Source organism: Diuraphis noxia, unplaced genomic scaffold, assembly GCF_037042655.1.
Source record: "Diuraphis noxia isolate RWA-SAM2 unplaced genomic scaffold, SU_Dnox_SAM2 contig0003, whole genome shotgun sequence".
Classification (NCBI taxonomy): Eukaryota; Metazoa; Arthropoda; class Insecta; order Hemiptera; family Aphididae; genus Diuraphis; species Diuraphis noxia.
This window is the reverse complement of record NW_028301713.1, coordinates 19,881,148-19,953,236: the sequence shown is the minus strand read 5'-3', so window position 1 is coordinate 19,953,236 and position 72,089 is coordinate 19,881,148. Positions and strand designations below refer to the sequence as shown.

The 72,089-nt window shown below is 28.8% G+C and overlaps 6 protein-coding genes and 4 pseudogenes across 16 annotated transcripts in view; 4 read left to right on the top strand and 6 right to left on the bottom strand.

Moving 5' to 3' along the window:
• The window catches only part of LOC107166394 (uncharacterized), a 15,465-nt gene extending 1,935 nt beyond the window's left edge, over positions 1 to 13,530 (top strand). For 2 of the 6 annotated variants that reach the window (XR_016190863.1, XR_016190862.1), the window contains exons 2-3: positions 10,026 to 10,174; positions 10,255 to 13,530. Coding sequence is in view for 2 of the 6 variants with exons in the window: in XM_015515040.2 (XP_015370526.2) it covers positions 5,765 to 6,376 (612 nt within the window). In the remaining 4 variants the exon portion in view is untranslated. Of the gene's footprint in view, positions 1 to 1,274; positions 2,549 to 3,211; positions 8,941 to 10,025; positions 10,175 to 10,254 lie in introns of those variants that run through there. The other 4 variants (XR_001506131.2, XR_001506129.2, XM_015515040.2 and 1 more) reach the window with 4 other exon arrangements.
• A 2,957-nt stretch (positions 13,531 to 16,487) lies between these two features.
• exu (maternal protein exuperantia) lies at positions 16,488 to 20,678 on the bottom strand. 2 transcript variants are annotated; one of them, XM_015515047.2, is made up of 6 exons: positions 20,517 to 20,678; positions 18,587 to 18,863; positions 17,999 to 18,150; positions 17,742 to 17,925; positions 17,305 to 17,613; positions 16,488 to 17,216 (listed from the first exon to the last, which is right to left on the bottom strand). In XM_015515047.2, exons 2-6 carry the CDS (start codon positions 18,857 to 18,859, stop codon positions 16,896 to 16,898), a joined length of 1,239 nt encoding a protein of 412 aa, XP_015370533.1. In that variant the 5' UTR covers positions 18,860 to 18,863; positions 20,517 to 20,678; the 3' UTR covers positions 16,488 to 16,895. The 2 variants fall into 2 exon arrangements, with proteins under 2 accessions (XP_015370533.1, XP_015376344.1); XM_015520858.2 differs by lacking the exon at positions 20,517 to 20,678 and adding an exon at positions 19,128 to 19,673.
• A 7,368-nt stretch (positions 20,679 to 28,046) lies between these two features.
• On the bottom strand, positions 28,047 to 31,324 carry LOC107170680 (uncharacterized). Its single transcript, XM_015520855.2, has 2 exons — positions 30,945 to 31,324; positions 28,047 to 28,660 (listed from the first exon to the last, which is right to left on the bottom strand). The coding sequence occupies exons 1-2, from the start codon at positions 31,201 to 31,203 to the stop codon at positions 28,164 to 28,166; spliced, it is 756 nt and encodes a 251-aa protein (XP_015376341.1). The 5' UTR covers positions 31,204 to 31,324; the 3' UTR covers positions 28,047 to 28,163.
• A 3,701-nt stretch (positions 31,325 to 35,025) lies between these two features.
• On the bottom strand, positions 35,026 to 37,948 carry LOC149056998 (uncharacterized; annotated as a pseudogene). Its single transcript, XR_016190861.1, has 5 exons — positions 37,362 to 37,948; positions 36,381 to 36,615; positions 36,108 to 36,265; positions 35,861 to 36,048; positions 35,026 to 35,479 (listed from the first exon to the last, which is right to left on the bottom strand). The product of XR_016190861.1 is annotated as an uncharacterized LOC149056998 (transcript).
• Positions 37,949 to 37,990: 42 nt separating this feature from the next.
• Positions 37,991 to 38,636, bottom strand: LOC107170677 (cathepsin B-like; annotated as a pseudogene). Its single transcript, XR_016190902.1, has 3 exons — positions 38,619 to 38,636; positions 38,252 to 38,475; positions 37,991 to 38,168 (listed from the first exon to the last, which is right to left on the bottom strand). The product of XR_016190902.1 is annotated as a cathepsin B-like (transcript).
• A 1,849-nt stretch (positions 38,637 to 40,485) lies between these two features.
• On the top strand, positions 40,486 to 43,220 carry LOC107170681 (uncharacterized; annotated as a pseudogene).
• Positions 43,221 to 46,833: 3,613 nt separating this feature from the next.
• On the bottom strand, positions 46,834 to 56,859 carry LOC107172281 (uncharacterized). The gene is made up of 2 exons (XM_015522570.2): positions 56,441 to 56,859; positions 46,834 to 53,885 (listed from the first exon to the last, which is right to left on the bottom strand). Exons 1-2 carry the CDS (start codon positions 56,697 to 56,699, stop codon positions 53,407 to 53,409), a joined length of 738 nt encoding a protein of 245 aa, XP_015378056.2. The 5' UTR covers positions 56,700 to 56,859; the 3' UTR covers positions 46,834 to 53,406.
• On the top strand, positions 47,898 to 48,510 carry LOC149056997 (cathepsin B-like cysteine proteinase 5; annotated as a pseudogene). The gene is made up of 2 exons (XR_016190864.1): positions 47,898 to 48,122; positions 48,218 to 48,510. The product of XR_016190864.1 is annotated as a cathepsin B-like cysteine proteinase 5 (transcript).
• Positions 56,860 to 63,806: 6,947 nt separating the features above from the next.
• On the bottom strand, positions 63,807 to 67,500 carry sta (stubarista 40S ribosomal protein SA). Of its 2 annotated transcripts, none has more exons than XM_015520848.2 (7): positions 67,340 to 67,500; positions 66,569 to 66,708; positions 66,283 to 66,488; positions 64,527 to 64,685; positions 64,307 to 64,435; positions 64,022 to 64,243; positions 63,807 to 63,944 (listed from the first exon to the last, which is right to left on the bottom strand). In XM_015520848.2, the coding sequence occupies exons 2-7, from the start codon at positions 66,699 to 66,701 to the stop codon at positions 63,861 to 63,863; spliced, it is 933 nt and encodes a 310-aa protein (XP_015376334.2). In that variant the 5' UTR covers positions 66,702 to 66,708; positions 67,340 to 67,500; the 3' UTR covers positions 63,807 to 63,860. The 2 variants fall into 2 exon arrangements, with proteins under 2 accessions (XP_015376334.2, XP_015376335.2); XM_015520849.2 differs by lacking the exon at positions 67,340 to 67,500 and adding an exon at positions 66,923 to 66,941.
• A 3,850-nt stretch (positions 67,501 to 71,350) lies between these two features.
• LOC149056996 (uncharacterized) overlaps positions 71,351 to 72,089 on the top strand; it is a 2,212-nt gene continuing 1,473 nt past the window's right edge. The window contains exon 1 of the mRNA XM_089223265.1: positions 71,351 to 71,567. Coding sequence (XP_089079391.1) covers positions 71,363 to 71,567 — 205 coding nt within the window. The 5' untranslated portion in view covers positions 71,351 to 71,362. The remainder of the gene's footprint in view (positions 71,568 to 72,089) is intronic.

Below are 72,089 nucleotides of genomic sequence, written 5' to 3'. Positions count from 1 at the left end.
AAATAAAGCCAAATAGGACAAAATATTATATTCAAAAATAACTTAGTTGTCGTGTCTCTATAATTTAGTAGAAATAAAAAAAAAAAAACCAATCATTTGAATAATGCCAGGAATTTATGAGTAAAGTACGGACGGAGCTGAGGTAGCGTGTGAGTATACGAAGAGACAGACCTATTACCGTTCCTAACCACGGTTGTCTGTGTGGCTTGATTCCGCAGCATGCCCCTATAGCTCCAGTCGGTGAGCACGCTGGTATCGCTGACGGTGAGTATGAAGCAAATCATTTGAATCTAAATGTCGTTTGACCGGGAGTCAAGACCACGTCCCAGTGACAATCATTGAAAACAACAAGGGAAAGGTTTTGGGCACTATTTCTATCCAAAAATTAATTGTACTAAAAGAGAATAATAAATAGGTACATTTCAGAATCTAAGACACAGCAAACGATATCATCACCTTTTACTGGATTTTAAAGTGTAAAAACATACAATGAACACTACTCAATCAACTTAGGTATATCAATAATTTTGAGAATATGTGGTACCTAGCCATTAAAGAACGATTGCACGATAGAAACAAAAACTGTTAAGAATATGTGCTCGACTGTATAGTTTATCAGCGTTTTTCATATTAAATGTCGTGTACTTAGTTATTTTTGAATAAAATATTATGTCTTTGCTGATGGCTATAAAAATAATTTATAGTTATTGTATTTTTAATTACGTATTAATTGTAACTTATATTATTTAACTAGTATTATATTTATTATTTATCGGCGACCGGTCATAGAATCTTTAGTCAAAAATATCTTTGATTTAAAATATCTCCCATTAAAATATTTTAATAATTATTATATTTAATAATATTTAATAATATGTTATTATTGTTATTACAAGTACAAAATAAATTATTTATTATATAATCAAATGTTTTATAATTCAGCGAATTTTATAGAAATACAGTGAGAAAACAGAAAATAATCCACAGACAATAAAAACTTATCACTAAAATATATAAATATATTTTTTTTTATTGATCAAAAGACATCGGCAACAACGGCCATTAGTCGTAAACGTAAAATATATTTTATTTACAATTTAAAGTTGTGAACGATTTATATATAATTAAATTGTAAGTAATACCTAATATGTAATACAAAGTAAATATAAATTCTAACCAAGATATAGTTTATAATTTATAGTATATAAAAATATATTTTTTACCTACTTTTAATAATTATTGTTATAAAAGCATTAAAATTCTTAAAATATTTTCAAACGGAGACACTTTGTACCACAGATGTTTTTTACTGGAGATATTTTAAATCTAAGATATTTTTGCAGAGATATTTTGACCTGGAACTTTTTAAATAAAGAACTATTACTTTTTCTCGAAATAAATTGGCTTAAATTTTATTTTTATATTTCACATGGTTAAAAACTTAAAAATAGTTTATAACTATGCCGACAAAGCAAGTGTTTTAATATAAAATTATTCAACCAAGATCTATTAAAAAGTATGGTACTATACGTAGCTTTTATTTTTATCCAGTTTAAATATTTTTAATGTATTCTACATGAAACAAAATACGCTCAATCGCGATAATTACATTAAACATATTTTAATAAATTATACTGGTTTTTATACCATCCCATCCATTTATAAGCATACGTCATAGGTATCAACAACAACTCGTTTGGCGGCTACCTCTGGTTTTTAAATAAAGCGGAAAAAAATAACAATTTTAAATTACGATTTATCAATCCTCTGGGTATAATCGTCAATCATTTTGCGCAGTATTTTGCTACTTACTACGTCACGTATAATAATTACAACTGACCTTCACTTTATTTGCCCGTAAATATCTTTCAAGTTAAGCGGAATCTCTTGATTTTAAATAAAACGATTGCATCTTATATTTTTTATTTCAAGTTTAAGCAAATTTTGGGAGGCCAAATAAGGTGAAACCCTCAGCAGGAGGCAGAAATAACCTCCATCTCAATAATGAAAGTAAAGAATATATCAGGTGTTTGTTAGCGGTATTTATCTAAGGTTAATTAACGTGCTATTCTTTTTTTTAAATTACAATAATCAAAGCATGATTTGATAATTATAATCAATATATAATTTTGACTATGGATATATCAATTTATTAATTCTATAATACTGTAATAGTGTAATATTTTATAATATTATAATAATTAATAATATTATATAGTTTGTGAAAAACTCAAAATTCATCGACAGACTGATGTCGTATATTAATATTCCCGCCCCTCTTTAATAAACAGACACCTTTAGTACTACATGGGAAAAATTTAAGAAGCCAGTTTTTATAAAATCAAAGCCAATTACACCTACACACAGTCGATGAGGATGAGTAGGGTTGAGATATAAATACGAGTAGACAGTTCATTTTCATTTTAGTGTTGTAAGAGACTTGTGGTATAAAAAAATTCGTCATAACATATTACTATTATTTTTAAATTAAAAATATTTTTTTCTGCTAATATCAAAAAACGACACTTCCGAAGACAAAATATCGATTGTAAGTATTTTTAATAATAGCTTTTTTGAAATGTTATAATTGGAAAAATTTAAATCCAGAACTAGATATATTAATTGAAAATAATTTGAAATTTTGTGTCGAGCTATCGAGTAACTAATAATTACGTATCGCATCATTAGTAGGTAGGATATTATATTATATAGGTAGTTGATTGTAACTAAAACCATATAAACATAATACAAATTATAAAAATAAATCATATCATACACATCTAGTTTAAAAATATTCACATCTTTTTGGATTAAAATTTAATTTATACACAATTTCAAATTTGAAATAAAATATTTTATAATTTATAATACCATATCAAATCATTAATTTTAAGTATTTCGAAATGAGTAGTATTAAAAATATAGTTTCGGTTTTTATTCTCGCCAATTTTATTGTATACGGTGTATTATCGATAGGTTGTGAATTAATTTCAGATTTTTTAATAAGTAATAAAATGTATATGATGAATGCAACGGAATCCGTTATATTTATTCCGTATTCCAATTTAGAACCTTATTTAGAAACCTGGGCAAATGTAAAAGATGACAATGTGTACTATAATTTGATTACGTATAATGACGAATACAAACTGTCCCTCTCTAACACTGATTTGGATATAAGTGATAAACAATTGACGAATGCAATTTACAGAAGTTTTGTTGACAATCAATTATCACAAGAAATCATAACAGTTTTCCCAAACAGATATATCATTTTGACTGAAAACGGGACAAGAGTATTTTCGTTTAAATATATCAACAATATAAATGTTGTATCTAAAAATTGTGATAAATTTCAAATTCAATACACATCGACAAGAATAGAAGGATTGATTTGCAAAATCAAATATGTGGCTGGAGTAAGATATAAGGTTAATTGCGGAAAAATCGGATTAGAATTTATGCCTATCAACGAAATAGGTGAACTTGAAGCCGAAATACAATGTATCACCTAAAGATTTTCCTTACACTAATTTTCACAAGACTAAACTAAAATAATATTATATCATTCAATGAAATCATTTTTAACCGTATAATTCAAAATAAATAGTTATTTATGATATTCATAAATCATATTTCAAATATTATTTCAAAAATATAACATTATGATGTATCAATAAATTAGATAAATATTTCTAAGAAAATTAATATTAATTAAAATGATCCTATACCTAGTCTTATATTAATTAATGTACGTATAATATTATAGATATTGTGTAAAGTACAATTGTGCTATAAGGGAAAACGTTATCAAAATGTATAATATGGTTTAGACTTTACCTCAATGTTTTGCAAAAATTAATTTCCATGATACCAAATATCTTTAAAATTATTCAATAATGATCGCAGAAGTTTTTCCACACTCTTGAATAAAATATTACACAAACTAAAAAATCAGAAATCATTTTTGACAATTTAAGACAGACATAAATCTTAAACACAAAATGTATATTCAAGCATTGAAAAAAAAGACAATATATAATACTTTTCAAGTTCCTATTGCATAAAATAATATTTAAAGGCGTACCTATACCTGCTAAATCAAAACTAAATATCGACATAAAATACATCATAAACATTTTTTTAATATTTATCATCCAGCATTTTTGCTCACCATAATAGCTTGTTGATTTTTCATGCCTTAATATACATAGGTTATGTCGTTATACTCATGAGTTAAGACTGATTCTGACGAATAATTTAAACCAAAATGTATTGCTCAGAAAATATAAATGCCCAAGTAAACCAGTACCTTTATTGTTAAAATAAATGATATTTTGAAATCTTAAAAAATTATGTTAAAATCTAGGAATCCAGTTTTGTACACAGCATCAAGGTCAAGCCAATTAGATAATAGCTTGATTGGTTAGGATTTGAAAATAAAAATTAAAAACGAGTAAACAACCTTTAATTATTAGAATTCATATTTAGTCTGTTTCTGTACGTCGTAATTTTAACATAAAACGATAATTCAAAACTACTCACTTTTTTGTAATATTAATTTACCTACTGAAACTTTTTAATAAGACAAATTTATTGTTGATATTATTAATTATATATTATCCTGTACCTATAGATCCGAGTGTTTGAAATTTACTGATGAAAATAATATTAATACAACATACAAAAAGATACAAATTTAATAATAAGAATCATTAAAACAAATTTTCATGGATCTATGTATATAATATGTAACAATATAAATATGACATAATAATTAATATAATTATGTTTTAAAACCAAAATAATCATAACTCATACGTAAAATCTCGTGTTAGTCGTTAGATATAATTTATATATTATAATCATGTGTAAACTTGTTGCAGAATGTATGTTATAATACCGCAATTCCACTGGAACCTCATTGTACCTATACTTTAAATGAAAAGCATCCAAATTTCTACATAATTATAACAAAGATTTATAGGTTATATATTATATTTTTAGATAGTCTCATAGTATCTGGGAATATTTGTTAAAATATACATCTGAAATTTACCGTTTTAGAGTTTTAATCACTTTTGAGTTTTGATACAATTTGTTTTTAAATTACTTACAAATTTGGCGTAAAATAATACACATTAGCAATTAGCGCATTAAAATACCAATAAAAAATACCTTATAGTAACATTAGTAACCAGTTTATTTAAATAATCATTACCATAACCTACTCGATTTATGAATATTTTATCTTCGGCACATCCTATAATTGTATGGAAAACCCCGAGAAGCCTGTTTTGATAAGATCGAGCCAATAATAACAAGATACATTCTCTGTTACTGAGTAGAATTGGTACATTTTATTTTTAGTGTTCTTAAAGACTTTGAAAAAGTAACAAGAATTCGTTATAAAATTGTACTATTATTACCAAATTTAAACTTTGACTTTTTTCCACAATATCCAAAACCAAGACTATTCTTCTGAGGGTAGCAGAAAAGTCGTAAGTATTTTTAATAATAGCTATATATAATTCTCTGTCTAAACTAGCAAGTAAAATTTATATTATTGTAGTATTTGTAGATCTATTGGTCATACCTAAAAACGATTAAAACCATAATAATAAAATTTAAAAAAAAGTCATTAATCACAACTTTTATAAAGTTATCATAACTACTTAGTTTAAAAATTAAGTTAAATAAAAAATTATTAAAATAAATGATAAATTTATCTCGATTTGCAAAACTTTATTTGAAATACTAAATAATGATGAGTTCTATGAAAAAATTAGTTTCGGTTTTTATTTTATTTTATTTTACTTTCACCTCTGTATTATCAAAAGATTGTGATGCGATTTCAAACTTTTTTATAAAAAACAATTTAATGTTTCTGAATTCAACAGAATCTGTGGTATTTCTCCCATCAGATTTTGAATACCAAGTAGAAGAGTGGAAAAATTTTGATAGTGACCATAATGAATACCATAATTCGATTACGTATAATGAAGAACTCTTGAATTCACTCTCGGTAACTGATTTGAATATAAGTGATGATGAGTTAACTGGTGCCATTTACAGCAGCCTCGTCAATAACGAAAAGTTAAATGATTTATTAAGCGTTTTTTCAAATAGATATATAGTTAGAACTGGAAGCTCCACAAGAGTATTTACAATTGACTATACCCAATTTTATTATCTTGAAAAAACAAAATGTGAAAAATTTCAAGTGCAATACACAAACTCAGTCATAAAAGGATTGATTTGTAAAATTAGTTTTGTCAGTGGCTTGAGGTACGCCGTAAAATGTGGCAGTGTAGTTTTAAAATTATTGCCACTTGACAAAAATGGACAACTTGAATATGAAGTAAAATGTACCTAAAACCTAAATTTTTATAAGCTTTTATTTAATACAAACTAACTAAACCGTATATCATATTTATATTCGATTAGTGAAGTCATTTATAATTTATTCAACGAGTACCGTGAAAAACAAGCAACTTACATTTAAAAAAAATTTTGTTACATTTTATTTATTTGTTGGATTAATATTTTATTGAGACATTTTTATGTTATTTAATGATACTTACGGAATATTAACTATTTGTTGTATATTATTATCATTCCCAATTTTTATTATCTGTCGATAAATAATTGATAATATTCATTTAAATTATAAAAAACACGTTATAATATTATTATATTAAGAGGTTATCAAATTTATAAAAAGTTTGTAGTTTGTTCTCTTAACAAAAAAAAATCTTTGCTATTTTTAGGTATCCGTTATTAAGAGGTTCCGCTATAAGGGTGATTTCACTGTATATTACATTTATATTGTGTGTGTCTCATCAGACAAATATGTAATACATGATTCATTTTTATTTTTACGTTTTCTCGATATACTCTGTGCGTTTAGGTAAATCCTACCATATTTTGTTGAAAACTGAAGAAACGTTAAGTTTTTAAGGCACGACATGAAATAATCAAAATATCTATATACCATATAGGCTACTCAGTAGAAGTCGTATTAAAACATAGGGTATGCTTCTACCATGATTATATAATAATAATAGAATAATAATAATGAAAACATATTTCCATTCATCAGTCAACTATATAATTTATAACGCATTTGAAATAACAATAATATTGTTATGTCTTCAACACAAAATTTGTCATGCGTAATATATATATACCTATATAAAATCACTAGAATACGTTTAAATGTTTTATGGATGATAGGGTTAATATCCAAAATACATAACAACGAATCAGATGCGCATACCTAATAAGTTCGATCATATATACGTTTGTATTTTCAATAATGGGTATATTGTAATGTTACAATTATTGAAAATCTATTGCTACATCACAACTGAAAATTACTTAAAAATTATAGGTATAACGTTAAATGTAACAGTACCTATTATTGAATTATAGTTAATACCACTTGACAAAAACGTAACCTTAAATTCGAAATAAAATATAAAACCTAAATTTTTCACAAGCTTATAATTTTCTATAAACTAAAATTTATATAATATATAATATATTTCATAGATTATTAGAGTATTTTCAAATTAATCTCATATTATTCCGATAGAAAAGAAAGCAGATGATATGAAATATTAATTATTTAAAATATATTAGTTATATATAGAGACATTATTTCTGTTATTTTATGTTCGAATACAAAATGTCTACAATTTTTGTATATTATTTTAGTTTTTCTATCTTTTAATATTACAATGTATACATTTAAAAAAATAAAAGATAAATATTTGTATCTATATATAGTGATCAAAGATTAAAATTATAACACGTGGTATTATGTTAAGTCTTAAGTGGTATGTGAGGGGCATTGCTCCTTGTAAGTCAATTATAGATAAGTAGGTATTTTGATTTATATTAGAACTTGAACCTCATATCATATGTCATTAATGTTAAATTTAAAATAAATAGTGGTTATTTTCAAATTGATTGTATAAAAGCTTTTAAATATGTATTAAAATAATTATAATGTAACAGCGTTAAATAAATGTAAATTTAAATATAATGCTTCAAACCAGAAATGTATGATAAATATTATTATATTTATTGGTTTTTGTTATCATGTTATTTAGTAAGGACAAGTTTTATATAGTACACATTATTCATTATCATTATATATACCAAAAAAAAAAAAAAGTTCAATAAAAAAATAAATATGTAGTTGTAACTTAAAAAGTAAAATGTGTATTTAATTTAACTATCATTATTGTACGACAAGAGAACACTTCACAGACACCAATTCCAGGACCATCTCAAGTTCCAAATCATTTATTACAAGCACTTTTGGGGCCTAATAGAGCGTGAGCACATAATGATTATATTTAAAGCTATAAATGATTTGTTAATTAGATGACTTTGTTTCAAATATTGCTAGAACGAAAATCTCATACGTGTGAATTATTTATAGTATGACGTACAAACACATGCATTGATCTATGTATATATAAGCAACATTAAAACCATAAAACGCATTATACGAAAAAATAAATTAATACACGCGTCATAATACGATATACCTACCAGTAAAACAATGATGTACAGCGACGAATAAAAATTTCAACTATGAAAAAACACTGTTTAAATTAAACGAACCTATATACCAATTTTGTATATAACATAATCTATGTTACAAATGAAATAAAATTCACAAATAAACTGTCAGTATATTAAAAATGAAAATATAGCTAATATCACATAATCTATTTTGACCCACGGTACAAATACATAATTTCTGGGCCATCGAAACTCTGAACAAAAACCACGCACTTCATCTTTGTTTCTTCATACAAAATATTTTTATATTTATATTATCTATTAGTATAATATTAGCATATTTTATTATAATTGATGTGTATTATTGCGAATACAATATTAAATAAATATTTTTGTCATCCATGTATTATATAATATGTTTGTTCGTGCAGGTAAATTATAATCTAATATACGTAAATTATTCTATCTTAAATACTGAACTCTCATTGAGTTATAAAAAAAAAAATATGTACGTACTTATCGAGTTACTTAAATGTAACTTATTGCGACTTGGAACAATAATCTCTGAACAGTTCAAGGAAAAATTAAATTATCATATTATTATTAAAAAGGTAGGCTACTATTATAATATATATAATCAATGATGGTAATAATGATATACGACCGGGACTAGGGAATAGCCAATAGGTATAGGCAAGAAATATACGCCGACACGATGGTCCAAAACGTAAATTTGTGTTACGTCGCGGCCATACAATGTGAGCGTATATGCAATAATAATTATTGTTCGTCTGTCGTGAAACGACTCGATACTGTGAAAATGTTTCCTCAAATCTTCGTTCAAAAACAATTAGAATTAAGAGTTTTGTATATTAGGCTATAAGAGAAATATTTTTGCAATTAATCTTAAGGCAAGAACTCTACAACTATAAGTACCTTTCGAGCATTCCGAGCTATAATAATTAATTAGAAATACAATGCATAAATTAATAAAAGTTGAACAGTGTAAGTATATCACAAAATGGAAAACCAAAATCCAACATACCTATCTATTATCTTGTATTAAGTTATAGAGTTTTTTTTTAGTTTTTACTCAAAAATAACAAATTTACCACAAATAATTAAAACTTAAAATTTCAACAATCTATAATAACAGTACAAAAACATCAAATATAATATTTTGGCGATGTCTGGAGAGAGAGGCCGCCGGCCCCCAACCGGCAACCGGGCATGGCAGAAACCCACGGGTGTCCATTCAAAATTCTGCCAAAAAACCCACGAGTTAAAACCTTACAGTTCCTTCCCCTACAGTTCCCCAGGCTAATGACCTCAGTTGACGAAGCCCTAACCATAAAAAAAAAAATTTGTTTCTAAAAATATTAATTCTAATGTAAATTTTTCCCATTAACGGTTAAACACTATAACAATTGACCATGAATGTCTTCATTAGTGAGGTGACATAATTTAATTTGGTGTATTCTTTTCAGGCCTGACTCAAAGGATAGGCGACATGAGTCCATTTTCAAAACTGTGATAATAATGTCATTTTAGCAGCAGCAAAATTGTGTTTTGCCTAGAGCACCATTTTCGCTTGAGCCGGCCCTAATTCTTTCTCGTTTCACGTATAATGTTATATGTATGCAATATGCATATTATCAATTTGTTATCCCAACTACCAATAAATTAGGTACTTATTTATTTTGTTCCTACCTGCAGCAGACGTATATTTTCTCCGTTGCGAATTCCGATTCGGCCATTAGACTTGCGACTCTGTACTCATGCCTTATGGTGAAAATTGAACTCATGGTGATCATCGCGACATCGCCGACAGCCTGAGATCTGCAAGACTGGACCAGTCTTCACCAGCCTTCCAGCAACCATTACATGTGGAAAGTCTGGTGTATGATTGTAATATGTGTGGCCGTGTGGGTAGCCAGTGGCCAGTTTGTTCAATATTGCATTGCGCTCCGGACCAGCCAAGCTTTATCATCATTCATCACCATTGGACAGACTTTCGTATATAGAATAAGTTAGTTGTAAGGTATTGTCCGACTTTTGTGTAACGCCGCGATACCATCACAAGCAGCTCTAATCTAACCAAACAACATCGTTCTATTTCCGGTTTTATATAGAGCCGGGCTCTTTGGTCTCTTCGAATTTGCATTATCGTTGAAACTCTGGTTGAAACAATCCCGACGAGACTAAGATTGAATTAAAATTTCGGTATCTATACGTAAATCGGATAAAATACATATTACTATATTAATATTCATAGATTAGTATAGTCGTACTATTTACAGCTTAGCAAAACTTCACTGAACGTTTGAACAAAAATATTCGTATAATTATAATATATCATGGTATAATACGGCCGGAATCGAAGTACACGCGAACGGCACTAGATATAGGCAAAAACTATGAGCCGATAATCCAAATTTGCGTCACAATGTAAGACGTACAGTGTTTGAATATAAATTAATATGTTTGATTATTGTGAAAATGTGGATCGTCGAGTCAAACGTGATTCAAAGCAGAACATTTTTGGATACATAAGAATCGAATTTTGGACGAGTAAATCAAAATTATGAGTTTTATAATGTCTTAGGTAGGAGTTATAATATTATGATTATTTAATATTCGAATTAGTGGAGTACGGGGCGTGTGTCGTGTAGTGTGTACGTAGGCGTACCCCAAAAAATGTTCAATTGGTGCCTGGTGGTCTCACTCAGTACTACATCGCTCATCTGAATTTTAAATACTTATAACAGAACAAAATACTTATAGCACTAAAAAATCATATAATATACAATCATGTATCCATTGAGGATATGCAACTAAAAGAAATTTTTTAATTATAAAAATACATAAATAAATTAGAATAACAATCAGAGGCGTACTCAGGAGTTTTCAATGGTGGGGGGGGGGGGGGGTTTGAACATTTTGTATTTTATTACTGGGACTTTGTCACCTTCTTTTTAAAAATATTCTTATTTACCTATCTAATCTTACAGTTCTTAACAGATAATGCATGCAATCGTTGTATATTGATTGTTGACATACGATTTAAAATAGATATATTTTGTTTATTTTTTCCCTTTAAAAAAAAATTTTTATTAGAAAATTGCTCTTGTGAGTTATATTATATATAAGCACTAACGCATAAGACTACACAGGTTAGTGAGGTCATGGGGGAGGTTCAAACCCCACGACCCCCCCCCCCTTGAGTACACCCCTGATAACAATTACCTTCATAATTCAATTACGTATTATAACATGGCCGCCGTAGCGCCCGTAGCCATATAAATGATACACAGTTTAGTCCTAATGAAACTTTTACTTATCGAAGAACTGTACAAAAATAAAATAAATCACAAACAGAACGCGAAGACGACCGTTTAGTAACACACCGAATGTGAAATGCGAATAAATCGAGTACCTCTAACCACAGACATAAAATATAGTAGTAAGCGCTGTAATTGTCTTTGTCTGTCTGACCACTGGTGATTCGTAGGTATCAGAGGTATCAGTTGTTATTTTGTGCCATGACAATAATTATTTATTTACAAATAAAATTAATCTGATTGTCTAACAGGCCAAGCGCTTCCAGAAAACAAGTAGGCACATAATATTATAATATTATATAAAGAATAAAAATAAATTTAATTTAAACAAAAATTATATGAAAACATAATAATTTAAATTTATAAAGGTCGCCACACAGCAGGGGTGGCGATAAAATTCTTTTGTCTTGATAGTTCTGGTAAAATTGTGTCCAGGCTACATTTTGCTGTAACCGCTGCTGTTGCCGCCACCGCTGCAGACTGTAGGGATTGGGGCCCTTAAAAAATTATTATTTGTATTTAGAAATTTCTTATTTTGATATGATTTAATCATACTATTGTCTGATCATACCAAATTATAACATAATTAATTAAAATATTAAAAATGAAAATAATATGCCATAAGAGCAACAAAACCTACTCAAAATATGCATTTATATGCAGAATACAATTACTAATCTAGCTTTGTTTTAACATTAAACGTATTTTTAATACGTATAGGTAATCTCATATTTTTGTGATTGTTTAAAACAAATATGCAAATTCTAAAAGTCCTCTACCGACTCTACCCTACCCAAAACTTATGAACAACTAGTCAATACTTAAGTAATGTTCATAATTCTTAATATACATACAATAGGTACCTAACGTTATTGTAGATTTGTATGCGATATATTTATCATTGTAACCTTTAGGGTTATCAAGTATTAAATATGTGATCCGAAATATTAAATTAATTAAATTTTTTTATGAACACGTGTATGTTATCAGTGGCGTGTCCAGGTGGGGAGGGGAGTTAGGATGTAAATCCCCTCCTATTGTCGAATAAATCCTCTTGTTTGTGCCTTTGGTACTAGAACAGTATAGAACCACAATTAATTTATATGTATTATTACTCTGGGGTTAGGATTTTTTAGCATTTGCATATTTCTTGAAAAATGTTTAAAAAATAGCAGAGTAAACTAGTTCGTTTCGTAATTCGAGGGAACTAAATTAGTTAATTTTTTTTTATTTAGCTTTTAGTATAAACTATGATAGCTTGAAATTAAATATTTTATTTTATATATTTTGAGATTTTTAAATTGTTGTGCTATTTTTGGAGTCTTTGAGATGGTTTTGCATTTTGACTTATTTTCATATCAAAATTGGTCATATTTTATGAAATAATATTTTTGATTTTTATAAATGCTTTTTTGATTATTGTTTGATTTTAAAAATAAATAGGTATAGATTAAAAGAAATATAGACTGAGGGCACGCCAGTACGCCACTGTATGTAATGACTAAAAATAAAAATACTAAACGGGCACAGTATCCAAATCAAATTTACATACAAAGATACTATAAGTAGTTTATTAATTTTTGTATACAAAAGGTACTGTGTTGTACCACCATCTATCTATGACTAAATAAAGATAAAATCTATTTTCTTATGTTGTCATCAACGATGTATTATTTTAATATACAATTATGACTAATTAATACTAATTGTAATTAATACTAATAATAACTAATCTGGCCTGCTCGATCCTTTTTAGTTTTTAATAATTCTTTCAATATCTATTAATTGATACATTAAACGTTAAGCGATTTCCATTTTATTTTATAACAACACCATTAACGCAAATGATAAAATCATACCAAAATTATAAATACCAATAATCATCTGTGCAAGTGTGATTCTTATAAACCAGATTAACTTACATAAATTGGAATTTTTATTATTCCAATAAATTATACTTAATAAACAACCTATTAATTAAAACTAAGTTTTGTTAAACTTGAACACTTAAAAAAATAATTGTTCGGCACATAAACAGATATCCACAACCTTCAACATATGGTATCATGTGTTGTCAATAAGTTTATTCTGCTGAGTGCTAAGGTATAACTTACTAAATGTCCCAATAAACACGTTTCATTTTAGATGTTAAAAGTTCAGCTGATAAAAATTACATAAATGCCAAAATACAGTTTTACGCATGTATAAGGTCAACAACTAACTAGGTATGTATTTTCACTAGTTTATTTGTTCATTGATTAAGTGCTATGTGATTGTAAGAGTAGGTAATTTTTTTCATTCTCCTAATCATTACTAGCCATTAGGTAATATTTATAATCTATTTCACCGAAAAAACTATCAATAAAAAGAAATAAGCCATAGGTGCCATGTCTTATCAACCTGTGCTACAGACTTAACAAAACTAAGATTATAAGTAATAATTAGTAATTTTTAAAATACATTATACAATATTTGCAATGTATAGGTACATACAATTTAATATTTGTTTAAATTAAAAACACAAACATAAAATATCGGTAACACATTAATAAAGCTGTTATGTAACGATAAAACCTGTTGGAGAAATAGTCAACTTATATAATAAAAAATATTATTTTTGACATAAATTCTTATATTTTCACAATAAGTATACTCAAGAGAAGAAAAAAATAATAATTAAAAGTATAGTTTAATAATATTAAACATGATAAGTCTTATTATTTATAATATTCATATTCTCTGGAGCAAAAAGATACCTGTCTCTTTAAGGTGTGACCACTGTGAAGAAACCCGTTAATATTTTGAAATCGATAAATATTGCTGGCAAGAGGTTTTTTTTTCTACGAAGTAGAACTTGATTCTTGTAAGAAGTCTGATATCCTTACAGGCTAAGTTCCAATGAAGGTATGAGGTAATATATTTTTAAAACTTCAGGGTGGTGCCATATATAAACTGACCACTGGGATGATTAAGCTAACAAGTGAAAAATGTACAGTATAGTTTTAAAAATATGTTTTAACGCATTAAAGGTATATTTTACCTTCTTGACTTTAAATTAACAGATGTAGACATAGGTATTTCATTATTTTAAATGTATCCACTCAGATTGACAACATCCATTATCTATGAGATTAAATGGTATAATTATGTTTTACTACTCATAAATGATTATTATTATTCAAATAAATCTTTAAATTAGAGCTGAGAATTATATTGTATTATTATATCAATTGTATGGTAACTGAATTAAGAATAAATTATACACTCAATGATCAAAACCCAATGTATTAACTTGTAAACGATGATAATGCCCAATCCGTATTGGATATCATTGTCTCCAGTTTTACGCAAGTGTGAAACATAACAAATGTATATTAGACAGATCCAATGGCGCAACAAGCGGGGATGTTGGGTAGTACTTACACTAGGGCACCAGGGTATACCTGACATTTTTTAGGGCACTATTTGATGTTTGTGATATCGGAAATTTCCAAAAATAATATTTAAAAAAAAGTTATTATGTTCTTAATAAATTTAATCAAAATTTATTGATATTTTAAAATATTCTAAAAATTAACTTCATAACTTAAAAAATGTTTTTATCATCAAAATTGTTCTTATAATCAGATTTAAAAATTGGATATTTTGAATTTTACCTAGTTGAAATATTTTAATATTTTAATCTATACTATAATAACTATGGTGACCAGACGTACTTTTTTTCGTATTACAGTGCTCTTCTTTGATGCATTCTCCTAGTGTACATCAAATAGTACTTTTTTAAAAGAAAATATTATGGGATAATATACTATGTTAATGATTTTTATAATTTTAATTTTAATTACCTATCCATTTATATTATATGGTTTGACCCAATGTAATACAGAATACTATTCTGGTTGGTTAGTAGCTAATCAGTTTAAGTGTACTTAAAATTACTTAAATTTCAAAATATTTTCATCTAAAAGACACACACCAATAATTAGATTTTATAGTTTATGATAAAAAAAAAAAAAATAGAGTAATCAGATAAAATGAATAATTTGTATAGATGGAGATGACCTATGGGCTATGGCACTGGCAAAATGGGTATAATTATAGTATTCACATTTTTCAATTTTGACAGAGGAGCTAAGTCTTAAAATGCACTTTTTTAAATTTGTATATTTGGTGACCATAACTATAAATTATAATTGTAGAATGCAAATAATATGTAGTAGGGCACCAAGTATTTTTAGTAACTTGGGCACCAAGAGGTGTAGTTGCGCCACTGGGCAGATCACGTTTAATTGCTCAAACATTTAACTGAAAACAGTGTTCACAATTCAATAAAAAAAAAAACAACATAACGCAAATGATCTGCTTAATGTAAATTTGCTATTACTTTTGTGTTAAACACAACAAACATGGATGTAGGTATGCTTATTGTAAGATAGCCTTATTATTATTTGAGCAAGCATAAGTCTATAAAGTAGATAATGAACATTTTATCAATAAATATTTACACATTTTGAAAAGAATAAAAAAATTAATATCAGACAAACTTGATTATCGTTTTGTTACACATAAAATGAAGATAATATTATAATAAATAATAACAGCGATAAATTAAATTAAATAACTTTTGTTGTTATATTTTTTGTTTATTGTTTTATCTAGTAAACGTTATTACATGTGCTATGTTATAAAGACCTCAACTTATTCGCGTTCTTACAAATTAAAATAGAAATAGAAGTTGAAGAAAAATAAATATTAAAATCGACTTGATTTTTTTAAAATAAAATAATAATATATTATCCATAAAGATAATAGTTAACTGAACGCGAAAAGTTTTAGACACTTTGTTTTTGTTTCATACAGTCAATTGTTTTTTAGAGATTTAAAAATTATTATTATAAAACTTATAAGTAGTCTATGAAAAACAACAAAAAAACTTAACGTTTTTTTTTAAATTTTTTTTTTTAAATAATACTTAATACTTAATACTTAAAATGGTAATCAAACTTTGGTTTTTAATCAGTTGTTTTCACCATTTTCACTTTTGATAATTTCGTTCTGAGGCTTTTCTGCATCTAGGTTGTGACCATTAGCGTTGTCAGTTGAATTTGGCGAAAGAAAGCCAGCATCATTTTCAGATAAACCCTTTCTGTTGTCCTTGTTACTGCTGCTACGTCTCCTGAATCTACCGCCATACTTTCGGCCTCCTTTAGGTGGTGGAGAAACAGGTTCAGGATTTTCAAAATGCATAATTATGGTACTAACAATATTTTCTTTATCCTCATCAGACAGTTCTGGCAATTTGTCTTTAACAGCGTCTTTGAAACCGTCTTTATTTTCCTGTAATTAAGTTAAGAAATAAACTATAATTCAAAATGAATATGATTTGAGGGTAAAAAAAAAAAAATTAAAAATTAAATTAACTAACAGTCCATAAAGATTGCAGAGTCATATAATCAATGTTAGCTTTAGCGATTGAATTACGATAACTAATAGCTTTCTTGCGATCTAATGTTGATGTTTGGTATGACAAAGACTTATGGTAAACTGTATTTAGTGATTTTTGTCTTGCCAATAGTTCTTGAGTGCTATGCAATGTCTGTACTTCGTTATCTATACTTGTAAGGAATGTAGATAATGCCTTGACCTTGGTTTCTTCAGAAACTTCACTTCCAGTTACAACTTCTTTTGAATCATCATTACCACTTTCCAATGTTACACATAAATGTTGAACAATCTAAGATAATTTTAAATACGAATAAGCTAATGAATAAAAAAAATGAAATATCAAAATATATGTTATTTAAGAGATGATATATGACAAAAATGTAAAAATATGAATAAATAATTTTAGACTCAACTCACATCATAAGCTAATTTAGCACGATCAGTTGCCTTGGAAGTATCAATGTGATCCTTATCTAAGAGAACCTTTGACAGAACTCTAAGTGAAAACATAACCATAGTATCTTGACAGTGGGTTTGAGCAAATGAATGGCAGTTAGCAAATCCTTTGACTACGTCAGAGAATTTATCTAATAAATTATAGCTGTAGTAACAAAAAAAAAAAAACACAATATATTACAAGAATAAACACAGATAAATATATTTTGTTTTCTTACGCAAGAAGAGACTTAATTAAAAGACAAGTGTTGAATTTGCTAACTTCATGACACACTAAAATGGCCATTTTTTTACCATTTTCTTTCAACATTTGTTCTAACCATTCTATAAATTCAGCTAAAGCAGATATTTCACTTTTTGATTTTAATGTCTAAGAAAAAAACCCATTAAATAAATATCATTAAACATAACAAATATATAGAAATAATTATTAGGTATTAAAGAAATATTTATTATACCTTGATATTTGAAATTCATTCACATAATAATTTTAATTTTCATAAATACTATAGGAATTTTAAACTATAATTAAATAAGATTATCCCAAGTGTAATGCAAAAACAATTATGTTTTGTAGTATTTGTGATATTCTATTACTAAATAAATGTTTGTTAACACCCAACAAATTTTTTTCTTTTTTTACAGAAAGTTTGGTTTTGATAGCTACAGAAATTTAAATTAAGAAAATATAAAGCATTTTTTACTAATTTGAATGTTACAAAAGTTAGGTATGTGATACTTGAAAATTGATTAACTTTAAAATATAATATGAAAAACAAATTATTTATTATTATTTAATATCTTACTTTATTATTTTTGATATCTTTTAATGCACGAAAACGCCCCATTGTTATAGTACACAAAAGATGACGTCTTCTGGCTACTTGATCAATGTCATTATGTGGCATTATATATTGATTAAACTGCGAGTTTGGAGTGTGACCAGCAATGTGGCATATTTCGTCCAGTAAACGGCGTCCAGTTGTGTCTATATCCCAGCCAATAACCATGTAATCGGACAAATTGTCCAACGAAACACTGTTATTGCTGACATCTACAATTTCAGTATTTTGAACCATTTTGCTGTAAATCAAATTAAAAATTGGATTATAAGGAATCCTAAAAATGTAATAAATACATAGAATAAAAATAAAATGAGTGTTTTTAAATATTTAAAATTATTCAAATGTTAATTATTTAATGCTATAAATCCTAGCTACCCAATCACTAAATTGTAAAAATTAATTAATCAAAACTAATATAATATTACCTTTTAAATATTCTTATTGTTAAAAATAGTTCAAACATTAAATTTATACTGATTACAAAAAATTTCAGTTTACGTACCTAATACAATGTTAAATAGTTTTGATGTATATTATGTTATAAACCTATTAAATTAATTAAACTTCTTTATATATATATATAGTATTTTTTTAGTGCAATATGTTGTCATTAACTGTATAAATATTATAACTTCTAACAAATTTAGTAGAAATGTTGTTTATAACATTCAAGTAGAAATTCGGAACTTCAACAGGCAACTAAAATAATATATTAAATTTAAAAGCTATCCACCATTCCCCACACAAAACACCCATCGAATAGTCTATAAATACAATAAAACCACAAAAATGTGAAACCGGAGTAACATTGTGAAATACCACGATAACTTTTGATAAAAAAGGTATTATTAGATTAATCGCTCTCTCATAACATTATCGACACCGGCACAGTCGACCACGACGTCCAAACTCCAAAGTTTGTTCAAGAAGTGTTTTAACGACAATATTAATTTCCGAGACCGTATAATAATAATAACATATGCGGACCAGGACAACGGTCTTATCGAGATAGCAGAGGTTAATAGCGGCTAATCAAGATAACACTAGACGAACGTCGTATGCGATATTATTATTATTATGATAGTTATTTATCGCAAACAGTAACGAGCTGGTACCTATTCCGCTGAATATAAATCGAACCGTAAAATGGTGTAATATCTATTATCCTCGCAAAACGAGAAACGGCAGACGAAAATACGATTGGCGGCGACGCATAAACGAGTTTGCAGCAATGAAGTTCCGAGGACGACGACGACAAGCGGCGGAACACGTCGTTTGAGATCGAATATTTTTATTATTACACAACGATCGAAACGTAGGTAAATCTGAAAATGTCTCCGGCGATGTGACGGCTGTACTCGAAAGAATTATAATAATAATATGACGAAAACGCAATCAGTAATCAACAAAAAATAGTCTCGACGAGCACGCCAAGGGGACAACATTTATGGGGTGCCACCGGAAAACGAAAATTAATCTATCGAAGAAGCATATTAAATTATAAACATTAACATTCTGAAATAATGACAATTTATGATTTTTTATTGCCATCCGCATTACACGTTTAGTACACACGTCCTTGCGCGGTCGGCGGTCCGAGCGCGCGCACGTCGCACATGTCCGCGCGGTCACGGCCTAACCCTTTCGAAAAACACGAAATCAAAAAAACTCGTTATCGAAAACAAGTCGACAACGATCGTCGGCGCGCTCGTTCGAGACGACTAGAAACTCCTACGAACTACACACGAACATTTCTCACACTTGCTGCATGATATTATCATCTCTTTATTACGACGTTATTAATTTCGTTATACTTACCTCTACGTATTGAAACAATTTATTTGTCATTGAAATACTAATATTTAAAAAATAAAATTACTGTCGAACTCACATGATTTGACGATATTACGGCGGCGTTGAATAACGAAGACGTATACTGTGCGATGTGCCGATATATTACACGTGCGAAACTGCAGCGGCTGTTCGTCGACGGTGGATAAAAAAACGTGTGTGGCGTGTGCGGTTCGGCCTCGAGATCGGATCCGGTAACTCACTGACGGTCGGCGAGACGTGTCGTGCGCGTGCGCCCACCGTCCGGCGGAGTATCAAAATAATAATAATAATAATAATAATAACGCAGTAATGGTTGTGAAATAACGACGTAAAAGCGCGCGACCGATCGGCGTGTGTGGTAGCGGTGGGGGACGACCGAGGGAGAGTGTTGGACGTTGGACGACAAGTTTTGGTCGTAACTCGTAGGACGGGCGCGCGAATTCAAACGCATTTCAATCGTAGATAAAAGAGTACTATTCTGTGGTATAACCATACGCTTTGGGCGAGACAGTCCCGCTTTCGAGATAAGTGTCCCGCCGTCCTCAAAGAACCTAAAAATGCCCCGTTTCAACAGACATGTGGTAGGTATTAATTATTGATCACATATCACAATCATACATTTATACTGTATCTAGGGGCGTCATTTCAGATTTTTTTTCGAGTGTGCGAAGTTTCAAGCAGGCCATTTTGAAATTTCACCAGGCCATATAAAAATAGATATACATAAGTATATTATGTATAATATTCTGCATTCAATTATTTCCATACATTATAAACCGGTTATTACAATTTGATTTTAATCATATAAATAATTGTGAATTCGTGGCTCGTGCATTATTTTAGGCTTCAGCAAAGCGCAGGCCAATTGTAACATTTTAAAAGTAAGGGGTGCAACCGCACACCCTGCCACCCCCCAAATGACGCCCCTGAGTCTGTATATTATATGCATTTAACAGTATATGACGTATACCTACATATTTTATATAAACTGTGAAACACTAAAATCCATATAATTGTTGGGAGACTGTTATGATTAATATAATATTCGAATTTTTCATATAAACAATTAATGTTTTTTATTCAATAAAAAAAATTGTTATTCTACGCAAAATTATATGGTTTTCTTATTAAAATGTACAGGTGTCCCGCTTCGAAGGAAAAAAATTATGGTCACGTTAGGTATAACACTCCTATTTCAGCGCGACGTTATTTGAAACCGAATGATTTCGAGTTTGTTTAAATTCTCAACTGACCTTTTTTAAATTTTTTTTAGAATCTAGATCGTAAGGAAATTATTAAGTTTATTTTATTCTACGTCTGTACAACTACTTTATGTGACTTGCACAGAGTTATGAGCATATTATAATGCCATGATAAATTAAGCACCAATTTAATTTTCATGAATGATACTAAATTAATATTAATTGTTATCAAATACCATTTAACTTGAAAGGACTATAGAGCGACAAGCTTATACACTTCGTATTTCAAAATATGTAAAACAATCATTATTTGCAAGAACCGTTTTACCCGGAAAACAACCGATAAAGCTACAGCCACAACTAAGTAACGAAATTTTCAGACAATAAAGATGAGAACATGTTTTACTGTGCAACGCTGTTTTTATATTTTTGACATTGCAAATACGTTAAACGTCTTAAGTCGTATTTGTTATGAGAAGTCAGTACATGGGAGGACTTGCGTCCTCTTTAATAAGTTAAACATTTAAAATGTATACAATTATTATTGTAGACTGTAGTAATCGAGACTGATCGTTAACGACGTTTGATTGGAGTGAAAGTTTGGATAAACATATACGAATAGGTACGATAAGTACATTTTTATTTTTATAGGTTATTGCGAATCCTATGGATTAGAATGGGTAAACTTTTTTTAAAGGTAAACTTATAACACAGAATAGATAAAATGTTGACACCCAGATGTATGTGATTGCCTATTCAGCCCCTTTTCTATATCGTCTAAATGACAAAAATGTACTCACAGTCATAACAAAAATATAATCATGCTCATAGTCACTAAAAATTGTTTGGCGCCATAACTCATAAAATACCAAAATATTATGACGATAGATACACAAATATTTAAATACTATAAATATTTGTGTATCATCATATAGGTACGTTTGTAGTATGCAATCTAGAAAAACCACTATCTTAAATATAACATAACAAAAGAAAATTTTGGAATTTCATTGAATAGATTACCCAAGTGGTAAGTATAGGTGAAAATTATTCTGTGGTAATGTTTTCAACACATTTTTCAGATTATTCAATTTGGAAATAGAATATTTATATATTATTAAAGTTATTTTATTAGAGAATTCTGTATTTTGTCTATCCTCATTAGACAATAATTATTAATAACATAATAAGATTCTAATCAATTTATCAATTATGGAGATTATTGTTTAAAGGTGCAATTCTTGTCTCTCGGTCATTAAAATATTAAATCTACTTATACCTACTTTTTCATGTAACCAGACTGGCAGACTGTGTTAGATAAACAGGACCAAAATTTCACCGTGGTTCAAATATTTCGAGTTCATTATTGAAAAAAATACTGAACATATGTAAATTGTAATAAACAAATATTCAATAATGTCCTACATGATATATTATCTTATATTTAATATCTATATTCTACATAATTATTTGTATTTTTATGATTAATGGCAACTACATTTGATGGGACAAAGTGTAAAATGTAATTACTACAATCACCCATAAAGTATATAAAATCTATTAAAATAGTAAAAAAAAGTATATTCTTAAGATTTACTAAAATGTCAATTTAACAATCCACTAACCCAATCAACATAGTTAAATACAGCGGAAAACTACCTCTTGAAGGAGCGTATTCGGCTTCACTATGGTGTCCTGTGCCTAAAGCAGAGTTTAAATTGAGAAACAATTATAATGAGAATGTAATAATTAATGATTAACTTGTATAATATGTTTGAAAATTGTGCATGTATATCACCTATATGTATTATATAAGAGCTAAACCTGACACAAATGGTTAAATGGATTCTATATAAACATTCAAAATGTTAAGAAATAACAGATTAAATTGAAAATTGAAATTATTTTGAATACATTTGTAGTGATTTAACAGTTTTAACAATATTTTAATAAATCACTTTTATTGTTTGGCTTATTTAACTTTTAATTTTTAGGTGCTGTAAATGGGGATAATCAATAGATACTATAGTAAATTACTATACCGGGTGATTCTTTTATCATTGAACACTTATTTAAAAAAGTATTGACTTTTTTCAAAATATTTTTTTACATAGTTTCAAGTTGTTAAATAACAAACGTTTTATTAAAAAATTATATTTTTTATCCTTTTCATTTTTTAAGTTTTTACTTTTTTGAATGACAACATAAAGTTTTAATTTCATGTTCCAAAGGAGAATATTTTTTTAAGTATTTTGATTCATAAAAATCGAATTAAGGATGAGTAGTTTATGAGTTATAAGTATTTAAAGTTTAGACAAGCGGAGTACTGGACAAACATTTTGCGGGGTAACCCCGTACTACTCCATTCTGGCAATCTAAACTTTAAATACTTATAACTCATAAACTACTCGTCCTAAATTCGATTTTTATGAATCAAAATACTTAGAAAAATATTCTGCTTTGAAATATGAAATTAAAACTCTATGTTGTCATTCAAAAAAGTAACAACTTAAAAAATGATAGGGATAAAAAATATTTTAAAATACATTTTTTTAATAAAAACGTTGGGTTTTAAACAACTTGAAACCATGTAAAAAAATATTTTCAAAAACATTAGTAATTTTTGAAATAATGAGTGTTCAATGATAAAAGAATCACCCGGTATATAATAATACCTACAGACATTAAAAAAAAAAAAAAATAGAAACAAATTATAAAACAAATTAAAATTAAACTGTATTTAAAACTACATTTAACGATAATTTGGTTATGAAAAACAAGTTAAAACCAACAAACATTAACAAATTATGGTTGTAGGTATATCAAAAATCATTTGCACCCACAATATATTGTATGGTTCCCTAAGCACTTTGTGCAAAAGCACAGAAGTTAAATCACTAAAAAATTAACAACATTCAATACCTATGTTTCTTGTGAGCTAAACTCATGTTTTAGACATGTTAAAAACTTAAAAATTAAGTTTAAAGGATAGTCCACCAAGTAAGAAGTTGATATACATTGTAATGGATGAAATATCATAAAAAAAATTAAATTCTTACAGGTAATTCTCAAAATGAAAAAGATAGATGGTAGATTTGTCAACATGAAAACTAATCTTTTTCCTGACCAAGCACTAGTTATTACGATAAAAGGTATAGTTAAACTTTGAAAGCAAATACTAGGATAATTATTTTCTGAAGAACCAGTTTCGTTATACTCATGTTATCAATTAAGTTATTTTATTTAAGACTGCATAAAAAATATGTTTTTAATATTAAAGTCAAAAGGAAATAACACCTGATGCTACAAAATCTAAATCAGTGATCCGAATGTGCATGTTCAATACTTAACAGGCAGCGTCCAAAAGTAGAAATTGTGAATCTGCATGTTGCACAGTTGGTAGCTTGAATAAATGCAGCAAACTAAAATAATCAAATTTATGAATTAAAATAAACTAGACTTAGGTCTGAAAGAAGTATATAAACTAGCTAAATTAATTGCAACTATTCCAAGTACAACAGCTACAGCAGAAAGAACGTTTTCTGCCCTCAAAAGGATAAAAATAAATTGTAGGTCTACTCAAGGTCAAGGTAGACTATCTTCTCTTGCAATATTATCGATTGAGAAAAAAATATTAGAAGACTTAAGAGTGAGCCCTGATTTTTAAAATAAAGTGACGGAAAAATGTTTTGAAAAAGAAAGAAGAATTGATTTCAGAGTAAGGTAGTCAAGTTTCAATTAAAATAATATTGAATAACATATTAAATTAAAGTATTATTTATAAATGAATACAAATTAAAGTATCATCCAATCATTCATTAATTATAAATTAAATAAAGCTATAATAGATTATGATACATGAACATGCCTATACATCAGTCAGCATTCAACACTGATTAACAGTAATAAATTATGCAAATAATGAATATTCTGAATAGTCTGTTTAATATTTACACTCACATTTACCTTCATGTTATTATACTTAATAGTTTAATTACTTTAGTTTTAATACTTATGGAGAAAGGAGAATCATAATTCCATGAATTTTGAGACCAGCGCACCAGCCCGACCAGCGTCGAAACCTCCAAACAGCGCTTGTTATCACTTTATCAGTATAACTATCACTGCAATCACGGACTAAGATATACTAGATAAGTATATTATCGTAGTCCGTGACTGCAATTCGCTTATCAAAGGAAATTTGATAAAAAAAATACCAAAATAATAATTTTTCAATAAAATTAACTGTAGAGTTTAATTAATGAAAAGTAAAAATAATATTTATTTTTGAATGATAAAAATTAAACGTTGTTTATTTCTTGAGTGTTCAACAATATATAATTAATAAAAATATTAATATACTAAATTTGATGAAAAAACTTGTAATTCGTTATCTAAAGATATGGCACAATGGCACACTCATCCAAAAAAATATTTTCCATTTGAAAATATATTTTGTATTATTTTATACACTGTGTCTAGTCTGGATCTCACGACCCGTACATCGTATTGCACATATCATATTATCACTCTTATCAGTTAGGTTAGATTTTGTCAAGTCCCGCGTAAATATTAAACTTTGCCTTTTGTTTGATGTTAACTGCTAAAGTGCTAAGCACGACGTCGTGCCTCACGGTCGTCAGAGTCTGTTAAGTTGTAAGTTAATGTTATATTTAAATTTAACCAAGCCAAAAGTACAAGCTGAAATTATAAAAACTATATTAATTAGGACGTAAGTATGTAATGCAGTAATGGAAATAATGGGAAGAAAAACAAGACTGTGTTACAAATGTTTATTGAATAATTGAAGCGTAGCCGCGTATAGGTATATAATATATATATATATATATATATTATAGTATATATATATATATTATAGTATCAGTGGCGTAGCCAGGGGGAGGGCTGAGGGCTTGATTCTCACATTACTTATTAGTTATTACATTTACATTTTACTCATTAATCATTATAACTACACAAATTTTATAATCATTTTTATTCAAAATTCTCAATTTCTTATTGCCATTAAATTGTATATTTTTATTATTGTAAAAGTTATAACCATATTTTAATATTTCATAATCGAAACTATATTCTATAACTTATCAATGTTAATATCTAAAATATTTTAAATACTTACGAGGTATTTCGTTGATCTTGACAAATCTTTTTTTTTTACTTATGAACACCTCCATGAATGCACATAAGCTTAACATAATAATATTTCAGATCTTCAGACATATTTGCCAATATAGGGTATTTATGTTTTTGAAATGAAATAGTCTTCAGTCTTTTATGCAATAGCAAACAAAGTTGGATTTTTTGAAAGTATTTATGGTATTTCAAATTGTACATCATAACTTTCAACTTTCAAATGTATCACTTATGCAAATCTTGACCAGCCATTGCTATTATAGTTTTTAATTTATTTTACAATTTCATCACTATATTATTAAGTTGTCACTGTTAAAACTGTCCGTATCCAGTCGGGTGGGGGGGGGGGGGGACTCCGGGCAAATTGAATAACATTAAGTATATGTTAAGTAACTGATTATCCGATGAAAAATCATGGTAACTAATGATAATAAACAAATAATAATAATTTTCTACATTGCTGATGGTTTGAAAAAAAAAATCAAGTTAAGAATTTGTTTTTAACCATGTTAATTTCAATTCAAATAATGCTAATAATATATACTACAATGATATCTTTTATTCTTACGCATATAAAATTGTTATACACATATTTTAATTACCCGTAGTTCAAGTTATTAAATAAAAAATTAATTTAGAAAAAAAATTAACGATTTATAAGTTTTAACATTTTTGGTGTAACCAAAACTAATAACTGTAGATACTTTGGATTTACACTAAATTGTCTAAATTCTAATATATAATCATGTTCCATACATTATCTTGATGAGAAGATTGTTTATGAAGAATTAAAGTTATTTTATTCATTTTATAATCATGTTTATTTTTAATTTTGTTTAAATAACTAAGTAGTAAAAGGGCTTGAATTTTAATAAATTCCTAATTTAAAATCAATAATTGAAATTAAAAAAATAGTTCATTCAGAGTTTTATTAATATGGATTCCAAGTTGAAGCCCAGACCATCTAAGCATTCTAAGCGCTCTGTCTTCGTTTCACCACACGTACCTATTTTGCCTACACTATACGCCGGGTAACACATTGCGCGGATTATTTAAAACAATATATTATTATTATTCATATTATCATATTTTATATTTATTATATACCTTATATTTATTAGATAGATGGATAGATTCATACTGATAGATTTATTATTATTTCAAATAGTAAACAAATAAATTACGCTCTAAAAATATCACACATATGAAAATCACTGTTTTTGGGAATATCATTTTATATACATTTTTAAATACCTTTATTTTTATATATTACATAGATTTATTCATGTATATATAATAATTTTTAAAGATCGTTATAAATCACCAACTCAAAACCCATCCGAACGGGTTTAATATGGGCAAAATATGATGTCGTACTTTGTTATCGCATTACCACGACACGTAAACGAGCTGGTCGAGGCGTCGAACGCGTGACCGTGGGCGTTCGGACATGCGTTCTTAAAGAATGCCGGACTATAGTTTTGGGGCCACGAGCTGATTTTACAAGTCGACTGGGTGTTGTAGGCACCAAGGCAGCAGTAAGCGTCTGTGTTGAAATGCGAACAGGCACTATGGCACGCCACCACCCCAGAGCCATCAGCCGCCCTGACGGCCAGCTCGGACGGGCACGCGCTGTTCAGGTCGGGCACACAGTCGGCCGGTTTGCAATCGTACTTGCCTTTTTTCGTGTAAGTGAAATACCTTGTTGGTACAATCCTGATCGGCAGGTTGTAGCCTTCCAATATCGACACGCGGTAGAAGTCCAATCCGTCGGACCTGGTGAACTTCATCTCAGCAACAGTTGCGGGCGGCACAACCCCGGCCCCGCTACAGTGGATCTTTTTCCCTGAATCATCAAATCGTATCGCAATGAAATAATCGATATAAATATCATACATAGAATAAGGATTTTTTTTTAGCAATATGATGGCATTTACACTGATGAAGCTATCTGCATCCTGTGAAATAAAAATCTTAGCGGCCGAAGCCTTCAGGTAAAAAGAAATGTAAAAATCAGTAACCTAACCAATCTCAGGCAATCTATAAAATAATAATAGGTAAATTATTGTTGTTTGTTATTTAATTTTACACAAAAGGTCAATGTTTGTACTATGTTTGTGTCTACCTAGCATATATAGAGTAATATAGACTCCAACATTAAAATACAAAACACTTGTTCTTCCCATAATATAAAACCTTTATACGAATAAAAAAGGAAACAAAAACACTAATACCTAAATGAGCATATGCGCCCGCAGAAATTTTTCTAGGGGGGGGGGGCAATGTTAGGATTTGAGGATAAATATTATAATTTTACTAGGTGTTTCAAAACAATAACCTTTTTTATTATACTCGTATACAATAAAAAAAAAAATTTTGAAAAAGCCAGGGCGGGCAAATGCCCCAGCTTTGTTGTGTTCAAAATTAAATATATTGTGTTGATTTTACAATTCAAATGGATTTTGTGGTCGAATTTTTTAGATACTAGTTTCAAAAAATCTTCTAAATTCCAAAAATATAATTTTGGTAACCACTACTCAAGTTAATCAGATCCAGTTGGGGGAAAGTATACCTGTATGACAGCACATAGCTGTATATATATTTTACATCAGAAATTTAAATATAAGATTTATTAAATATTTTATATTATTATTGGCAATGCAATACCGTTAGCGCCGTAGGAAATCGAAATAAACATAATATAGCTTGTATAATACGTGGAAAAGTAGTACGCGCGAAACAGGTATATCATCGTTAGCATCATATACTGAAGGAAAACAGGCATCGTTCGCGGCTATTAGTAATAACGATGGTTAGAACACAGATTTTTAATGCACTTTAAATATTACAATGCGACATATTATAGTATTATACAGTAAAATTCGTAAAACTACACATCAGAAATTTTTTTTAAAGATAATAATAAAATAAATGTATAAAATATGTTAAGTTATTTATTTGGTTGTCAGTTCATAATACGATTTAAAAATAATTCTAATAAATCTAACCTCTTAATGAAGATGTAAGGCAGATAGGTACTTGATTTAAAACAAATTATTATTATTATTGTTTTTGAAATAATTTAAACAAGATTATGTACAAGAAAGTTCATGTTTCCTGTTAAAAATGATAAAATGTTCAAATTAAATTAATGCAATAGGTTTAATTGGAGATCGCTTACACATACATACGCAAACAGTTGCCTTTTATTGATATGCATATGCATGGACAAAATTATATTAATTTCACCAATATTTTTGAACCTAACTATCTATTATCCGATTTTTCACGGGGATTAATAAACTTCAGATTGGCAACAAGAAATCTGCTTGCGACGGATGGTAGTAACTTTTTTTTTACATGATCCAATTGCGAGCAGAAATAAATGAGAACGCGGTTATGATTTGAATATAATTAATACCAAGTGCTTATCCGCCCTAAAATATCATTTAATTTTATTATAATGAGTAAGAACCTAACCCGATCAAGGATTGTAGGCCATAAGTGCAAAATATGACGTAAATGCAACCAAAAGCCCAAAAATAATAACTTTTTAACAAACTTCAAATAAATTTCACAAAAGTAAAGTGTATTTAATCAAAGTCATAAACAGTTATTAATATTAAGCTTTTAGTGATTGATGTAAAATGAGTTAGGTTAGGTTAAACAAAGTGGTAGATATTTATTGGTATAATATTATAAGCGTCTTAAAATTCAATTTGAAATTTAAAGCCCATGGTTTTTAAGTATAGTCCAGTATAGACATTTTTTTTTCTGTATACGAATTTCATGTTTATATATTGGAGTTTACTTGGGTTCACTTGAATTATGAAAATACCATATTATACTTAATTAAAATTAATAGTTTAATTAAATAGTTAATAATTTAAAAATGAAACTTATAGTGTAACGGGTATACAATATTTATATCAGGTAATACAGTTTATTTTTGCATTTTTATCCCATTACTAAGGCACTAAATCGTGAATAATGCGTTTTTGGTCCTCATCGAACAAAATAAATAATTTTATACTACATAATATAGGCACCGTTTTTCGAATAATTATATTGTAAAGGTAAAACATATCGCAACAAGTCTATTACAAATCGACCACATTATTTAGACTTACCGCAATCACCCGTTTCACATTTTCCTTGACTGTCGCAATTTGTCCTACCCCAAATCCTGCCCGTCCAATTTCTAGGCGTGTTAAACGTATGCGTCTTGAAACCGTCCAACGAAAATCCGCCGTTTAGGAGATGTTCGTGTTCCTGGTCGCCTTGTATGCCGGGCCATACAGTAAACGAGCAGTTGTTTTTTATTCTGATCAGGTGTGCTTTAGCGATTGCAGTCATTTGAATAAAAAATAGTATAAACTTGAAGTCCATCTCGAGTGTTGAGACCGCGCGTGGGATTGGGATAGGTTGATAGGTATACTGAATAGATGGTTAACTGGCGATAGAATTTGCGAGCTGTATTAGCAATGACGTCGAATCTCATATCATGAGCATAACTTGTTTTGTATACCAACGCTGACCGTTCGACAATAATAATAATAATTTATTATTCAATGGAACATCTCAAGGTTGTGGACAAATAGACCTCACTTTCCAACTAATTAGATTATCATCAATATTCTTGTTTTTGCACCATGGTCGCGCACACCTGTTAAAGTTTGCCACGCTTTTAGATAGATTATACTATTTGAAATCGCAGACATTGCCTAAACAGCTGTTTTAAAGCGAAACTATTTTATCATATTTTTTTTTTAATTTATTGTTATTAAGTTTTTTATCCCCTCCCCAAGAATACACGTGTTATAATATGTATTGCACGTATAACATAGTTTTGAAGTGTTTACAATAAGTGCGATGAATTTAAAAAAAGTCCTTATAATGTATTATAACAAATAATCGTATCAAACTTGTGCAAGGAGAAATTTATATTATCTAAATTACAAATTCTAAATATATCTCTGTAACATAATAATTACAATTATATATTAATATATTAATCTGCAACGCATACTAATGTTACAACATGTGTATTAGTATATATGTGTTTATTATAAAATAAAATAAAATACATGAATATAAATAATTTTTTTACTTTTGGTGACCCGTATATAGCCTTTTATACATTTTTAATTGGTTTGCCCCGATCTACACCTTCTTTTTTTGTTTCCAGCTTTGTAATTTGTGCAGGTTTATTTTAGATTCTTATAGCGGAGAGTTTAATGATTGAATAAAAAAATTTAAACGTCCATAAAACATGTCAAAATTAGAACGAAACTGTTAAAATAAATAAAAAATATTTAATTTATACATAAGAGATACCGTGATATATTTTATTTAAAATAAACTAAAACAACAAGATTAGTAAACAAAATGCAGGAACACGGGTGGTTGTCGAATTGTCGACACGATATTCGTTTGTGCCTCGTCGAATTTTGAAAAGACCGTTGTCACCCCAATCTTCGTTTCACGAGTTGACCATCAACCAATACGGCACTCCGGATTCCTCATCCCGACCGATCAACTTAACGGCATATCCTCCCAAGTATGTAACATTTTCCGTTTTCGCGTAAACCTAACCTTTGAAACGCATGAAATTTCAGTTAGAAATATAATATCATGATCATCATATAAAAAAAACATTAAATCGATGGTGCTTATCATTTACCTGACTTGTAACTGAGGAAATCGTCGTACACATCGAACGATGCTTCAATTGGTCCGTAAGTCATAACGTCCTTTTGGATGCTGCAGTATGTCAGGTAATAGTATAGTCACGTGCTATATATACACAGTGCCGTAGAAACGCGGTGCGGGCGGTCCATTGCACCGGAGCCCCACGTTGCAATTTCTAATATGAGACCCATTATACTTAAATAAAATGATATAAGAATTAAGAATCTATACTAAGAACATTTTTTTTTAATAAGATCAAAATATAATTATAACGCCATTTGTACTTTGTTATTTTAGCATAATTTAGCATCTCCCACAGGCTTCAAATTAGCACTCCCAGTTCCCATATAATAACATGTAACAATATAATTATTTTTAAATATTTTGAATACATAATATATGATGCACAGTATAGTTGGTTAATAGTTTAAATAAATAAAGGGCAGTCCCTCAAATTGTGTGTAGTACGACACACTTTGTGTAGTACGAAAAATGCAGTGTGTAGTACAAAATTTAAAAGTGTGTTATAATAATAACCTTTATAATAATAATAATATTCTATAAAATTTTAATATAACAATATTAATTCAGGATATAAGAAAGTTCTTCAACCACAAAGAATAAAAAAAAAAAAACTATAATTTACATACTTAATATATAGGTACTTAATTTAAATTTATTTTTATTTATTTACTGATATTATGTATTATTATATATTATGTATTATTGATATTATGCATTTTGTACACTTAAAATGGTTTATATACAAAATAAGAAATAACAAATTTTTTTTCAACAAAAATTCCATTTCACAAATATTTTTTTTTTAAAGAACCTTTAAATTTGTTTATTTGAGGTAGGTACTACTTTATTTAAATAAAATTATTTATTGTAAATACATATTATCATTAATTGATAGGTACTAGGTATGTATAGGTAATTTAGATTTGACTGATTTGGGACTATGTGTGTAGTACAAAAATTTGGATGTTTTAGGGACTAATAAAGGGTTGCGATTACATTCAAATTTATACAATTTCAACTTTATTATTAGTTATTCATTTGTCTATACAAAATATTGAAGACAAAATAATTAAAATTTTAATTAATTATATTTTTATTATAATTTAAAAGTAAAAATATGAATGAGTAAAAATTTAAAATTATTGCAATGCAGTTTATTGCAGTGGGGTTACGGACTGTGGGGACTAAGCCCCCACGGATCTGTGTACCATCGATTATATCAGCACTCCCTACATTCACACCCAATGTACGCCTATTTAAAGGGGCCACAGATTAAATTTGCACCGCGGCCCATCTAGTTCTAGCTACGGTACTGGCTATACAATCATAATTCAATCGATTAAACACGTCGTTCAATTTATTTTGTCAAATCAGTATCTGTGATCATTGTTGAAATCGAGTTTTTGATCTCCGTAGCACGTTTTCGAGCAATTTTGTGGTGTCGTTCCATCTATTTGTTGGCGCACGTGTTGTCGTTTTCGTCATATTATGGACACGGCAGCACTTTGTATGGTTGACATTTTGACAACCGTAAAATCGACGCGCGAACGGTTAAACCAAACATATAATATTAATATCATCGACATTATTTTACTACCTCTGCCGAGTTTTAGTTTCCTCCGGCCACTAAACCTTTTCCAGTTTTCCACGCTTTTATCGGATAACTATCGTATACTGTCCACTGTGCAATGGAATATTTTTGCGATGTTTTTACAATATTAATTCATAACTTGTAATGTTACACTTTAAGTTACATTTGTGTGATTGTAATGTGCATGGAACTGCTTATGTCCCGAGAAAGTAACTTCATTCGTAATATGAATACAATACTTTATCCCAATGTTCCATGCATATTACTGTATATCATTCTATACAAGTAATCTGGTAATATTCCAAGCACGTTACAAATAACATCCATCGATTGTTACCAAATAACATTCAATGATTGTTCCCAAAAAACATTCAATAAACGTTATCAAATAATTTTAAACCTTTTCAATATTGTATTCTAAATATATTTTAGAATATTAATATAAATGAAACATTACAATAATACCTACATAATTCATAGCTTATTCTTTTAAGGTATCATAATATTATTTTTATACTTTTATCAAATATGAAAAGGAATACACATTTTATTTAAAATTAAAAAACAAATTAATATAACCAAGTGTTTTATTTGACTTCAAAACAATTTTTTTTTATTAAATATACAATTCTATAATTTTATGTTATACATAAAAAAAATATGAATTAATTAACGTCTATGTGGCACAAAGGTAATTTAACTAAAATGTTAATTAACTTAAAATAATTTTTATAATATTATAGCAAACTTAATATTTTATAAAACATTTACATTTAAAATAATACAAATTAATAACATATTTATACATAGGTATTGCAATACATAATATATAAAATAATATAAAATATATTTAATCCAAATTGATTAGATATGTACCTACATTATATTCATTAAATATTTACATTCCTTAATTCTAATAAACACAAAACAATAATTAATAATTTCAATAAATATAATTAATTTATCATGAGGAGTTTATCAAATATTTTAAATCACATTAAAAATTTTGTTTTAATTATTGTGGTATATCTAAATTATGACAAAGAGTGATAACTACTGCTTTATCCCCTGATATTTGAATATAAAAACACTTACATTTAAAATCATTTAGTTGGATAAGATGAGGTGTACTTAAAAATTGAAGATTTATGATATATGAGCCAATATCTTTGGATGAAAAATTAAGTAGATTAAAAAAAGATGAAAAGCTGGTAAATATAAACAAGGGAAAATATTCATAAGATTTATTATATTTCATTAAACCTGGTTGAGTTTTGTCCAAACAATCCACTGAATTTAATTTGTATACCGAAGTGGTATTGGGCTAATTTGAGTTTGTTGAGGTAATGCACTGCTACTCTAAGTTTACAACAAAAATACTATTTTAAATAGATGACTAATGAAATTTATGGTAAAAATTAAATGAAACATGAATTATATTTTTATCATCACATACCTATAATAGCTTAAAATGCAATGTTAATTAAATAACATACCTACCTGAACCTAATACTTAAGTAATTTAGGGTTAAATCAGAATGAGTTAAACATTTAAAAAAAAATGAATAGGTAGGTACCTAGGTAACTAAAAATAATTGATTTAGAAATTCTAAGGAAATTCTATTACAAAAAATGTTAGTATTTATGAATGTTAAGAATTATTTTTTAAAAATTAAAATTTTTAATCTTTTATTAGCTGTTATTATTTAAGTAACTAAAAATGATGTTAAATTTATTTACCTCAGATATGTTAAAACTGCGAGATATTGCCATATTCAACGATACATTCTCTGAGCTCGTGGAAGGACTTAAATTGATATTATTTAATTCAGTAAACTGAGGCTCAGAAATGTTATTAACAACAGTTTGTTCTGGCATACCAATTTGTGGACCTTTATTTATTTTTTTCTGTTGAATAATGTTAATACCTATAATTAAAAATAAAATAAGTAAGGTATTAGGTAAAAAAAATTAATGAATTGTTTACCTTCATCACTGGAAGTATCAGAATCTCCACACATCATTGATGATGACTGACCATACAATCTTTTGTTTTTATTTTTTTATTTAAATGTTGCTGTTCAATTTCGGATGCTGATTCTTCAGTTAATGCACCATGCCTATACCACGCTTTACCAAAATCACCTACAAATTGTTTATGTAAATATAGTAAATTTAGGTAGGTATCTATGCTAGCCTTTTTTTTGTAGGTTTATTTTCATTAATACTTTAAAATTTTAGGTATATAATAGATACATACTATACTCTTTTCCATTTTCAAATAATTTTATTCTGTAAGTATTCCAATCATCTAATGGTTCCATAGCCTCTTTTAGTATATCACTTGTAACATGTAATGTAGCAGGTGGCCACATGCATTTTACTATTGCATTGCCATGTCCATCAACAGTTTTTAAAACCCAATTAGTTGGTATGACACTATACTCCTGACTGTCAGGAAATGTAGCTATCACCCAACGTTTTTTGGTTAGTGTCTATGAAAATGTATGGAAAATGAATAATTATTAATTAATTATAAATATTTATGTGTGTACCTATCTATAAACAGTATTGGGGAAGTTACTGTTTTTTAATAATTAAATTACATTACTAATTCCTCATCAAAATTGTAACTAAATTATTTTTAAGTTACATTTATTTTGAGTTTAAAAAGTAACTCAATTACAATAAAAGTTACTTTTTTTTTAAAAATATCACTGGAGCTTAATAACCATGTGTTCAATACAATACATAAACTAAAATATATTAAATAATGACAACCAACAATATGAAATTATTAACAAATACTTATTTTGCTACACATTTAGTTATTTCTTCACACTTTCAAATTTATTTTTTTTTAAAGTGCATATTCAAAATTACAATCACTAATTTTAGATCGCGTTTTAGTGCATAGGTTATACCTAGTATATTAAAGTCTTAAACCAAATAAAGTAATGAATAATTAAGTAATAATTACTTCAAAAAAGTAACTTAAATCACATATAAATTACTTACAATAAAATGCAATTAAATTACCAGAAAATTAATTAAAAAGTAATTTAGTTATAGTAACTTGTAACTTAAGTTAAGTTACTTCCCAACACTGTCTATAAACCTACCTATTTAATAAAGTTACAAGTTTACAACCATTTATACGAAAGAAAAAAAATTATATTACTTACTTTTTGATGACCACATTGAGACTAAAATGCAAAATAGGTGTATAATTATTAATTACCTTTCTATTAATTGCAGAAGTTGAGTATTCACAGCTATTTTGGTAATCCATTTCTTTCCGTATAGACGTGAAGTATAGGTAAAATGAAAATAACCAGAATGAAAGAGAAAAACAATAACTGAACAATTTCAAACAAGAGAAACTCGGAAAAAAACAAATGAAAACTTAAACGGTCACAATGTCACATGGGTTATGATTACGAATTTTATGTTTATAATAATATGTAGTGTAATATTACTTTCATAATATCCGCCGGACTGCCGCACACTAGTACACTACACAATGCGCTGTTTGCGCCGTCCGTTGCGCGTCATGTGGGTTCAGCTTTCCCGAAATCGGAAATAGAAATACAATGCTATATTGCTTATAACAATGAGATAAAACTATTTGGGTATATTTTTAAAATTATTAATAAAGTAATAATAATATTATAATTGCATGTTAACGCGTAAACAAGATTATTTCAATACAATAATAAATGAACATTTCACGAATGTTCATTTGTAGCATTACATGCGTATGACGCTTAAAATATTTAAATAATGTTACTTTATGATACATTAGATATTATTTTTATGGAATAATTTTACAATATTGCATTATTGATACTTCGTAATATTTTTATGTGATCGAAACTTAACATAGCGGCAACGATTTGTAACTTAGATTGCACAGTGACATCCAAAGCCGCACATATGACAGCAGAAAGTGATTTCTTCGGCGCAAAATATAATTATTGAAATCTCCGTCTGTTGCTACGCACAAACGGTCAGCAAAAGCCGAGATCGTGCCGCTCGTGGACACCGCCTAAATACATAAGTACAATAATTATTCGTTTAGAATTAATGTCCAATCCATTGACCCGCAGAACAATCCACGTCTGTACACACCCAACACGATCCACAGTTTCCTTGGTCGCGGACTCTTCCGATCGTGTCACATGTTTCCATTTTTTCCTAGCGTCAAAGAATCTCGGAATTTTGCCGTATGAGTATTTTTCATCGTTAAATTTGTACATTTTGATATTATTTTTGTTTGGAGTTTGTACTCCTTTTGACCACAAAAGTTTTATGTTATGTTCCTCTGATGTACTTGGGCTGAAGTTCACACTTGCCTTTTTTGTTAAATGTTATATGATTAGTAGGTAAAATTATCAAAAACAGTCTAATACAATGTAAGTTAAATATTTTCACTAAATGTATACATATTATGTTATACCTATGTATGTTTATTGTTCACTTATAATAAATACCATACTTTACTAGAAAGAGCCATAACCTAATCATTTATTTATAAATTTATTCCTTTTAGTCTAAAGTTTATCATCAATAATAAAGGTATTCATTTTCTGTAAAATTAATTAATTGAACACTCATAATTTGTTTAACTAATGTATATCATAACATTAATTTTTTAAATTTTAAATTATCTTCAAACGTGCTCAATGAATCTTGATATTTTTATCGTTGATGTATATTGTAATTACTGTCGAACACATTAGATATGTTTAATATTAGTCACTACTCATTGACATTTATTAAAAAATTTTATTTTATTTTAATTTTTTCTATAATATAAGTGTATTATATTTTAATAAGTATAAAGTTCAGTGTCTGCAGGTGCAAAAACATATCTTAAACATTTATAAAATAAAAAAGTAAAAAACGGAAATTTCAAATGTCTATAAATTGTCGAAATACTTTAAAAATATTATCAAATATAGGAATCGATAAAATAAACGTTTGGTGTAAATTTCAATTTTCTACAGTTATTCGTTTTTGAATAACAACAAAATAAGAATATCGGAACAAGAGAAATTGAGTAAATATCTAATTTTGTAATTCAAATGCTTATAAAAATTTAATTTGACTTTCCGGTAGAAATTTTTTATTCGATAAAAGTAGACAAACTAATGAAAAATCTTGTATAAAATTTTCAAATTTTAGATTTAAAAAGATAAATTTTCATGAATTTTTAACTTGCACATCATCGTGATTTTTACGTATTTTATCAAAATTCAAATTTTCAATGCTCATTAACAAAAAATGGTGACAATGTATTTTTAATATTTTTCAACTACCGCTGTGAGAATGTATTAGGAGCCTTGTATTAAATTTTGAAGCATTTTTACCTAACGAATAAAATGTCACTGTAATTTATAAAAAATAAACTAAAAAGATTGAAAGTTTCAAATGTCTATATAAATAATTTAGAAGAAAATTTTATCTGCAAGTATATAAAATGAGGCACCCGTAAATCATCAAAACCTCATCCCCTACCATATCTCATTTTTTTGTACCCGATTTGTATCCATTTGTACCCTCCTTAAAAAAAATTGTACCCCTCTCCTTTTAACGCAAAACCAAATCCCCTGTCCGGGTACTGATACGACGTCGTCCTGGCACCCGGAACCACCAGGAGTCAACCGATCGTTTTCGGACGTATCTCATTTTTTTGTACCTGATTTGTATCCATTTGTACCCTCCTTAAAAAAATTTGTACCTTTCTCCTTTTAACGCAAAACCAAATCCCCCGATAGGGTGCTGTAATAACGTCGTATACTTTGTTTTTCGGTTTACCTAAATGTAATAACTCATCGATGGTAGTAATCATGTTATATAACTGTTGTATACAAGTACCTACATTTTTATTTGACAAAATCACTCTGTTGTATTTTACTGAATACAATTTTCAATTCTCAAGTTTTCAAACAAAATCATGTTTTTGATATAGTTCTAACCGCTTATTGAACTCCATAGAGCTATACTTTAACTAAAACTACTGACCAAATATGAACATTAGTTCAAGTTATTTTATTATTTTTTATCTGTGATCAATTCCGGAAAAATAAAATAATATAGTTTTGATACCAACAAAATTAACAATAACGTCTTCAAACGTATAAAGAACAACTAATTTGAATAGACGTTTAATTTATGTACTTTTTTCAAAATACAATATTAGTTTTTTAATTTATGATTTTGGTTCGTTTTTTGGTAGATAGATTCCTTAGATTTTAGAATAAGAATTAGTAATAATCCTGTGATCAAATGAATTAGTTTACAATCGTTGATTTCTAAAAAATCCAAATTTGGGCAATATTTTGTTCTACCTATCTGCTAACATGACGTATTCACGTTAGATATTGTGTACATTATACAACTTACAGTTTTTTTAGACTATTTTATAACTAATATAACTGTAGTAATAATAAATTATTCTTCTCTTCTTCTTCTCCTGGCATTCCTACTCTCTAAGAGTTTTTGCCGCCAATAAACTATTTGGCGGCATTTTCAAATAAACCAATCGTAGAGCTTGATTTTAATATAGATGCCGAGCTCATGTACAGAATGCTTATTGCCCCCCGCAGAGATCTAACATTCTGGCAAATGAAATAACTTTTGTTCTAATCAATATTTTTTAAAAATTTCTTTTAAATATAATCCATAGACACCTGCGCTACATTTTTAGAATAAATTTTTATTTTTTAATACTGAAAATAAAAAACATAAAAATTGATAATTTTTTTTCTTCGAAATATTCAATATAGCAAATTTGTAAATTTGATTTTCAGAAAAATGTATATGGTAAAAACACTTATTTAAGTCAAAGGTTGATTTTTTACAATTTTTTTAAATATCAATATTTTCGTTAGGTAAATTATAGTACCTCCCTAATTCATAGTTTATACATCACATATTATTAAAATAAATACAATAAAAAAAATAATTAGATTTTAACATGCACTTATTTAAAAATGTTCTTATAAAATATTTATGAGTTGCGTATAAAATATATTATAATTTAAATATACCTAGGTAATATAATATAATATAATATATCCTAGACTGACATGTCTGTATAAATACCAGTTTAATAATAGAGCGTTTGGACTTAAAATTAAAATGTATAGTAGGTACTTTTGTTTACGTGTGACGATTACACATCACGAACATTTATTAATAGCATTATTTCATAATAATAGGTATACCAAATAGACAAAAAAATATTTATTTTTATGATTTTATTATTATAGGTACACCATACAGGGTGTCCCACAGAGATCTGACATTCTGACAAAAGAAATAACTTTTGTTCTAATCAATATTTTTTAAAAATTTCTTTTAAATATAATTCATAGACACTTGCGCTGCATTTTTAGAATACATTTTTTATTTCAGTATCACCATATGAGTTGTGGACAAAATCTAAAATGGTAACATACTAATTGCGAAACGTTGAGAAATTACTGTTCAATAAGAACAGAAGATAATAGACATAACCTAGGTATATACAAATGACGAATGACATTATTGGACTGATTATTTATCAGCATTAGGATTGTGCTGGTGGTTTTGAGATGACTGTCAAAAAATATGTTTTATCAGTTTAAAACCTATTAAACTTATCAATTATTATATATAAATAAATAAATAATTACAATAATCTATAGATATTTTATAAAAAAAAAGCATTTAACAATTTTTAAAATAACGATTGCTCTTTGACAAGACACAAATATTTTTAACCCCACCTACCAATTTTTGGTAGTTTGTCCTAAGTTCTGAAGAAGTGGTGAAGGGAAATATTTGTGTCCGCAACACGCGTGACTTTTATTTAAATATTTTCTTTTTTTTTTAATCGCCTTAGTTTATTGATTTTACTGGATTCTGGATGAGTAAGCGTGATATACTCCTATATTATTGTCGTATTTCGCCTGACTTAACATTTCTTTTTCGGCATCTATGTGACGTACCTATAATGTAAATTGTATATAGTATAGCATACATTTGAATGTTATATTTTCTAATGTCACCCATGTGTGTGATTTAATTTTCTATATTTAATCGCACTATGATTTCGTGATGCAGGAAACAAGATACAATTCAAAGGGACCATGGGTTCTCCACCCTTGTCCGTGGCTGAGTTGGAGTAGTCCAAAATCGATGAAGTGGACTTCTACCACGTGTCGTTGGCGGATGGCTTCAACCTGCCGATCAGAATCCGGCCTGACCCGTTTTCGCCGTCCATAATAAACGACACCAACTGCCGGCCAGCCGACTGTGTAGCCAACCTGAACACCAGATGTCCGGCCAAACTGGCGGTCAAGGGGACCGTTGGCTCGGGCGCGTTGGCGTGCAAGAGTGCCTGTTCGTTGTTCAACACCAATTCCGACTGCTGCCACGGTGTCTACACCACCCCGAACACCTGTAACAGAAGATCGTGGCCCAAGAACTATCCGGCATCATACTTTAAGTCAGCCTGTCCGTACGCCTACGGTTACCCGTTCGACGATACGTCCAGCACGCATGCGTGTCAAGGAAATGCGTTAACTAAGTATCACATCTTATTTTGCCCTTAAGCCTTAAGCCACTTGTTGTGTAGATATATATTAGGTATTGTGTTTATGTACATTCGAGGCAGGTTTTTTTTTATTAATATTTTAGCATTATAAACTAAATTATATGACATAAAAATAAAGTTACAGGTACACACATAAGTAATTTGTACAAAATAATTTTTTCAAAAAGAAACTTCTTTCCCTCTATATATAGGTAGGTACTTACTATATTTCTCGAAAATTATAATGATTAAATGATTCCTTTAGGAAATTTGAAACTCAATTATCATATTATTATTAATAATTTATTATTATTCAAGTACCTATACACCTAAATAAATCTTTCTAACCATATGACATCGGTCAACATTATAGTCTAGAGGACATCATGACTTATGATTTTTATACCGGCTTGACGTGTGGTCATCCTAACGCATAACGATAAACGAATCAAACTATTCATTCAGAACAATACGTTTTACTCAGTCACTTTGAATTTTAGATTAAAATCTAGTTGTCATTACTGTTTTTACTTTTTAATATCAAAATTATTAATTTTTCTATTATCAAATGTAAAAGTAAGAACAGTAGGTGTTTATAATATATAAATTTTAATAAAACTTAAAACTGTAAATTTTAATGATTTTTTTTGTGTAGCTTTTACTTACGACGTAAGTTTTATCAAATGTCACGAGTCCTATAATCAAGGAATAGGTACAATCAACATTTGTCCTCTATATACAACATCATATTGACTTATCGGTTCCTTTTTATCATCAAATTTTAGATTTCTTAAAATTATTTTTAACATACTTACCTATGCTAGAGAATATTTAAAATATTCTCATTTTGTACGTAATAAATACACCGTTGGTTGTTTCCGACGCTATATGAAACACTGGCTGTTATGTTTTTCGCAGCACTCGGCACATTCTCGTATATGATTTAATAAGATAAATCATTAAATTATTAAATTATTAATTCTTATTTAATTATTGAATTAATAATAATTTATTGTTAAATAATTACATTATTTTTAATTAAATGCAAATAAGAACAAAAATCTGTAGGTGGTAAATTTTGAATGGTATTAGATATAGGTAGTTGACAACACAGTAAACATAGATTTGTTTAAAATATACATATTTTACCTTTTAAGTACAAAATTGGACAAAATTAGATATTTAAGACTTTAAGAGCACGCTACACCCGCTTGTGTTATGTTCGTCTTACAAGTGTGTAACAAACAAATTTTACGCTCAGCAGATACGTTTAGCTTCGTTAGCTTAAAATTGATCTCTAATAAAATTTAAAGGTAATAAGATTATTATCCAGACAACCTCATAGGATTTTTATCATATTTTGATTTTGAAGCGAGTTATGAGTATTTTAAAATTGTAAATAGTTTTTACATCCTAAAATACACATAACCCGCTTTAAAATTAAAATATGATAAAAAGCTTATTAGGTTGTCTGGATAATTATCTTCAGTTTAAATCACCTATTAAAAATAAGACGAATACAACCCATGCGAGTGTAAAGTGTCCTCTTAAACGAAAAATAATGTGTTGAATTATTTTGATGTGATTTAAAAATATTATTCGTGGGAATTTGAAATTTTTCAAATAGCTATATTATAAACAAGAATATTTTGCATTAAAGTATGACAAACTTAAGATAGTAAAACGGAAATAAATTCAAACAAACCAGATAAGAAGATAAGTGTATGAAAAATATTGGTTTATGAATAACATGATAATTTATTCTAAAGATCTTCTCGTACAAATTTCAGAGAATTCTTATGACTTATACGTTATCGACTGTAAAATTTGGGAGTTAAAATTACCTTCATAAGTGGTAAACATAAGAGATTGAAGTATACTATATACTGCGCCATACGAGCAGCAACAGTTGAATTTATATTTAATTTTATAATCTAAATTAATTAAACAAATTATGTGTTCAATTAATTAATTATACTAAAAAATGAATACCTTTATTATTTATGGTAAACTTTAGATTAAAAGGAATAAACTTATAAATAAACGAATATAAGTAATGCTCTTTCTATAGTAAAGTATGGTATTTATTATACTTGAAACCTTTTAATTAAATATTTTCTTGATTTCGCAATAATTATACTTCAAACGAACCAGATAAGACGATAAGTGTAAGTAAAATAATGTTTGATGAATTATTATATATGGAAACTCTAGGGATCTTTTCATACAAATTTTAGAGAATCTTATGACTTATATACATTATCGATTATACAATTCGAGTGTTCAAACTTATCTCCCTATATAAATGGTAACATTAGAGACAGAAATTTATTGTACTACCTACTGCACAGCAACAGTTGAGTTTCAATCTAACTTTGTTAAATAATAAATTTAAAACGACAGAGTTGCAACCATGGCTAGGGTGTTGATGCTGTTGTTCGTGATATTAGTCAGCGTTTGTGTGACGGAACAAGCATACTTTTTGCAACAAGATTTCATCGACAATATCAATAAACAAGCGACTACATGGGAGGTAGGCCATTCATAACTATTTGATATGTTTAATTCGGAAAATTTTTATAAAATTTTTATTGTCTATGTGAAATTAAGTGTAATATTTCATAGCATTGTACAGTCCAAAATCTTTTCCGAGAGTTAGAAATTCATTTCGATATGATATGAATTTTAATTGCGTATGATAAAAAAAATATTTTGCAGAGTAATTAATAATTGTGTATTTATAAATTATTGTATGTACTGAATAACATCTCAGCTTTGTCGTACATATGAAATTTGGATACACAATTGAGTGTCGGGCCACACATAGCGGTTGAGCCGCAGCGGTCCAACCGCTCAACAAATTTAAATTGTTTTATTTTAAAACTAGCAACCGTCATCGTTATCGATATTTTTCGCCCGTATTATTATTGAATGACACCCATATTCTCATAAGTCATAATTAATGTAAAAATAGAAAACAAATATTATATTGTTAATTTTAATTTTAATATCGAAAACCATTATCATTATTTTTTAAATGGATAAAAATATTCAATTATAATACTTACAATTTTTTCAAACTTTTTTATTTTGTTACTACTTTTTATTATGGGGAGTCGCCGTCTCAAAGTCTTCCCTGACGAGCCGCCACTAACGATTGGGGTTTTCAGGTCGGAAACATTTTTATTAAATTAAAACAAACATAAATAAGACACTTAGCGAATCCAGATTGCCTATAGGTCGTACTACGATCGCCGTTTCACACGCACAATCGTCGTACTACCCATCGGCCATCACGTTCTCGCCGACTCACTCAGCGACAACGGGTCTCCCCCCGTCAGTGTGTCTGGTGACGTTTATTATATAGGAAATATTTTTTATGTCACCTCAACATGTCTAGCTTCACTGACCTATGTTAATAATTTACAATTCAAATTACATATGTATATATGCGTATAACAATATTATTTTGACGACTGTCTACAATATATATGACACTACCGCGGTCATTCCTTTCTGAATTACAATAAAATAAGAAAATCTTCCTGCACTGAGAATAAATTGGGTGAATATCAAATATCATAAAACTCGCAAATAAAAATTATTTTGACTTTCCTGTTAACTTTTATCATCTGCAATGGGTAATCTTAAAACTCTCAAATGACACCTATACGAAAATAAAACCTGTTATAAATTTTAAAAAACAGTAATTTATTCACTTAAGACGTAGGTACAAAAAACATTGAGAAATTTTCGAGTTTTTGTCTGAGAAAAACATAATTTATCGAAATTAATTTTTGAAAAAATTATTGAATAACTATTTTCTTATGTGTATAGATAATTGCTCAAAAAGAGTCCTAATAAACTAAAGAACATCAATAACATAGGTGTACGGGCCGGATACGGACAATAATAGGCCGTGATGCCCGGTCACCAGATACTTCGTACGCTGTATATTTATACTCACACACCGACCGACCTGTGTAGATTGTGTGTAAATAGGTATAGCGGCTCAATAGAAGTGGACGCGTTCGCCGAGCAAAACAAAAGAGTGCTAGTATGCGGTGGATGTGTAAGTGTGTATTTGTGTGGGTGTGTGCTTAAAACTAATAATAAAATGGTAACACGGTTGTTGGTAGAATAGATTGCTGTATAATACACAGATTCAAAATAATACACAATATAAAATAATAATACACAGCAATCGAAGGGTCTAAAAAGTACAATAATATGGCCCTCCTGGCCCAACAGGTAAAAAAATAATATAAAAGGCAATAAATAGTTGCCTAAGTGTCACTATCAGCCAATATAGAAGGTAGCTCTTCTGCCTCACAGAGAAATAAATTGTAATATAAGATGCTGCTATGAGCTCATATAAATTGATAAATATAAATATAATATATAGCCCCTTTGGCCTAATAACTATAATATGATTAATATAAATAAATACAATAATAATAAAAACTCACAATTTGGTGGAGCGCAGTCTGGCCAGCTGGTCCTAGCTATATAAGAAAAACTCACACACACACACAGAAACTAGAAAAATTTAATAACAATAATAATAATAATTAATAGTATTTGACACACACACTATGCCGTAACAATACAATAATAAAAATATAATGATAAAATAATGTGCGCTCACACAAAATATAATATAATGTGGCGATTCGCGCCCACACAAAATATAAAAATGTGGCGATTCGCGCCCACACAAAATAATAATATTTTTTCGCGCGCCGTGTTGACTGGAATAGGTACGGTACACAACTAAAATGTCACGGCGGCCGTGTTAATTAAGTCGGCACAGGTGAACCGGCGGCGACCGATAACGCGTTTACTTAATCTGTATATTATTTTATAATAATAAACAACGACGACATAATTAATACAAAAATAGGGAGTATAAAAACAACGAGGATGTGCTGTGCCTATGTGTGTGTGTGTGTGTGTGTGTGTGTGTGTGTGTGTGTGTGTGTGTGTGTGTGTGGGTGTGTGTGTGTGTGTGTCGGTCGGCGAGTGGCACAAACAATAGGTATGAAATACTTAAGGCTTAAATATTTCATAGGTTAGGTAACCTATTTAATGCTTAAGTCTTAAGCATTATGTTAAAATATTAAACTTATATACAATGCTTATTAAACTATTTTTCACGAACTAATCTTGTAACACTTAACGAATAAGGCAGGTATGAACTTCGACCCAGATACACCAGAGGAATATCTCGTAAGACTCTTGGGATCAACCGGAGTACAATCCATAAACAACTATAATACGCACACGTACAAAAGTCAGGATCAAAGTTACGAGCAATTTGAAGGCAAAATTCCAAAAAACTTTAACGCTAGGAAAAAATGGAGCCATTGTCGGTCCATCGGACTTGTGCGTGACCAAGGAAATTGTGGATCGTGTTGGGTATGTATATGCTGCTGCAGACGTCGATTGTTGTGCGAGATGTGTCGACAGAGTTGGACATAAGTTCTAAACGAATAATTATTGTATTTATTCAGGCGGTGTCCACGAGCTCGGCTTTTTCTGACCGTGTGTGCGTAGGATCAGAAGGAAGTTTCAATGACTTATTATCCGCCGAAGAAATCGCCTTCTGCTGTTACTTGTGTGGCCATGGATGTCGGGCGGCAAACCGATAAAAGCGTGGGAACATTTCAGTAAACACGGTCTAGTGACCGGAGGCGACTACCACTCGGGAGAGGTACGAAAACGGTGGTATAAATCAGCGTTTCTTAAACTGTATTCCTTGAAGCTTGAGTATTTTCTTTTTAAATGTTCAGGAAAATTACTTTAAAATATCCGTCATTATGGAAAAAAAAATACTTGTATGTTAGATAATAATGTATACGCCATATGGAATAATCCATCAGCTAACTCAGCTATATTCAATAATCTATATATACTTCTACTCAATATTATTACGATTCATTTACAAATAGTCGTAGAAAAAGCTAAAAATAAAAGTAGGGGTTCCACGATAAGAGTGGACATCAAAAAGGGTTCCACGGATAAAAATGTTTTAAGAAACGATGGACTATACATATAAATCAATGTTTTATATACGTTTAGTTTGACCATGCGCGCGTCAATTTTAGGGCTGTGAACCATACAGAGTGCCGCCGTGTCCACACGGTTACGATCAGTGGTTGACTTGTGGGGGGGGGGGACGCGGGGGGACTGAGTACCTCGACTAATTTTTTGGATACGCTAGCGTACCCCTACTTCTTTTTTAAAGGGGAACGTTTGGGACGGCTTGTTATGTAAGCTTTTAACCCCCCCACCGCCATGATTATGTAAGTTTTATTAAAATGCTAGGGACGCTACATATTTTTAAAAGTAGCTAGAGTACCTCTACTACTTTATTTCCAAGTCAACCACTGGTTACGAGAACAGAAATAACACGTGCTCCAACGAACCGATGGAACGAAACCACAGGTGCAGCAGACATTGCAATCAATAGATCAACTTGATAAGCTTGATTTATATCGTACGCCAGGGGTGGAAAACCTTTTGAACACTATGTGCCAAAAAAAAAAAAACATTTTTTTTCTCGAGCGTGCCATGAAAAAAAATATTGTGATTTGATTGTATAATTATATATGTAATGTATAATTGTAATATGTATAATTATAATGTATTAGTATAAAATAGGTTAGTTTAGGTACATTCAGTTATAATAATATTACTTTGTTTATTATTTATTTTGATGTGAATTTTGTTGTTAAATATACTCGATGGAATTTCGTTGATATTTGGTTTATAATTAGTGACTTAAGACTTTTAATAAAGTACACGCGGCACTGCGTTCATCAATGAAAATTAGTTGGTTTCTTGAATCAGATTTTATAAAATTAATTTGTGAAAATAGTGACTCGCATGGTCACATGCGGTATACGACGTATACTAACTAAAGAATTTTTTATTCAAGGTGTTAACCATATGTTATTTTCACGATACACAATTACTTTATTCTATATCCTTTTTCACTTTGGTACTTATTAAACTTATATCGGAGTTGGTAAATTGCGTCCCGCAAAAAAGGTCATAGTTATATACTGTGTAAATTGCGGCCCGAGTATATTTTATACATACGTAAATTGCGGCCGGGGATATTTGAAATGTACGTAAATTGTGGCCCGGGATATTCCGATTTCCGGTTGGTTATCTTTAATATTGATCGATAAGGATATCACTTGATGCTCACTTATATAATATATTACTAGCCGCCAGTGTGCCGTGTGCATTTGATCGAAATATTTTGCACGAGTTTTTACATTGGTCTACAGTATTTACAGTATTTGTATTTTTTTTAAATTTAATAACAATGGAAGTTATGAAAAGTGAAAAAAATAAAACGTTGAAAATAGTTGATGGTTTCAAATTTCGTTTTCAAAAACTTCTGAACAATGATATTCAACGTTGGTGTTGTACAGTCAAAACTTGTAAGTGTTTTTTAAAATTTAATAATAATAGTATATGTATAGATAGCTTTAAAGATCATAACCATCTACAACTTTCGGAACAAATTATAAATTTATAAATCTTATAAGTTTTTACCAGTATATTAATTCGAATTTTTATAATACTATTTTTTTCACTATACACATTTTTACTACCTAATATATTTTTTAATTATAAACAAAACAGAAAAACCAATATTTTTAACCATACCAATATGAATACAATTATATTGACAGTCCTAAGTCTGAAAAATGGGAAGGAAAATATTGATTTCGTAACCCTTAATGTAATTTACATAACAATGACGAATGTTTAAGTAGGCAAATATATTAAAATATACCGGGGCCGCAATTTACGTATGTATATAATATACCGGGGCCGCAATTTACGTATGTCTAAAATATACCAGGTCCGCAATTTACATAAAAAATTTGAAACGGGACGCAATTTACAGCGACCCACTTATATAGCGTGGTGTTTCCAGCCTTCCAGGTATTGCTGGTATTGGGTGTATATTTTCCTATTAACTATCAGTGTAGGTACTCTTGTGTAGGTTCTCATTTGAAAACCCAATGTCGGAACTTGATGGCGATGTTTCCACAGGATACTTTTTAAATATTGTGAACAATATATTTTATTAAAATATATAATTTTCGTATAACTAAGATTAAGAAGATAAAATCTGTAAAAATTTCTAAAGATATTATATCTGTAATCTCTAAATTCTTAATTCGAAAAAAAACCCATTCACAATAATTAGTTTATATAAGAATGATTATTTAGAGAGCACCAGGTCATTTAAGTCAAAAATATGTAAGTAAAAAATCTAATTTGTAAGATTAAAAATGGAACATTGTTGCCTGTAGGCAAATGCATTTCAAGAAACAAAAAAAAAAAATAGAAAAAAATTTACAGTAAAAACACAAATTACAGACTCAGCTCCACCGTGTAACGTTAAAATTCTTAAACCAAAAAAACTATTCATATCAATAAGTTTATTGAAGAATAATTATTTTGAGGGCATCGGGTTATCATAGATAAAAATATGAGGATAAAAAAATTAACTAACAAAAAAAAAAATTGAGAAGTGATGCAGCGGCCGCAGGCAACCAGGCAAGTGAGTTCACACTACGCTGATGTACCCAAATTGCCTAATCAGAACGCCGAACGATTATCATTTTATCGAGCAAAAAAGATCGAAATATTAAAATGAACCCTAGCAGATGGTATAAAAAAAAATCGAAAATAGATATGATACATTTTGAAAATACTTGATACATCTGGTTTGACTTATTATGTTTAATATGTTATTGTAATAATAATCACAGTGTGGTTTGGAACTTGTCATACTGAGCAAAATGTTGTACAATGAGTATTTATACAATGTGTGAAGACCATGAAAATATTCTTCGACACACGTCAACATTCACCAACCAAACCGTAAGAAAAACATAGGACATAATAAATAAATATTAATAAATTGCAATATGGTTATGAATTCACATCAAATTTGAATTACAACTAATTTCTTAGAAATAATTTACTATAGGTACTTAATATAATAGTTACCACTAATTTATGATGAGGTCCGCATAATAACCTAAAACAAATCTTGTTTTACATTTATACTGCTATTAGGTACTTAAAGTAATTTATTTTACTAACTATTATTAGGCCATGGTAAATTTATTAAGGAGAGAGGCCAAGTGACCCGAACATTTCCCCAATTGAACTACTATGACGATCTTAATTTTTTTTTTATGTTTTTCTTGATAATACATAATGCAGTCCTTATTATGTATTTTAAGACCATAATTTTATCCAAATTTCTTTTCTGATTCTTAAAAATCATTTGCCTGCGGGCGCCAATACCCCCTTTCCATTTTTATTTTAGAAATATAGCTATAGTTTATATGCATATTTATCTCATAGGATTATAATAAATGCTTATAAATGTATCTCAAATTTTTTTGTAAGCTAATAAAGTTATACGTATATACCACCTTCCACCGTAAAAATGACTAAATACTAAATAGCGAATACACAATAAATTGACCCTAATGATATGGGTTAAGATAGGCGGTTAATGGTCGCGACAATGAGGATATTTTTAATGTTTGTTTATAGAACATTATAGCCATCTATGCTTATTATATATATACAGGGTGATTCTTTTATCAAACAACACTCATTATTTAAAAAAGTATTGACTTTTTTCAATTTTTTTTTTTTTCAAAATTGTAGATTTACACTCTTCTTGAATTGTTTATTATTTTTATATTTTTCACCCTTATATTTATTATATACACCACCATCAACTTTTGATTTTCAAATGGTAACCTATACTTCAAATTTCATAATTTAATAAAGCTATTTTTTTAATTAATTATTACGTTAAAATTTTGAATTTAGCGCTAGTAGTTTATGAGTTATAGGTATTTAAAGTTTAGATTGGCAGAGTGGAGTGGTACGGGGTTACCCCGCAAAATGTTTGTCCACTACTCCGCTTGTCTAAACTTTAAATACTTATAACTCATAAACTACTAGTCCTAAATTCGATTTTTATGTATCAACATTTTTAGAAAAATATTCTGCTTTGGAATATGAAATTAAAAAACTATGTTGCCATTCAAAAAAGTAAAAAACTTAAAAAATGATAAGGATAAAAAATATTTAAAAATATAATTTTTTAATAAAAGCGTTGGTTTTTTAACAACTTGAAACTATGTAATACAATATTTTGAAAAAAGTCAATACTTTTATAAATAATGAGTGTTGTTTGATAAACGAATCACCCTGTATATATATATTATCTTAAAACACTCTGATCTTAAATATATTTTATCGATATCTGTACATTAAACTTTTATAAAGACTCTTGCCCGTATATAAGTTAAAAATAACAGTTATTATTTTTTGATAAAAAAAAAACATGGTTCAATACAAAAACTTTTAAAAACGATTTAACTGTATAACTTTTACATATTTTTGAGAATAATAAGATATAGAGTGAAATAACAAGTAGATTTTCGAAAATAGTATTTGATATAAATGATGTATATGTTATATGTATTACCTACCAACCTATACATCTTTATTCTCATACAATATATGCTTTATTTTTCTTTATTATAAATATAGTAAAATAATTTATAGAAACTGTGTTAAAAGACCTAACCTTGAACCAATATATATATAGGCATATATAGCTACACACAATAATATTGGCTTAAGGGCAAAATATGATGTCAAACTTGGTTAATGAACTGCCGCGACACGAAAACGTACTAGTCGTGTTGTCGAACGGATAACTGTAGGCGTCCGGGCAGGCTTCCTTGAAGAATGGTGGATAGTTTTGGGGCCACGACCTACTGTTACAAGTAGCCGGGGTGGTGTAGACACCTTTGCAGCAATCACTGTCCGTGTTGAACAGCGCACAGGCGCTCTTGCAAGCCACCACTCCGGAACCATCAGCTGCATTGACGGCTAATTTGGTGGGGCACTTGCTGTTTAGATTGGCCACACAGTTAGCCGACTTGCAGTCGGTGCTGTTTTTCGATTCTACTTGATATTTGTTCGGTGTGATTCTGATTGGCAGGTTAAATCCGTCCACCAATGACACATAGTAGATGTTGGACTTGGCAAACTGAATCTCAACTAAGGACAAGGGTGGAACGCCCAAGGTCCCGTTGCACTGGATCTTGTTTCCTACATCATAAAATTTTAGTGCAATGCAATATACCACACAAAATCATGTATAGTATTATAGGCTTCAACATGTGTTAATAATTAAATAATTATACTGAATTGCATTTTTGGTTATATTAGCAAGTATAATAACTTTATGAATAAACCTAAATCAGGGAAATTGTTGTTTGTTTTTTAGTAGATTTTATGATAGGCTGCCGTATGATCCAAAACTATAAAATTTTGTGATTATTTAGCTCAAAATTACATTGATCGACTTTCAAGATTTCTATCCAATGCTCAAATGTTTTTTTCAATAAGTTCAAAGAGAGCTAAAAACAGTTCTGAATATTTTCATGCAAAACTCAATTCCCTATTTATAGAAACACACCAAGATATGTATTTATTTATTTAAGCTATTATGGCTTATACACGAAAATTTTATTTAAAAAAAAGGAATCCTAATAGGTACGACGTTATTCTCAGCCATTCGGGCCAACTCACAACACCAAACAAGTATAATACATTTAAAGAAGTACCTATACATATATGTATTTTGAGTCAGAGTCAGAAATTTAATTATTAGATAGTTCTATCAAATATATTATAATTATGTTGACAATATATAAGACCCTTGAATTGTACGAGATCGATATAAACATAATATTATAATTCGTGGCGGTACAAAATATGCGAAAACTGGTATACCATCACCAGCGTATAGGTATTTGAAGGAAAACAAGCGTCATACACATTACACGGCCAACTGTAATAGTGACGAGTCTAGACTATAAAGCACGTATTTATATATGCAATAATAAAACCGTAAAAACATACATTAAAATTTCAAAAAAAAGTTACAAGTAAAAACTAAAAACAAATGAAAGCAATTAAATCGTTTATGTACAAGCCAATTTATTAATAATAATTTAAAATTAATTTAACATATATTATGTATATATATATATATATATATATTACATATAAGTACTTAATTTAAAACAAGTTTTTTTTATTGTAAAATTGTCTGGTAAGATTATGAACAAAAATCAAGATAGTTCAGTGTTCACTGTTATAAATAATAAATTTGATATTAGTTTATCGAAAACCAATAGGTTCGTAATCGGAAAAATGCATTATTAGAATTTTCCAACCACGAAATATTATTTTACACCTGCATGGCTACATGCCTATATTAGTTTTTTGAATAGCCGTACAATACGTATATAGGTCATAATATATATTAAGTTCCTTTGTACGTATGTTGCTGTTAATATTTAATGATAACGTTACAAGAGTTAAATTTTTAATGAACTCTTTATATGATGAGTATGTAATTTTTCTTGGCCATATAGATGAAATTATTCTTTACTGTTTTTTTTTTAATATTTTGATAAGATTTGATGCATCTGTGTATAAATGTGTGGTCTATCATGTGGTTATATATTCTAGGTTATAACTGAGATTTTCCCAACTTCAAAATCATCATAGAAATCATAATTATAATTCTTAGGCTATAATGAATAATAGTAATATAATTATAGTAATATTTTAGTAAATATTTTGTAATTAAATAAATGTATAAACGAGTAACATATTTAAATCGTTGCATTTTCATTTTTATCGACATTTCATTAAAACTTAAGATTCTAATTTTTTTTTTTTTAAAGGTACTAATTAGTTATTACAAATATAAGTGATGAGTATCTAACTTGATTAAGATATTTTTATCAGTGGCGTACAATGTAGAGGGAGTCTAACTGGTTAAAGTTCCACCCCAATTTCCCATTATATTATTATCACTTTTTTTAGTAAACAAGGATGTAAATTCATATACGTCTTACACTATTACTGTTTTATCTCTGGTCAATGATTAATAATATATATACCTTACCTAGGTAAAATAATTTTTGCAAAAAACTTGTACTTAGTTCCATACCAATTTTCTTTAAATGATAAATAATTTCTTGGTAAAAAATAAAAATATATGAACTAATTTTATGAAACACATTTTAATAATTTTTCAAGCTTTAGGTATACAAATTTTTAACTTCAAATTAATTATAGTTTTGTCAAAATTTTTACTTTAAACACTTATAAGATTATCTTTCTAATGTTATATGTATTTTTTTTAATTCCTGTGGTAAAAACTTATGAGGAACTTTATATTATGCATTTCTAAGCTTTTTTACCGAACGAATAATTTTTTTTTTTTTTGATATTTTGATAATTTGTTTATTTTGGTTTTTTCGATTATTTTGAAAAATAATGAGAATTTTCAATTTAGACCTTTCAAAAATACTAACTAAATCCAATTTTCTTCCAAAAACATCCATCGAAATTTATGATCACAGAATTGTTTTCCACAAGAAAAGTTGAAACGTTGTATAAACATTCTCAGTTACCTTAACTAAACGTCTGAAATTATCAGACAAGACAAAATACAAATAAAATGTAATTCATTTTTAGCCCCCTCCCCCGCCACCACCATCATTAAAAATCCTGCTTACGCCACTGATTTTTCACACATCGTCATAAGCATTATATATAACAAATAAACCATATTAAAAACTTACCGCAATCGCCTGTTTCGCATTTTCCTCTACTATCACAATTAGTTCTGCCCCAAATCCTACCAGCCCAAGTTGGAGACGAGAGAATAAAATGAGTCTTGTAGGCGTCCAACGAAAACCCACCGTTTTCAAGATGTTGCTGTCTCGGGTTGCCTTGTATGCCGGGCCATACAGTAAACGGGCAATTGTTTGTTACTCTAATCATGTGTGCCATACTGACTGCAGCGATTTGAACAAAAAACAATACAATTTTAGAATCCATATCGAGAGTTGAGATCGTGGGACTGTGATAGCTGAATCGGCGATTAACTGGCAACAGAATTTACGAGTTGTTTTAGCAGTGGCGTCGCATTCCATATCACATCTTGTTTATATACCTTCCTGAAACGTACACCATTCGACAAAAATAATCTATTCTACAAAGGAACAACTCAAGGTTGTGGACGACGGACCTCTTTCTCTTATACTAATAAGATTATCAATAGGTAGTGTTGTTCTTCTCGAACCATGGTCACATAGATCTTATACTTAATATTAATAATACATTGTATAATATGAGATAGGTAATAATTATTGTTTTATTTAATACACTCGAAAATTATAAATACTAAAAAACCTAATAATCGTAATACATATACAACAATTTAATAATATATTATTATTTGTACAATAATGATAATAATTATGTTAAAAAACTTAAAATTAAGATAGACTAAAATTTTATCATATCTTCCCTCATATTGTGTGTGTGACGTGTGTGCCCCCGATACAGAGGTCCACGAATTCGTATCTATGATCAACTAACCTAACCAACTATAGAGTATATTTATAACCATGTTGTTGCAAATTAATCTAAGCTTCCAGCCGTCAGGAAAATTATGAAACTATGTCTAAAACAAACACATGTTTAATATTTTGTCTTTTGATACTTTGATGTATCATATGATAGTTTTTTGCTATACATGTTTAAATTAACCATTAGTAATTTAGCACTTTGATTTAGTATGTATTACTTGTAATTGTACGTTATTTTCAATTCATCAAATTATTAGATTATTATCTATAATACCTATGAATCGATTATTATAGTGGTGGGGTGATAACAATTTTACGTGCATGGACGTGACGATATCTAAAACAGGTAATGTAACAGGTTTTTTTTAAAGCTATGACGTAGCAAAAATAAACAAAAAATTTTAATTTTACGTTCGTTTTTGTAATTGTATATTTGACCATCTCCCTCCGTATTACCATCTAAATCCGATGATTTTCTGCCACCAGTCACCACAGCTCAGATGATAATAATGAATTATAAAATGAGTGCCTAAATATAATAATACATTATTATTTGGCAAACGAAATTAAAATTAAGATGGAGACAACAATTCTAAAATTTTATCAAATGGATCTTTATTATTTAGCTATTTGATCTTTCTTCGACGTTTTTTATCGTTCCATTTAGAAAATGGGATCTATAGTTATCTAAATGATACCTACTATTGATGAGGCTTCAACAGAGAATCAAAAGTAAACAGAATATTAGGTTAGTTTTAGATTCTGAGCGGGGCGATGAATGTATTGATTTTACCATGATGTGTTTTTTTAAATTTTTTTTTTATGTCTGTCATCACGTTTTGGGGCAGTAAAAGTGCTTTGATTTTTGACTCAGTACCTCGTTCTATCAGAAAGTGAATCTAGTTGGTACTTTGGGGAGGTCGAAAGTAAATTTTTTTAGAATATTCTTAATACTTTTCTAAATAATCGAGAAAAACAAACTAAAAATTAAGGGAAAAACGGGAAATTTTACGCACACTCATTTTTCGACAAAATCGATTTTGGTTTTTGATGTAATTTTAAAACAAATGAACATATACATGGAATTTTAACCGAATTTTCATATATGTATATTCTATCCACCATGCAATTTTCAAAATTTTTTTACATAAGTTGAACTATTTATAGGCATATGCAATTTTCGATCATGATTAGTTTTTTTTAAATTAATATCGATAAAAATGTATTTGTTGGGTTGAAAAGCTTGAAAAATTAATACAGGATTCCTAACATATTGTTACAATGGGAGTTGAAAAATAAAATAAATTCATTGTCACAATTTTTTTTATAAGCATTCAAAGTTTGAATTTTGACAAAATACGTAAAAATCACAAAAATTCGCAAATTATTTCATGCTAGAAATTCATAAAAAAATTTCCTTTTATATCTAAGATTTGAAAAATTAATACAAGGCTCCTAACACATATTTTTACAATAGCGGTTGAAAAATAAAAAAAAATGCATAGTCACAATTTTTTTTTACAAGCATTCAAAGTTTGAATTTTGACAACATAGGGAGGCTACTAATTATTGTCTGAAACAACATAATTTTTTAAAAAAACTCTGGTAAACGATTCTGATCATACAAAACTATAGATCAAAAAAATATAACCCTAATAATTATTTATCTATAGTCAAGAGTATTCATTACTTCTCTCAAATCAGTGAGGCAAAAATTGAAAAAAAAAATTATAAATTTGTAACGCGATCGGGACATGTACGAGTAACTAGGTAGCCGAAAATAATTCTTGTGTCTAATGACTGATATTAGATACACGTAAAGTTTTATCTTGAAACGATTTTTGTTATTTTGTGATAATCCAAAAATATAAATCGTAGAAACTTGAAACATTACACTAATACTTAAATTAATATTATAGGTAATAATTAGATATTAGAATTATATTATTATATTAAATATTAATTATATTATATGAAATTTATATTTAGTAATAATTTATTAGTTCAAACTATCGTTTTAGTAATGGACAATGGTAATATTATAAATATAAAGATTATTACTAGCATTAGGTATTTAGGTATATAGATTTATGGTTGGTACTGATATAGCTGGTTCTGTTGCCAATTTCGTCATAAGGTAGTTTTTGAAGCCAATAATATTATTGGTTTTTTTTATATATAGCTAGTTTTGAGATTGGCTTAGCGACGTAGGTGCCAGGTGGTTTAGAAACAAACAATAAAATATAAATTTTACGTCACACATACCTTGGAGAATGTCAAAACTTTGTTTGATATCAAAAACAAATAAATTTAAAAAATATCATAATGTAGGTACTTTCATAATTGCGTAAACTATTTTATTATTTTAGGAAAAACATTGTTTTTGTATGACTTGTTTTAAAATAGTATCGGATGAAAGTTAAAATATTTGGCCATGGTCAGATGGTTTATAAATCAACCCTAGTTTTTCATGATCATCTTAGATCAGTTCTTAATGATGTAGAGAAGATTCTGCGGAATTATCTCTATACACCGAGTAACTACATGTTTAGATGTTCAATATTTTATTTGTATGAATACAGTTTGACTATTTAGAAAATACAAATTAAAAACGGTTTTAAACAATGTTCTTTTAGAGGGTTTTGAAACGATACGCCTATTATAATATTATTTGAAATATCATGCCTATAGTTAGTAAAGATGTTTTAATTCTGTGTTTAACTTTATATTAATCAGTAATCACGAATTAGAAGTAAATATTTTTTGTTCTACTCAGGAGAGGAAAAGTGAGTACCTACTGCTCGGCTGTACAGTAGAAGTTGGCCAATGCAGTAATGGATGCGTTAAATTCTAGTTCCATGATAAATCAAGTGAAATATGAAATATTAACGTATTATTTTTAAATAAAATAACGATATAGTTAATTACAACAGTCGTAGCGCCGTACGTGTGGGGTTCTGCAATATACATACGCAATACGCATTGACATTAGGAATATACCTACGTAATTATACGTATTTATACAGTTATACGACACATTCAACATAAAAATAAAAATACCCAAGTCTCCAAACCCTCGCCAAGTACGATCGGACGCTCCACAAAAAGACATAAAATGTTCTTGAAATATATATTATATTTTTTAGGCGGAGGGAATGTAATTAACATAATTTTTCAACTGTTAGTTAAAATAAATAACAATTACAATTTACAACTTTTATTTAAACACATTCGTCGCATAATTTCACCTTTATTTAATATTTGGGTACCTTAGAATAACCACAAAATAACACCCGACCATGAATGCAATGGGTTACACACTGATGGGGGGTTGTTTGTTCATGTTTTCTGTTTTTAGTTTAGATGGTGATAAATTAATAAAATATATTGATAGAACATAAGAATATATACAATATACCTACATATAATTTTTTTATACAACCCCTTCCATTTAAAATAGCACTAGTGTATGTCACTGCATGAATGTAGCTAAAGGCTAAATCTAAAAAAAATATATAGCTATATAAATATACTAAGCTAACCAAAATTATAAGGTATAAGGATACAATTTACAAATTGCAAATTATAGAACAACTATAATAGTTATACAACTATATACTATAATAGTTAGAAATATATTGGGATCGTATAAGTTTAGTAGGTTTTTAATTATTGTGGTATATACTTACCATAGTTTTTGGTAATATAAAGTACCTAGACAAACATAAAAAAAATTATTTAACTTGGTTTCAATACTTAACTATAAACAAAAAAAATTTAAGTTATGGTTGAAATCCTGATATCCATCAAGCGTCGGCTGTCTCCATACTGGCAGGTATGAATAGGTTTCATATCAGTGGTATACTGGTATGAATGAAAATATTCTCATCACCTACTGATTATTTATTATGCAGTGGATGTTTAATACTAATTCTGTTTTTATTTATAGTTAACAAATAATATCCAATATTCCAATGGATATTATTAAAATATTCCTATACGTACCTAACACTTTCTTCCGTACAACAGTTCTTATTACATGTTTTTTTTCTAATTTTGAACTTAAACCTTGTCAAGTTTTTTGACCCAGAATCCAAGCGTTAAAGTTTGTCTTATTAAAATAAAATAAATAAAATTGCTGCGATACTATGGATTTTATTTTTTAATTGATAAAATTATCTATTAACATATTATTTACAAAATCAAACTAAAAATGTTTCATATTAAAAAATTGCACTAAGAGTTAAAATAACGGTTTTGATTCAAAATCTTCTGTCAGCCTATATGACTATATCATAAAATATATTTCTTATTAATCTTTCTTTACAAAATCAATAGCATCTCATAGAATCTAAAAATAGTTATTTTTTGTAGCTAACTTTATACAATATTATAAAAATAAAAACTTACTGTTAATTGCCAAGTCTCATAATAGTTGTATTTAATGCATATGACACTATATATCTCACTACTCATATAAATATTCTTTTAAGTAGGTCACGCAGGAATTGTGTGTTTTATGTAAACGGAGATCGTGTTCTAATGTTTTGTTGTAGGGGACATCTGGTTAAGTGTCGCGTGTAGCCACAAGCCACGATCACACGCACCATATATGACCATGGGAGTTACGTAACATAGATAATAGATATGACCACTGGAGTAGGGACTAGGGATTTCTCTACAAGAGGAGCTCGTAGACCGTACGATAGTCAGACGAACTTACCAACAACTAGCGACTGGAAGCTGAACACACTAGAAGTCACATCTCGTTATTACCATTAAATAAATTAATTGAACTTTGTCATTTTTTTCAATATTATTAATTATTGAACTTGTAATAAATAAAATATTATTCAAAAAACATCAAGTGTTGATTATTCCATTCAACTTCTTGACAATCCTATAAGGGCTCGTTACCATTTACGACTCGTGCCGCAGTCAACATGTTAACTATCTATAGTTTTCAATTTGAAATTTAAAAAAATTGCCAAAATATGCAAAATAAGCTAAAAAATGTTAAAATAAGCACTTTCCTGCAAAATTTATCAAATATGCAAAAATATGCACATTCAAATTTTAGATCTGATATCGTGGCACCGATAAATAAATTTATTTCGCACTCTGCTATATTTAACAATAATTAAACAAAGTATGCAAATGCTATAAGTCCCTAAGCCTACTAATAACAATAACTAATACTAATCACAACGATGAATGATCTGCTTTGATTTTCAAGAATTTTGATTAATGAATCTATGATAGATTTATTTCGAATTTAACTTCAACACAGTTCAACAACTCTTGTACCAAAACCTCCAGGTACAATAACACCATTAGTGATGGAAAATAAAACAATTTATCTACTAATGCCGTTCCCAGGATTTGTTTTTAAAGGGGGCTTACTTAAACATTCATACCTCACTAGGAAATATATATATATATATATATACACATATACTATTTAATATATAAAATATATTTATGTAAATTGTCACAATTTTAAATCTAAGTTTACCCGTCAACATTACTATGATGTGAACCCATTAAGCATAATTAAAAAAATTTTATCAACTGTGATTTCGAGGGGTTTTAGGCCCAAAAGTCCAACTCCTAGATACAGCACTGATATCTACCAACCTCCTACCTATAAACAATTGGCCAGTAACTTCCTCATGTCATGATTTATTCTCTCTGCTATACTTCATGATTATTAACAGGATTTTATAATTCAGTCTCAGCTCTAAGATTTAACATACTATCAGTAATGTGTTGTTACGTTGGGTAATCACGGACAATTGGGAAATCGGCTGTAGCAACTGTACTCCACAGTATAACAATGTAGTTTTAGACCAATTTCCTTATAAGTTTCTCCTATTTTAATAGAGGAAAACTGCTAAATCATTTAATTCATTCAAATTATTAAGATTAAAGAATAATTAAATTTGTAAATAAGTCATGATTAACATACATTAGTATTAATATTGGAATATTACTAGTCAGAATTATTTTAAAAATTTTAAATTCTGTAAAATGTATAAAAAAAAATTCTATCAATTTTTTTTAGTGATTTAAGGATTATTTTAATCTCATAGTTTGTAGTTTATTTTTAAAAATTACAATACTTACCTCATAAAAATATAAATAACAAGTACTACATAACATTATATCATGTATACTATATTTGCTGTAAGTTAACCCACTTACACGCATGGATTCTGAACCGCCAAAACTTTCAGAGCCCCTCGCGTCGGAGACCGGCAGTCTGTGATTGGTGTCAGTGGTGTTCGGAAATCGACAGTATTCGTCGTAGTAGGCAGCTGTATACAGAATGTTATACAAAATAATTTTTACGAATTATACCTTGTCGTTAACGTCAATAAGATAATCAAATCACAACGTATACACCAGGTGCAGTGGTGACTGGTGACGATCGCCAACTAGCGCTCAGAAGACACGGTGGCCTGCGCGACCGCCACCGGTTTTCATCGAGTGAGTGGGTCAACTGGCGAATTGATTATAGTAAAAACAAGAATAAAAGGAAATTAAGGCAACTCTAGATAAAATATAAAAGGTATATAATTCAAAAAGAAGCTTATATTCTTTATGAAAAAAAATATTTTACATGTTGTTAGGTTGACCAGTTAGGTGCAGAACCACCTCCCCAGTTGGTATTGGCTGCACCAGTAGCAGGTGCGGCATTCCATTCATCAGCCTAAAATTTAAACAAAATATAGCAAAATACATATGAAAATAAATTAATGGACTTAAAACAGGCAAGAAAATACAAACCGCCCAGTCAAGAGCAGGAGCAGGAGTAGCTGGAGCTACTGCCAATGGTGGCAAAGGAGTTCCATCTTCAGCCCAATTTTGCGGAGCAGTAGCTGCTACAGCACCTTCATTCCAGTCAGCAGCTGTATTGGACAATGAATAAGCTTCTTCTACACCAACAACTGTCTTAACAGTTGAAGCGGCAGGCAATGCTTCTTTAGCAGCCGCTTCTTCTTTTTCAACCTAAAAATTATTTATCATAATTTTATTAGTTATGAGTATAGTAACAAAGACAAAGACGCTTACATCTTCAGGATCTCTGTAAAAGAACAAATCGACAACAACATCCCATTTACCATCACGAGGAATAGTTCCCCTAAGACGAAGAACTTCACGGGCCAAGAACCACCACATAAGTCCAATAGAGTGAGGAGACTATTGGTAAACAGTAAATAATAGATTTAATATCATAGAAGAACAAATAAAATTATAAATACATGATAAGAAATAATAGTAAATATATTACCTTATTATTACACGGAATGGCAATGTCAACATATCTTAATGGAGTATCTGCATTACATAAAGCAATAACTGGTATGTTAACATAAGAAGCTTCAGTGATTGGCTGATGATCAGTGACTGGATCGGTTACAACAAGAAGTCTAGGTTCACGGAAAGCAGCCTAGTAGGAACAAAAAATAATCCATAAGCTTTTACATAAGTAGAAAATAAAAATAATACATAAAAATATGTTATAAATGTAATCGATTTAAATATTATCAGTGCACAATAATTTATCAATCATTAATTTTCAGATTGACTGGGGTGTATAGTCATCATATAAGTTTCAAAGGTTAAATTTATTTTTATTAGTATTATAATGAATATAATGATAATTATGTGTAATACATATTAAGTTAAGACATTTTTATTAATGAGAAAAAGTATAAAAATTTTCATCAATTATTAAGTGATAGACTTAGTAAACAAAATAACTTGGTTAATATTACGCTTAAGATATTAGCGAAATCTGAACAATTTTACAAGCAAGTAAAGATGATAAATTTAAATAAATGTAAATTTGAAAGTTATCTCAAAAATATAAGAATCAGAATTACAAATTTATCAATCATTAATATTCAGATTGACTGGGGTGTAAATACATCATATAAATTTGGTAAATATAAATAACTTATATTATTTGTTATATATAACAATAATAATTAAATGAAGAATTTTGTTTAAATTAAAAAATACATCAAAAATAACAAAAATATTTTTAGCAACTAAGTAAGATTGACTTTATTTAATAAAAACACAACATATTGTATTAATTAAATTCAGTATCTTAGTCACTAAAATAATGAAAATATACAATCAAGAAATTTAGAAAATTTATAAATCAGAAATTACTGATTGATCAATCATTTTAATTCAGATTGACTGGGGTGAATATTAAGTCATCATTTAAAAAAAAAGTAGTATATTAAATAGGTAATATACAAATCTTCACTTATAGTTAAACCTTGAATAACCAAATAAAAATAGAATACAAGGAGGTTTCTAATATTAGAACTTAATTTTCAGATATAATTTGTGGATATCTAGGTAAGCATTTTTTTGTTATAACATTATTATAGATAACAATAAAATAAATAATAATAATCACTTAACACATTTATATTCTTAATTTTATTTTTATTTTATACACATATAAAAATTAGCATTGTATATATATTATGTTGTTATATTAACACTATTTGTTATCACTATAAGATTTTTATATATATTTACTTTTGTCAAAGGGTTAAGCCAGTAAAATAAAATATATTTTATGACCCACAGATTATCTGTAGAAAATAATAATTATGTAATTTAATTAGGCAAGTATATTGTATAATTAACTTATATTTCCTAACAAAATAGGTATACAAAATATTAATGAAACTATACTATTTGGCACATAGATCATAAAGCTTATGTCTGGTATGCCCATAATGAGGATTCATAGTAATCATTTTTACATATTTTAAATGTTATCTAAAATAGTCAGGTGATTAGAAACGATTATGCATTTCAGTGTAAACAGGTGTGCATTCATAATATGATTACAGCCTTGGTGGAAACAATGTATAAATTCACAATTAGTTTGATCATATGTACTTATTATTCAGTCATAGTAATTCAGATTGACTGGAGCGTACAACAAAAAATCATATCAAACAATTACACTTGTAAGAGAACCATTATTACAAGTTGAATAAAAATGTACAATTTACTTGTATCTGATTAGTGAAAGCTCCTGGAGTGAAACGACCAGCAATTGGTGTGGCACCAGTGTAGGCTGCAAACTTTAATACAGCACGTTGTCCATAAGGTCTAGATGAAATAACAAAAATTTCTGATGGATGTTCAACAGCAACAATAGCCCTAGCTGCTAACAATAGTTTCTCCCAAGTCTTGTTCAAGTTGAAAATATTCAATCCTAAAAGTAAAATCTCAATAAATAAAGCGCTCCATTTTTTTTCTTCTTATAGGTAGATCTTTGGTTAAAATATAATTTACCGCGGCTGTTTCTCTTATAAGCATATTGTTCCATTTGAAAGTTGACATTTTCAGCACCCAAGTGGGTGGTGGCAGCCAACATCTTGGTGACATCATCTTCCTTCAAGCCCAATACATCCAGTCCTCCCGACATGTTGCAGCTTAAAAAGTTTATAAAAAAATAATTTAACATATTGACGCATGAGAGTTAATTAATTGTACAAAATAAAATACAATAGATAGGCAATTTAATTATATTAAGAAATATACAATATAAGTAACCAAATTTTAAGTACATATTGTAAACATTTAACCAATATGTATTTATCAAACACAATACTTATGAGCGTAAAAAAAAATACATCATCTGAATACCTGATGGAGAGTTTTAAATGAGTAAGTTATAATTCATAAGATATTATATACTAAATTCTACTGAACAGCGAAAACATGATGGTGCGTATAGTGTATAGACCCAACACAGGTTACAAAAAACATAACCTCAAATTTTTTTAAGACTTTCATTTTCTTGTCGTATATGAGTGAGAATTCGCTAAAATAATGAACCGATTGAAATGAAAAAACTTAAGGACACAAAAAAAGAAATATGCAGCAACATTAGCACTAGTGAGGTTTATAAAATAATGCCACATTACATGTGACCAAAAATTGACATGACATAAAGCCAAGAGGCGGTGATTAATTAGTTAAATGGTCTTTCCTCAGCTCTAAATCGTATAGACATCGTCCTGATGATTAGTGATCAATAAATAATAATTAAATAATACTTACAGTAGGTCAGACGCCTAATTCAACAAGTTTTATTAAAAAAATTAACCAGAAATCTTAACACTTGAAAAGAGTCAACGAAAAAGAAAACATTTTCAGAACATCAGAACGAGAGCGCCGTATGAATAGGCGGAGCGTGTACGTCTATTTCTGCAGTGCAGCCAACAGACACGTGGACAAACCAAAATTCTTTTTTCTCCAATATTGTTCTGTGATAAAAAAGTTAGAGATTAAAATGCCGCGCAATATTATTAGTTGTCACATTTTTACTGTTCTATGATTTTACCATAGACATAATAGAATTATTTAATTATTTAATTAATTATTGATTTTACGGAACAAATTAGTAGGATCGTACTATCATATTCTATTAACTAAACAATAAAAGAATAAAATATGGTACTTTTATTCATGCTTTTTATAGCCCTGGTATTTCTGTAATATTTGTACATATTGGGAGGGGGGTCTTTAAAGTCAGATCCCCTCTCAAATATTTCCAATATTTTTTTTAAGCTTATTCGACATTTCGACAAAATAGTAAAATACTTTGGTTTTAGACTTTTAGTAGGGCTTTAGCAGTTTAGCGTACTACCGTATTAGTGTTCATTCTTTCCAAATCTCAACGTCAACGTTATTTGCGCTTAATATGTCCTGTGATCTCAAACTTTAGTCGTTTGGTCGTTGTTAGTAATTTTATAAATAATTCGATTTGTACCTATTCAAGTATAAATGTTTAAAAATTTTGAACACCCATTTAAAATTGTTTGTTACATATTATGTTGATGTGCTTATAGTTATAATATAAGAATAACTAAAAACGTTAATTTTTAATCGTTTCAAGATATAAACTAACCTATATATTAACGGGAAAACATTAATATTTCAAAAGTGTCTGTTAATTGGTGTATTCTAATACATCCATATTTCGAGTATACATAACAAAATAAAAGTTGGTGTTATTTATTCGACGACAGGTTGTCTGTGCTGAACAAAATATGGACATTTTCTGATATGCAAATCCGCGTTTTTGGCGAACGATAGTTTTATAATTCGTAATATTTTCAATCATTAAAAAAAATACCCGATTTTCCTAATGATTGACATCGCATTCACCCCGAAAGACTTATAGAATTATAATATTGTGATGATCACCGTAGTCCTGACAACCTCAACTCTCCGGAGTGGGGTGGTATAATATTGTATAATAATTATGACCAACAGCACGATGTACTCGTCACTCGATGTAGATTATCTACATTGTGAATTCGTAAGAGGCACGTGTTCAATTAAACATTAATTGGTACTATAAAGTATAAATTAATAATAGTCTGTAGTAGTACCTATTGTACTCAAGTCCACAAAACAAGTATTATGTACAGTACCGGCGCTAGGGGAGAACAAATTGGGACATGTGCATAGGCGCCCGCAGAAATTTTTCTAGGGGGGGGGGAGCAATGTTAGGATTTGAGGATAAATATTATAATTTTACTAGGTGTTTTAAAATAATAACCTTTTTTATTATACTCGTATACAATATATTATATTTTATTATATTACAACTTATTTTATACTTTAAATTTGTTGTTTAGTATATAGTAATTTATCTTAAAACATTCAATTAAACACAACTTTTCCTAATGTTGAAATTGCTTTAAAATTATTTATTTGTATGCCATGTTCTAATGCCAATGGAGAAAGGTCCTTTTCTGTTTTGAAGAGAGTCAAAAACTATTTACGGTCATCATTATCAAATGAGAAAACATCAGCATTATCAATATTATGTATTGAAAATGAAATTGTCAAGAATATCAGTTGGACAAGTCTTGTTAAAAAATTCTCAAAGCTTAAAGCTAGAAAAAAAACATTTGTATAAAGTTATTTATAAAATCGTTATTCAATATTATAATATAGATAAAAAATGTTGTTGTTATTCATGTTTTTATACATTTATTCTTACTACCTCCTAACCAAATTCATTGTTTATTAATTGAGTTGTTTTACATGTTAATTTATTAATTATTATAAATATAAATAATTTATGTGAAGTGAACGGATAATAATAACATTTTGAATAGTTTCGATTTTTGGGGGGCTTTAAGAAAATGTCTAATGCCCCCTCCCCTCTTTTACGACCATTTGAGATTAGGGGCGCCAAATTTAATTGCCTTAGGGCGCCACTGATGGTTAGCACGGTACTGCGACTCCCGGACCCCGGTTGTATCTATTCTGTGGTTTTAGTGGTTTTACTAATGGCGTTTTCCATTTCCACCTAGTTGTAGTTCAGTGTTTGCTCAATTCCAGTGTAATGTGTTCCATCTTGAAAAACTGCACGACTGTCGGAGTGTCTTACACTCGGTGCGGAACTGGCGCACGACGCACGAGTTTTTTGAGACGGTTTTTGTTTACAGTTGTTATCACTACTGATAAAATATAAAAATTAAAAACTTGAAATCGTTAATTTATTGTACATTATACAATTCTACTAGACATTGTGTTATAGGGATAGGCAGTATACTGTATAGCACCTACTTTTTTATAGAATTCAGAACACAGAAAACTGTGAAGCGAAAAAAACAGCCAACATAACTGAAAAACGAAAATATGTTTTGCAATTTGCATAAAATATAATTGTTATCAATAATTATAAGTGTACCAAGATAATAATTTTTCGTGTTCCATATCTAGTAGTAAAATGTTGGTACTTGTGATAATACCGAAAAACTCGCACAGTGACAGTGGATACTGCCACAGCCCACGCCCCACAGTGCGAGTTTGGCAAGGTGGAAATCACTATAATAGTGTTTTCCACCACACCGCACTATTGCACCAAGGTAGAACTGGTACAGTTCACTGATAATCGTCCCAACACGGGCTGGTGCAAATGTAGACGAAACCACGAAACATAAAATCTATACTTATTACTGATATATAAAGATAATAAAATATTAAAGGGGTATTGCAGTCACAGACTTCTATATAAATATATATAGACTAATATATAACAGACTTCTATATATAGTATAGAAGTCTGTGATTGCAGTACTTATCATGATAATGATAATGCGCACGAGCTCCAAGAGCTCGTGCGATTATCTTTGCACCGAGTGCAAAAAACTGACGTAGTGCATTTAGGTGAAACATAAAAAAGTCCACTCGGTGCACATTAATCTGGTAATCGGAATAAAAATCCCCGGAAAAGAAATCCCCGTAAAAAAATCCCCGGTAAATAAAATCCCCAAAAAAAAATCCCCAAAGCAACTATTTAGTATTTAAATTATAATAATAAAAATAATAATATTATCTTTATATACCTATATTATTAATTAACATATATCATTAAAATACGCAACAAATATGTAGTAAAAATCATTAATATATGCAACAAATATGCATTTACAAAATTTATATTTAAAAATTCAAAGTTGTACTTAGTATGAAAAAAATATAAAATAATAAAATATAAATGTATAAATAAATACATAAATATTACTGTTACCGTCCAAAATTTTCGCAACATTTTCAATGAAATACGCAACAAATATGCATTTACGGTCAAATATGCAATATAAAAATTTAACAGAGAATACCAATTAGTAGGGCCCAAATTTTTTTGTTACGCCACTGATCCGGGCTCTAATCATAAGAGTCTCATGTGCAATGCCAAGCGGAATGACTATAATACTATATAATATATATAACTTGACTAACTCACTGGACAGTGGACACTGACTGATAAACGTTGAGCCTGAACAATGATAGATCGAGGCTTGCAATTTACACGGTACATTCGTACCACAAATTTAGTGTGCAATAAGAACGCATTTTAAAGATAAAAAAGGTTCGCGGGCCGCTAGTTGCCCACCCCTGGCAATGTGCATAGAGCAAGAAAATGTGAAATTGGGAAAATACAAGTTATAAAATAATTATTTATACGTAATATTAAGTATCTATACGTTATTATAACGGTTACGGTTAGTACATCTTCAGTTCCTATTCAGTAACTTTGATTTGTGGGACTGTGCGACAATGGAAATCGTTAAATCCAATCAAGGGAACGATAAAATTTGCTTAAATGGTTATACTTATGTACACCAAAAGGACTGTAAGTTTTTCAAAAGATGGAGGTGTGCAAAATATAGTTTATTTAAATGTTTAGCTATTTTAAAAACATCGCTTCAAAATAGTAATCCAAGGGAGATCCATGAACACAATCATTCTGCCGATAAAAATGGTAAGATTTAACATATACCTAATATATAATATTATGTCAGTAATTATTACTAATTACTAATTACTATATAGGGCTAGGATTTTGATGCAAAGGCATATTTTTTCTGGTAACGTTGCTTTGTTAGTATAAAATGTGTTTTGGGTGCGATACTGGTTATTTTAAACTAATCTTTTTTTTGCATGTTTTTGCATTTATTAACAAAATGAACCTTAAATGCATTTTAGGCCATTTTTTGACGATTTTAGTGCATTTTCTTAGTTTATAGAGCATTTTTTCCAATTTCGTTCATATAAAAATGAACGAAAATTGTTGCGATTAACATTTAACTTTCTGCATGCAAACTGCCGACGGCGACGGTAGGAATCATAAATAATAGATATATTATTGTCGATAACAGTTTTATCATAGGTTTCGATAATTACCTATTACTGAATTAGTAACCAATTAGTACGTCCAGAACTAAATAAGTAACAAATACTACAGTAACAATACTATAAAAATAAAAAAGCGGGCAAGTGGGTA

What these genes read in the sequence shown, in the direction of transcription:
- exu (XM_015515047.2), bottom strand. Translation starts at nt 18,859, where the DNA reads ATGGTTCAAAATACTGAAATTGTAGATGTCAGCAATAACAGTGTTTCG. An exon ending in TTAATTAAGTCTCTTCTTGC is followed by an intron (nt 17,926 to 17,998) that starts GTAAGAAAACAA and finishes TTGTTACTACAG; the next exon opens with CTATAATTTATTAGATAAAT. An exon ending in CTCTGCAATCTTTATGGACT is followed by an intron (nt 17,217 to 17,304) that starts GTTAGTTAATTT and finishes ACTTAATTACAG; the next exon opens with GAAAATAAAGACGGTTTCAA.
- LOC107170680 (XM_015520855.2), bottom strand. Translation starts at nt 31,203, where the DNA reads ATGGACTTCAAGTTTATACTATTTTTTATTCAAATGACTGCAATCGCT. An exon ending in ATGTGAAACGGGTGATTGCG is followed by an intron (nt 28,661 to 30,944) that starts GTAAGTCTAAAT and finishes TTGATGATTCAG; the next exon opens with GGAAAAAGATCCACTGTAGC.
- LOC107172281 (XM_015522570.2), bottom strand. Translation starts at nt 56,699, where the DNA reads ATGGATTCTAAAATTGTATTGTTTTTTGTTCAAATCGCTGCAGTCAGT. An exon ending in ATGCGAAACAGGCGATTGCG is followed by an intron (nt 53,886 to 56,440) that starts GTAAGTTTTTAA and finishes TTTATGATGTAG; the next exon opens with GAAACAAGATCCAGTGCAAC.
- sta (XM_015520848.2), bottom strand. Translation starts at nt 66,701, where the DNA reads ATGTCGGGAGGACTGGATGTATTGGGCTTGAAGGAAGATGATGTCACC. An exon ending in TTATAAGAGAAACAGCCGCG is followed by an intron (nt 66,489 to 66,568) that starts GTAAATTATATT and finishes TTTTACTTTTAG; the next exon opens with GATTGAATATTTTCAACTTG. An exon ending in CTCCTGCTCTTGACTGGGCG is followed by an intron (nt 63,945 to 64,021) that starts GTTTGTATTTTC and finishes TTTAAATTTTAG; the next exon opens with GCTGATGAATGGAATGCCGC.